The following is a 66,362-nucleotide window of genomic DNA, read 5'->3' as shown; positions in this document are numbered from 1 at the left end:
AACCACACACACACACACACACACACACACACACACACACACACACACACACACACAGACACACAAATTTTCAGTGAACACATTACTGCACTGAAATTGTGCAGAAGTTATGTTGTACTTATATACAAATCAGTTGGTTTTACTAAGAAATTCATCAATGGAGTAGAAGGAGTTGGCCACCAATAAATCCTTTAGGCTTCTCTTAAACTGAATTTCATTGGTTGTTAAGCTTTTTATGGCTGCTGGCAAGTTATTGAAAATGTGTGTTCCTGAATAATGCACACCTTTTTGTACAAGACTAAGTGACTTTAAATCCTTGTGAAGATTATTCTTATTTCTAGTATTGATTCCATGAATTGAGCTGTTGGTTTGAAAAAGTGATATATTTTTAATGACAAATTTCATTAAGGAATAAATATATTGGGAAGCTGTAGTTAGTATCCCTAGTTCCCTAAACAGGCTTCTGCAGGATGTTCTTGAGTTCACACCACATATAATTCTTACTGCACGTTTTTGTGCCCGGAAAACTTTAGCTTGGCTTGATGAATTACCCCAAAAAATAATCCCATATGACATTATAGAATGAAAGTAAGCATAGTATGCCAGCTTTTTCATTTTTATATCCCCTATGTCTGACAAAATTCGCATTGCAAACAGAGATTTGTTAAGACGCTTCAGCAGTTCTGTGGTGTGCTCCTCCCAGTTGAATTTATTATCAAGCTGTAATCCCAAGAATTTAACACTGTCCACTTCTTCTATCTTCTTGTCATCGTATGTTAGACATGTACTCTTGGGACACCCCTTACAAGTTCTGAACTGCATGTAGTGTGTTTTTTCAAAGTTTAGTGACAAAGAATTGGCTAGGAACCAGTGATTAATGTCCACAAATATTTTATTGGCTGATCTTTCTAAGACTACACTTGATTTGCTATTTATTGCAATGTTTGTATCATCGGCAAACAAAACAAACTTGGCATCTGGTAATGTTACTGATGAAAGGTCATTGATATACACAAGGAAAAGTAAGGGCCCCAAAATGGAACCTTGTGGGACCCCACATGTAATTAGTTCCCAGTTGGATGATGCCTGATAGCTTGATACATGTCTCTTTCCTAATAACACCCTTTGTTTCCTGCCAGAGATATAAGATTTGAACCATTTTGCAGCATTTCCTGTTACACTATAATATTCTAGTTTACTTAAAAGGATATTGTGATTTACACAGTCAAATGCCTTTGACAGATCACAAAATATACCAGTTGCCTGCAATTTTTTGTCTAATGAATTAAGCACATTTTCACTGTAAGTGAAGATAGCCTTCTCAATATCAGAACCTTTTAGAAATCCAAACTGTGACTTTGACGGTATGTTATTTGAGATAAGATGGTTATAAAGACGACTGTACATTACTTTTTCGAAAATTTTTGAAAATGCTGGCAACAGCGAAATTGGACGGAAATTTGATGCTATTTCTTTATCTCCCTTCTTAAACAGTGGCTTAACTTCAGCATATTTCAGCCATTCAGGAAATATTCCACTGATAAACGACTGGTTACACAGATAGCTTAATATGTTACTTAGCTCAGAATCACATTCTTTAATTAACTTTGTTGATATTTCATCATACCCACTAGATGTTTTTGATTTTAAAGATTTTATGATGGACATTATTTCTGTTGGGGTAGTGAGGATCAAATTCATATTATGGAAGTTACTTGAAATGTCTGGTCTAAGGTAATCCATAGCAGCATCTACCGAACCTGACAACCCCATCTTTTCAGTAACAGTTATAAAATGTTTGTTAAAAAGTTCTGCAACACTATACACATCTGTCACCAATGTATCATTTACTCTTAATGCTATTTGTTCCTCTTCATGTCTGGTTCTACCGGTCTCCTCCTTCACTATATCCCATATTGTCTTTATTTTGTTATCTGATATGACTATCTTTTCCTTGTAATATATTTGCTTTGACATCCGTATTACAGTCTTTAATATTTTGCAGTATTTCTTATAATGTGCTATAGCATCAACATTGGAAATGTTTCGGATTGACAGATACAGTTTTCTTTTTGTTTTACAAGATACCCCTATTCCTCGAGTAATCCATCGCTTCTTTGTAGACTTTGCTCTAACCTTGGTAAGTTTTGGGGGAAAGCAGTGTTCAAATAAGGTAAGCACTTTATTAGCAAAAATGTTATATTTTTCATTCATGCCATGAGCACTGTAAATATCAGTCCAGTGAATGTCTCAGAGGAATGTCCTAAAATAATCAATTTTTGGCTTACTGATTACCCTCTTGAGCTCAGATTTAACAGATTTTATATCCTGTTCAGTATTAACATTTAACAGAAGGAACTGCATGTCATGGTCTGAGAGGCCATTGACTGTTGGTTTTGTAATATAATTTTGTTCATTGGACTTTTCTATAAAGATATTATCAATGGCTGTTTGTGAGCAAGTGGCTATCCTAGTGGGGAACTTTACTGTGGGAATTAAGTTGAATGATAGTGTTACTAACTCAAATAAGTTCTTATTGGGAGAGTCTTTAAGGAAATCAACATTGAAATCACCAGCAACCACTATTTCTTTGTTGTTGGTTGTTAAATGGGCCAGTACAGCTTCAAGGTGGTTTACAAACAGATTAAAGTTACCTGCAGGTGCTCGATATACACTTAATATTATGAAAGATTTTTTGTGAAAATCTAATTCTGTTGCACGTGCTTCCATATGCTGTTCTAGGCAAAATTTATGAATGTCTATGTTCTTAAATTTATGACAGTTCCTGATGAATGTGGCAACACCTCCTTTCTCCATTTCTGATCTACAAAAGTGAGATGCTAACCTAAACCCTGTAACACTTAAAAGTTCTATACCAGTGGTCACATGATGTTCCGAGAGGCAGATTATGTCAGCTGGGTTTGAAGACTCTAATTCATCTATGCAGATAGTTAGTTCATTAATTTTATTTCTCAGTCCTCGAATATTTTGATGCATTAAAGATAGCTGACATTTCACATTGACTGAGTTAAAATTGGGTAGAGTTAAAATATCTGCTGACAGTTGAAAATTCTTAACCAATGGCTGTTTATGTTGATGTAATAAGCTGGAATTATGTTTTTTGATTTCTTTCTCAAACTGAAGGTTTGTCTCAGTTCTAACCTCTCTGAAAATTTGCTTTCTTTCTGTCCTCCCTACCCTAAAAAAGGGTCTTTTCTGAATCCTATAACCACTGGTATTTTACCACTCATGACAGTGCCTCCCCCCTTTAACTTTCCTGCTATTTCCCCAGCCAATTTACCCTTCCCCTTCCTGTTGAGGTGAAGGCCATGCCTAGTATAATCCCACCTACTGATAGAATCAACATGAACCACACCAATGTGTGAACCCGCACCCGACATGAGCAGCCGTTCCAGCTCCAAATTAACTCTCTTTACAGAAGAGTTCAAATGAGGTCGGTCATGGCGCCCAAGAACAGATACAAACTCAACACTGGTATGCCTCGATGCTGATGCAATCTTCGCCAGGTCACACTCTATACTGTACCCAGGATCTCTGTCAATACTGTTACCTGCCCCACCCACTATAACCACGGTGTCTTCGTTAGTGAAATCTTTGCAAAGTGATCCTAAATCCTCTGTCACCTGCTCCAGACCAGCACTAGGTTTAAAAAAATTGGTGACCTGGTATTCTGATCCTAGTTCATCCTGCAAGAGTTGGCCAACACCTCTTCCATGGGAACTACCTAACAACAACACTTTCTCTTTACTGATTTCCCTACATTCTTACTTTTCAATTTGCTGCTGAAAGTTTGTTGTGCCCTGTCTACACCTGTAACTGCTTGAGGCTCACCAGCTTCTAACTGAAGCAACAGGTCAAATCTATTTTCCACATTCACCATAAAGCTGTCAGACAAAGTTCTAGGCCTGTTCCTCCTGTTGCCTGTTGCCACTTCCCACCTCTCTTTACCCTTCTCCCTCCTTAACCTGTCAAGATCTCCCCTGGCCTTGTCTAACTCAGCCTGAAGGGCAGCAATTCTCCCCTCCTGTTCCAGTATCTTCCTATCTCTACTACAAATCCTACAAAACCACTGATGAGTCTCATTTACTTCCCCTATTACCACGCCACTACAGTCACCCACATGGAAAAAACTACAGCACCCATCACACCAAAGCCCCGACCTAACAATTCTACGGCAAGTCAAGCACTTTTCACTCATGATAAACGTAATAGTTTATTAAGAATAAGTCAGTTAAATTACAGATAAACACGAAAATATGGTTACACAAATTTGGCCTATACGCAACTGTGTGTAAACAAAAACAAAAGTGCAAAGTTTCTGAAACAACAAGTTAAACTTTACGCTGCTTTCCGGAAATTCTAGTTAAATAATGAAGAGGTACGCTAAGTTAAATTGCTGGAGAGAGCAAGGAACAACTAAACGAAATTCTATAGATTTGCAGCAGAACGTAAACAGAAAATACGACTGTACGGTCTTTTCGCGTTTTCTGCTATATTACGTAAAGAAAAATGAAACCTTTAATGGTACACTTAAACGGCACACTAATACACTTATTTACCACGTAATCAGTACTAATCTATATGTTTTATAATCTCAAATAACTTATCTTTACGAGAACACCAAAACTCGCGCTAGTCGCCTGGCTGCAGGGCTACCACCCTGGGAGACTGTTACCAGTCACTGTTTATTCATATTCACAATCCCTTTTCGTAGGTTTAAACCTCCATCACCTGGTGGATTTACATGTGTTAGTGTGACACATGTGTGGTTTGTGTTATGATTTTGGGGTAACTTGTGGCACTGTCTGCTTTGGGCAAAGGTTCCTTCCACTGTGATAACTCATCACATGTAAATTGTCATATTTTGTAAACAAATATGGTTTCTGGAAACTAATAGGTGGTTCTTTACACCTAGCAGTTTCCAGACACCATCTTTGTTTACACATGATGTGTTACCACAGAGAAAAGAACATGTAACCACTGGAGACAGTGCCACAAGCTACCCCAAAATCGTAACACTGCACACAGATATATCATACTAACACATGTAAATCCACCTGAAAATGGAGATTTAAATCTTTGAAACACCTCGTGGATATAAATAAACAGCGACTGTTAACAGTAAACTTGTTGTTTCATTCAATAACAAGCAACTGATTTGCCCAACACTGTTAGATTTAAGCATTTTTTTTATTCTGTCACATGTGACATACATGATAAATAAGGTAGAACATTATGTGTTGTAGATAAGCCATTACAACTATTTCAGTCGTACTTAAGCAACAAGATACAATTAGTATAGGTAAACAACTAAATGTCAACACCCATGAAAATAAAGATAGGAGTTCCACAAGGGTTAGTGCTTCGGCCTTTCCTGTTCATTGTGTATATCAGCGCCTTTCTAATATGCATGCCATTTGACAAAGTCCTGGATGCTGATGACATGACAATAATTATGGATGAAGAAAATCTGCAAGATGTCTCAGAATACCACAAAGTGGTAACTGAAATGAGCAGTGACTGATGCAGGGCCAGTCTTTTAGCTATAAATAGAATAAAAGCTCAAGAAATTTGCTCCATCCTAAATACATCCAAATAAGATAGAAAAATTACTGGGGTTCATTTAGATCAAGAAGGTGCATAGGATAAGCTTACAAATTATCTATGTTGTAAACTTGCTCGTACTCTGTTCCTACAGCACAATCTGAGACACATTATTAGCAAAATTAATTCCTGCATGTATTGCTTTTTTCAAACACAACTGCACTATGGATTAATACTTTGGGGTAACTCAGTGGGTTCCAGTGCCATCTTCAAGTGCCAGAAGAAAGCAGTTAGATGTATATTAGGCCTCGAACCAGCACAAGGCTGCAAAAACCCTGTTTAAAGAACTCAAGATAACGACACTGCCTAGTATGTATATCTACAACTGTTTAATACAAACTAAAGAAAACGCAAGCAATTTTAAGTTAATATCCCAAGTCCATGTACATAATACTTGAAGTAATAGTGACCTAGATATTCCATACTCGAGACTGACATTAACACATAAGAACCATAAGTTCCTATGTTTGAAAATCTGCAACGATCTCTCAAAGACAGTGAGCGATCTACCCATGAATAGTTTTAAGTATACGATAGTAGTTTGGTTCAAATGTATGCCATACTACTCAATTTACGAGTTTCTAAACAGTGACACACAGGAGGCACAAAATAAGCGGTCAGTAACTACATTATCAAGTATGCCTATGTGTGTGTGTTACAGTAATGTATAAGTGTTAACACATTTTTCTACATAGTACTTAAATTAAAACATAATTGCTTAATGATACAATTATATAAGTGATTAATATAATGTATTATTCCTAGTTATTACTATTATATTAACAATGTATTGTATCACCATCATTTTAGCATATATATCTACTTGTACTGCACATGCATATTTATGTAATTATATTTTATTGTTTTATGTATTAAACACACCAATGAAACCAGTTGTATGGAAAATATATCGAAAGGCAAATAAAGATTCTATTCTATTCATGATCAGCGTACGACTTGGACAGCTTTAGAAACACTGCACTCGCGTTCGGGAGGACGACGGTTTAATCCCGCGTCCGGCCATCCTGATTTAGTTTTTCCGTGATTTCACTAAATCACTCCAGACAAATGGCGAGATGGTTCCTTTTGAAAGGGCACGGCCGAATTCCTTCCCCGTCCTTCCCTAATCCGATAAGACCGATGACCTCGTAGTTTGGTCTCTTCCCCCAAAAACAACAACAGCAACAGCTTTAGAAGGGTTGAAATGTGCCCGATGGATTTGTTACTCAGGTGACATCCAGTGATTAATACACACCGACCCATTCTGTTGATACTGCTTAGCTACTGACACTGCGTACTTCCTGCTTTCATTTATACTGGTACATCTGCTTCTCGTGACATCTAACTGTCATTTCAGCCTTACATAGATTCAAATTCGTTTTCGTTAGAAAATCCAAGAGTTTATCGTGGTAAACGGAATAATTCTGATGCATCTCACTTAGTTTTGCACACTTGTATTTACACAGTGGACACAAAATGCTATCTTCACGTACCTTTTGGTGACAGTGACTGCTGAAATTGTCATGTCTAGAGGTACTAGAATTACAAATGTTACACGCAAATTTCAAAGCACCATTACTCAGATGTTTAGTATTAATATCTCTTTGCAAGTTACTGTTGATACTGAATGTTGCACAACAACCCACGCAAGTATATTCAGCCATGTTTCGAGGATCTGAGAATGGCACTGCAGGCTTAGAATACAGTGCAGACGCTGCAGTAATTCAGTGGACGTTTATATCGGAAGCACAATGGCAGGTACCAAGAACCAAAAATAGCAGTAACGTAAACACCAATAAACAACACTCAGCAAGAATCAAGGCACAGAGCATTACAACGGCACAAAATCACAAACTTTAAGCACTCGGCTTCATGCATTGCTGTGACTGTACGCCAAGACAAGGTGTTTCTTAGGTTTTTGCTTGGTTTCTCCCCGTCTGGTCTGCTGAAGAAACCGGGGCCAAGTACAGTATTTCGTTGGCCCCATCTAGCGTGGCATGACGTCACTAGGTAGCTAACAGCGATCCCACATGTAACAGCACGCTTGACAACACGCTTGTGCAAGCATGCTTGCCCAAGCATGCTTGATAGTGATTGGGATCAATTTGCGCAAGCATCAGTACTGTACAACCACCTTGATGCTTGATCAAATTTGCATGCTTGTGCAAGCGTTCAAGCGTGTGTATGCTTGAGTGTGTGTACCAATAATAGGGAGGCTTGTGCAAGCATTTGTCGGTGATCTGGTTTGATTTAATTTTTATTTGGTCCTGTTAAATAACGTTCTGTACAAAGGTTGTACTGTATTGTAGGTCAGATCATAGAATACAATATCACTCGTACATGGAGAAAGAAGAAAATCAACAGTTCTGTGAGGTAGTTTCCATAGCGTGTCTACCACGAATAGTTAATACAGGAATGATGTTTTCGTTTCTTTAACCACTCGTTTTCTCCCCTTTCTTTTAACACAAGCAAAAAGGTTGCCAAAGCCAGCTCATCGTCGTCTCAGCTAGGCATTTTCTTGTGAACAAACTAATGTTTATATAAGCATGCTTGAACCGTATGTAAGCGCCAGAAATCTGTGCATGCTTGCTCAAGCACGCTTGAGCAACCAAGACTGTCAAGCATGCAGTTACGTGTATGATCGCCGTATGTTAGTGCAAAGAGAAGCGTTAACTCGACAGAGTGCTCTGCACTTGACAAAGTAGTTTTCTGATTGTCTCGTAATCTTTTTAGATTAATTATTGAGTGAAACAGCAAAACGACGTGCAATAACATTGAACACAAAACCAACTACATAGTTCATAATTTATTTTCCAGATTGGCATATCGTTATAAACGGGCAGACAGGTGTATGGTAATGTCAATAAAGGAAGTACTTGTTCTAAACAAAAATGTGGAAACAGCCAATTTCGTTTAGCAGGCTTTCGCGACCATCTGCCAATTCAGGTGATTTAACATTTCCTTGGCACTCATCTATGGGTCAATCTAAGTTGTGACCAATCGCACTGCCTTTTTCATAGATGTTCAATATCCGCAGTTAGTCCTGCTTGTTATGGGTTTCGCACAACTGCGCATATTCTAAAATTGGACCTGCGAGTGATTTGTCTGCAATCTCCTTTGTAGGCCGACAGCACTTCCCCACTATCCTACAAATTAATCTATTATTGACGTTATTGTGGAGAACGTGCAACATATTTGCATCATTAATTGATAATGGCACGCATTAGTATAGAAGGCGAAGCCACGTTTAACTTAATACCTCAAACAATTTTCTCAGAGGGACAGAGGCAGAAGAAGTCGCTCCTGACATAGAAGGCGCGTTGACATGCAGGGTGTCCAGCGAATTGAGTCACTGTTTCAAAATTAAATATGTCAAAAAATAATATCGATGGACGACTGCAATGAAAGGTACGTTTATTGTGAATTTTATAAAAAATTTTCGAAATAGTTCAAAAAGTTGCTAACAGATGACGCTGTTCGCTATGCAGCTCGAACAGTATCAGCGTGAATTATTTAAGTCTTCCTCTGCAAATAGTGTTTGCAGTCACATCACAGTATTTGAAGGATATGGGGAAAGAGAACGGTAACACTCAAATTAGAATTTTTCAAACCAAGTACAGTAAAGCAATGATAACCCCGATGTACACAAGTTGGTGCAACGACTTTGTCTAATTGATGACAGATAGCAGCACAGTGTTGTTCCGTTTCTGTGAGAACCCACACTCTGGTGAGAGACGAGACAGGCGTCTAAAGCTAGCGAAGTGAGGGATGCTCAACTACCGTACCTACCGATAGATGGCTCTACCAGTTGATCACTATCGTCTGTATTGCCCGCCATATTTGAATTTGCCAAGAAGTTTCTCTCGGTCTGTACGGTTTATAAGGAATTAAGGATTATCGAAATGGTGATTTCTTGTTCTGCTTTCAATTGTACGAAGCGATGGAGTAAGGAAAGTGACTTACCATTTCACAGGTAATAGGACTACCGATATAATACGACAACAATACAGACCTAGTGCGTTTGCTAATTCGATGTTTTTGAACAGGTTTCCCCTAAAGCACCCAGAGCTGCTAAAGAAGTGGATTCCTTGAGTGACGCGGAAAGATTTTAAACCTACGTCTTGCAGTTTTCTTTGCGGAAACCTTTTCCGACAAGATGATTACGTAGTGAGCCCTGGAACGTGGAAGAAACGTCTCAGACCCGAAGCAGTGCCATCGGTTTTTGACTTTCCGAAACATTTGATGCCGCCAAATAAACAGCCATGACGACATGTTAGGATTTTGAGTGACAACGATGCTTCTCCATTTGAGGTAGCTAATTAATTTCCTTGCTATGTGTGTGCTTTTGACTTTTGTGAATTTATTTCGTACGGACACAAATGGGCTACATAGGTCTAAGCAATGTTGTAATACAGTTCCATATTTTTGTTTTTAGCGTTCTGTCCTGGAATCCGTGCTTGATTTGCCCACTGCAGAAGCTAGTGATTGCGTGGAGAATGTTGTCAATGAGAATTCTTCCGTGGAAAGCATGTCCCATTTATCCAATGCAGAAGCTGCGAATTGTGTCGAAAACGTTAGTATAAGGATGTTTTCACACCCCCAAAGTTTTCTTATAATATTTTTTCATCAAGCCTTGAGTTATTTCAATCATATATAACGAAATTATTTCTTTATTTCAGAGTGCAGTTGCTTCTCAAGTAATTGAATGTGGTATACAGTCGAAAGTAGAAATGGAAGACAAGGCAACCGAAACTTGCAATTTTTTTTCAGACATTGTTCACGAATTAAAACGTAAGCTGAAGTGTGTCCGAGAAAAACTTCGAAGAAGAGAGAGGAAAGTGTTTTCCATGGATGACATCATAAGTTCATTGAAGGAGAAGGGGCATCTTCCTGAGAAGTTACATAACTTCCTCAATCATCAGAAAGGAACACAAGTGGAATTAGTGTGCAATTTAGTGGACAACTCTCTCTCGTCAAAGGGTAATAGATACACAACAAATGTGAAAATGTTTGCGATGACTGTGTACTTTTATTCACCAGCAGCATATGAATACCTGCAAAAATTAATGCCTCTGACCCATAAATCATTGATTTCCAAATGGGTGGCAGGTGTCGACTGTGAAACTGGCTTCTTAAAAGATGTTTTTAAGTACGTTGATTCGAATCCAATTGTAAGGGACCTGTTCAGCGATTCATGTCTAATTGTAGACAGTGTGGCAATTAGGAAGCAAGTAGTTTGGGACCAAGGAACTAAGCAACACACAGGTTTTTTAGAGTTTGGTGGGGAAGTGCCCCAGTCAAAAGAAGTAACAGAGGCATCTGAGGCTCTGGTTTTCATGCTTGTCTCTATTAAAGGCAAATTTATATGCCTGATTGCATATTTCTTTATCAACGGTGTACAGGCAAATAATCAGGCCACACTGATAAAATCCGCTTTAGATAGGCTGCATAGTTCTGGCATTAGGGTTTGGTGTGTTACATGTGATGGCTGCAAGGTAAATATGAGCACTTTACGTACACTTGGCTGTACTTTAAATTTTTCCAAGGGTGATTTTAAAAGCTACAATGTTTATTGTATCTTGGACATGTCACATGATTAAGTTTGCCAGAAATGCTCTAGCAGAAGTATCTGCTATTGAGTCTCCAACTGGCATTATTAGATGGCATTTCATTGAGCAATTGAACAAGGTACAACAAGAAGAAGGTATGACATTTGCCAACAAACTATCAGGCCAACATATAAGTTATGTAAATAGAAAAATGAATGTTTCATTAGCTCCACAGACTTTGAGTTCTAGTGTGGCAGATAGTATAGTGTTTTTGAGGAGGGCTGGTGATCCAAATATTAAAGGAAGTGAAGCAACAGTAGAATTTTTATATAATATTGATAGGATTTTTGATATTCTGAACTCCAGAAATCCATTAGGTAAAGAGTATAAGAGCCCCCTGAGACTTGACAACAAATCTTATTGGCTTGGTATTTAAAATAAAATAAAAAAAAAAATGGTTCAAATGGCTCTGAGCACTATGGGACTTAACATCTATGGTCATCAGTCCCCTAGAACTACTTAAAGCTAACTAACCTAAGGATATCACACAACACCCAGTCAACACGTTGGTATTTTCAGACACACTGAAAATTATATCAAAAGCTTAAAAATCATTGGTGTTCCATTGCTGCTCCATGCAAGAAATACTTTTGCTTTTGGGATAATTTTCAATATGCAATCAGTAAGGCACATAGCTCTGACAAGTATGCTTCGTGTTGAATCTCCTTTGAAGTATTTGCTAACATATAAACTGTCACAAGACCACATAGAGCTTTTTTTCCCCTGCATTCGGTCCAGATGTGGTTGGAACAACAATCCAAATGCATACCAGTTCAAATGTGCCATGAGAAAGTTGCTCTTGGGTAACAGTGTCACTGCAATGAATGGGAATTGCTCAAATTTTAATGTGTGTTGTTTGCCACCTGTTTATGATTTTCATGCAAGAAAGCATGTAGTGGAAAGTGATGAAAGTGCTGCAGAAAATGAAGTAGAGGAGTGGTGTGCACTTCTTGATGATAAGATTAAGTTCTCATTTTACAAGTAAAACATACTCTATTATATTGCAGGATATGTGTCATTGCGCCTTTCAAGGCAGATCACATGCAAAGACTGTCTTCACATACTGAAGCCACCAGTAGTTAAATCTGCATTAGAATGTGATTCTCTCTATGCGTTTCCCAATATGGCCAATAAAAATGCATTTGTAAATTTTGTTAACCGGGGAAAACTGGTTAAAACAAGTGACTGCGTGTACTCTGTTGTAGAATACTCAGAAACTGTTTCAGATGTTTGTGATTGCTGGGGATGTGTGACAGAAATATATATAGGCCAGGATTTTGCATTGTGTTAAAAATAAATTTGTAGATTACCCATTTCCTGCTCTTGGTCATGATTACCATTATGAAATTAGGATTGAGGACTTACATCAGACTCAACTTGTTTGTAAGATTGCATCCATATACTCCTGCATACGCTTAAAAACATGTGGAAAAAAAGCCTGCTGAGAAAATTTTAAACAACAAATCAAGTATAAGGCAGAAGTTAAATAAACTCATATTGTTTAATCAGGTATAGTGCTCAAATTGGAAAAATTATGTAACGGGACATTCTATGCAGATGGGTGTGACATTTTGACAGATTTTTTAAAATTATTTTGTCCATAGAGTAGTTGTTGTGTAATGATGAACTTCAAAAGATGAATCACATTGAAGTAAAATTAAGTCTTTACGTCCTGTGTAGATATTGTAAAAAAATTATAATTGCTTATTATATAAGCTTATTTTAAGATGTTTGGTGTTACAAAATATGCACTTGCATTAAAAACGTGTGATTTGTGTGAAATTAATGAAAAAAAATGTTCTGAGACTTATTTGACAGATGGCTTTCAGTGTGAGAAAATATTTCCCTCAATAATTATGTTAACTTGAATTTTTCACTTTAAGAAAACAGTTTAATCACAGGATGGGTGTGATCTAATGGAGTATGCAGTGGCCCTATGTTTCAAACAGTAATGTTTGTGGATACTCTGCAACATAAGAGCAATAAAATTGTTACTTTGTTAATTCTTGTTTTAATACTTCCTATGATGAACACAATGTTCCAGTTGATCATAAGCATTCTTATTACTTTATAACCATTCTAGAATAAGGGGGCCTGAGTCAGGCAAAACCTAATTTTCTGAATTTTGTCTTTATTTTGCTAGGATGTCTTTCTATTATATTTTCCTGTGTTGAGGGGGGGGGGGGGAAGAGAATGCATATAATCATATAGAATTATCTTTCTAGCACTACAAAGTATAGAATACAGTGATTACAGGTACACGTGGAAATCTAGGAAATTTCAGATTCATGTTACATGCCTAATTTTCATCAACATTTACCTTAATTATACGGTTACACTTTTTGCTGATTTGAACTGTGTACTACATGTTAAAAAGATTTTGTTTGGTCATAGTAATAAAAGCATTTCAGTTTGTTAGTTCATTTGTCCCATACGGAACTGAAATTATCAAGTTATGATTACAAAGGAAGGAAATAACATTAAGGAATCTTACTTCACAGAAATTATGTAACAATGGTTACACTTTTTGCTAGTTAACTTTAACATAAGCCATTTAGTTTTCCATTAAGAGTGAAAGCAGTTGCACGAGTCACGTAAAGAACAAAGTTTCCCATAGGGAACTAAAGTATTTTACGTTTTGAGTTATTGCAGACCCAAAGTATCGTGATCTTCATATTTCTATTTATAAAAGTTTGTAACTCAAATTCAGACATTTTGGAATCTGTACATACATGTGTATAGCAAGGTACTTTTCCTGTGCCATGTGGAACCATTAATTTTCTGGTTTAAATATAGTTTATTTCATGAATTACCTTTAATACCAGCACTGTCTGAATGCATTATTTACCATTTAGAAGAAGAAATATTAGTGTACATAATAACAAACCTCATGAAAAATGCGAGAGATTGTTCTGTACAGAACTTGGAATGGCTCTTTATCAATAGCAGGTAAAAAAGAAGGCTTCTATTAAATGTTCAAAGAAACCAGTCAGTACCTCTTAATTCACCATAGAGGTGATACAGTAATAAAACAATTTACTGTTTTCAGAATTTCTGCTAAGTATTAAAAGCGTGAAGACCTATTCAATTAGTATTTGCTTTACCCGTAACCTGCAGTACAAGCACACGTATAAGCAGATAATTATGGGAGTCAAGAGTTATGTTAACATTAAAGATACTGTTATTACTTGCTCACAAAGCATTGTAGTTGCTGTACAGTTTATGCTGTATGTGGAGTACCCATTGTGATTCCTGGAGGACATAATATTCTGTTATCCTATGGGAGTGCACTGGTACCACACCTATTGAAAGTACGTTTTGCTGTGGAATAGTTGTATCAGATGTCTGTACCAGAAAACAAATCTCCACTGTGACACCCTCATGTTCTTGGTATGCTATTAGCTATTATTACAGGAATACTCTTCACATGGAGGAGGAAGCATAGTGAGATTTTTTTTTTCATCATTTCCAACATTGTACACAACTTTCTTGCACTTTTATGTTATCACATTTTTCCCTTGATAATCGAAAAGGGAGAGGGGGAAAAAAATTTAAGCGAGCTTTCATAAAAACTGAAAACTCTACTTGCGTCAGTTGTTATTTTCAAAATGTTACTCTCTATCCAAATACTGTTCTATTTCTTCAAACCAATTTTGAATTTCTCAGGTTATTACATATTATTTACTGTACATTGCCCACCAATACTTCTGTTGTTACCAGATAGTTTGTAATGTGGCACTACCTTTGTGCCACTGGTATTGGCTAGTGTACTTTTGCAGATAAGAAAATCGACTGGACTAGAATGTCCTGTCAGTATAGGACAAATTCAGACAATATGGAACTTTTTACACTAAATTTGCAATATAATGTCGCCCTTGTCTCACACAGATTGTAGCAGCCATTGGGGTGCCTGTCTGGCCAGCTTCTGCAGCTTTCACTTTCAGGTTTGTTTTTTTGCTTGGGCCGTATACTGACAACCAGTCATTCCAGTGATTGACACCATGTCAAAGTCTGGAACCAAGATTCACAGAAATAGAATTCTATGGTTGTAATTCAAAGTGTAATTAATTTTGCTCACTGACATGTTCTGAATTCAATTTTAAAATTGTTTGGGTGTCAGACTGGAAAATTACAGTTTTAAGACACCCCAACCTTAAAATTAACAGCTGTGATCGAGGTTATTTTCAACAAGTTTCTTCACTTCCTACATCATCATGGATCAGTCCAATATAATATTATTACTAGACTTAACTTCCAAATGATACAAGTCATGCATTTAAGAGGAGCCTTAACGTTGGGCATTGTGTTTGTCTCATTTAAATGTATTTCTTGTCTCGTATCAAAGACTGAAAACTGGTGCTTCTACCATATCACTCAGTTTAAATACACCGTGTCATGTACAGGCGTTAATAAAATCATGGCATTTAAATTACTGATCAGAGAGCCAAATTCGTAAGTGCATGTTGCAATTACAGTGTCAGCATATATGCAGATCGGTAATGCATCACTTCAGATAAAGAAAAAATAACGATTTTCCGTTTATACGTAAGTAATACTTTAATAGTTCAGTTGTAATTTCTGTTGTCAGTAAAGATACCCCTAAGCAAACGATGTCAACTTTTTTCCAAGAGACGTCTTCACTGTTGTCCACACTTGATTTTCCGAATTATACCAGTAGTTTAAAGCTTCGGCAAGTAAGGTAATTTGTTGACCTCCATTGAATCTTAAATAGTGTTTTAAAACGGGCAAATAAGTAAAGCACTCATAAAATAGTAATCAATTTATAGGTCAGCTTGTCAAACTTTCAAAACACACTCGAATTTAGGAATTTCATAGCAGAACTGTCACCGTTGTTTCTCGCTAGATTAGAAACACTTCATTATGTTGATGTGTAGATATCTTGAACATCCAATATAAAATACTTATGAGGGCGCAGAACGAAAAACATTTTCATCCGTGTTTTCACACTTTGTTTTTTGCCGAATTCAGATATGGCGGACACTCAATGATAACGATCTCTTGCCGGCACGCGCTACAGCCATCTATCGGTAGGTCCGGTAGTTGAGCATCCCTCATTTCGCTAGCTGTAGAGAGACGAGAAACCATACCTTCAAAATGGAGGCAATAGCTGACAGGATTGTGATCTTTCTTCAATTTTAAGTGAATTGTGTGGTGATTCCGACAGTTTTAATGCCGAAATTAATGATTCAGATTCCAGTTCAAACCAGGAGATGGAAGAGTCTACGAATATTAATACCAGTATATATGGGGTAAGGTTTGTTTTGACATGTTATTTGCTGGATGTCATTACCTTTGTGCTGGATGGTTAAACTATGTGTTTTTATTTTTGTCTTGAACTGTTTTACAAGCCCTTTATACTAAGATACAGTCAATACACCTTTTAATACAACTACTTTCTGTCGTGTAAATCAATTTTGTTAACAAAAAAGGAAATACTCGTACATTTGGGTTACTATCTCATTGATGAAGTTATTGGTTTAACAGAATTTTTTCAGATTGCACTTTCTAGACAATAATATGTCTTGACTAAAAGGAAAAGGTCCACAACCGTGCATGACGTCATCGCCAGTGGTCGTACTGCTGCGCGAGACGCTTTCAGCTGCTAGCCTATATTGATCTTGACGTTCATCAAATTCTTATTTAAAATAAAAAAATAATCCGATACTTCAAATAATATTTTTTCTCTTATTTTTACGATACACTGTCTCTCTTTCGTAAGATCACATTGAAACTTAATTTGAAGTTAAGTGAAATTTTGAATTATCTGTACAAATACGTGTTTTGGGAAATCAATGAAATGTTTGGAAATTCGATAAGCAGTGAGTTAGTATTTATATTTACACAATTATTTATTTTTTATCTGTGCCGAAAAATACAAAAATCTTCACAGAACCAAATTTTCAGTTATTTTTCTCATACTCTTTGAGTGTTGTAACACTTAATATTTACAGTATCAGTAACCCGTATTATTTATAAAATAAGCCCCTTATTATTTTAAAGAATATTGACCTCAGGGCCAAGTATACAGTCGATGATTTCATGTACTGTGCAATTTGCAGTACAATCAAACCCAACAAATATATTGCCAGGAAAGTTGCTACAACATGCACAAAACAATACATTTCTTTGGCCTCTCTCTCTCTCTTGTGTGTAAGTAATTTCTGTGCAACAACATATGTATATTCTACACGTTAAAACATCCTGACGAGGATAACACAGTCCACCTCTACTGATAACAGCTGTTTAATGATTTTGGTTATCTTTCACATCCTCATCGTGTGCTATTAGATACAGTTTACAATAATTACATTTATTTTTATTAATGACAATATGAGCAGTAGCCATCTCTGTACTGAAGTACAGGCCGCATGTCCTCATCTAACCTCTGTTTGTTAGCATCATCTACAACTAAATTCAATTCTTAATTAAATGTCACTTGTGAAAGGTCATTTATATCTCACTCGTTAGACCAAATATCATTCTTGAAAACTTCCTCACTTATTTTTTTGTGACTTTAATTTTAAGGACACACAGCTTTGTACCCTTAAATTACTGATTGAGACATTGTAATTACCACCATTCAATGAACGATACTTCCCAAACCTGCTTTCTAGATCATCAGCTTGAACCTTGCCTGTTAGGAACTATTCTCTCTCTCTCTCTCTCTCTCTCTCTCTCTCTCTCTCTCTCTCTCTCTCTCTCTCTCCAAATGTAATACCTAACATATGCAGCATAAGACCGAACATCTGCAAACTGAATGACAGACATTGTATCATCACACATCTCAGAACATAATGATACCCCCATGAACTTCACTGTAATATCCATACCAAATGAAACAGCAATAAAAACTTGACTTCTTTCTGCACAACAAACACCAAGCTAATCAGGCCTAATAAAAATGCCAAACACATAAACAAAAAAGAACCATAATCATTCGCTGAAAACACGTACACAACCCTCGCTACCGCACCAAGTACCTAAACTCGAAACCACGTTAGCACAATGACAACCAAAACTCAAATGAACCCAATGCCACAAGTTAAACTCAGCACATCCACCACCAGAGGGCACCATCAAATTCAACACAACCTCTACAGACACAACCAACTCAAATACTCCGCATCATAATGACATCACACACCACTCCATTACCTCATGTGTCAAAGCAGATGAGTGGAATTGGATGCTTCGGTTGACCTGAATGTTCCATCATTAACCAATTTGCAAACTGATGTAGCAACTCTAGTGTGTGTTTAGAATTCCTGGTTATTGGCTCTTGGAACATATTTAATTACCTCTGACCTTTTAACAAAGTTTGAATGTTAACTGCAGGTCACCACTTGCAAATTATCTCAATGAAATTTGCACTGTCATTGTGGTGAAAAATATGAAGAGCAAATTTTACGTTCTCCCTTTCTGTGGTTGATGGATACTGTGATTTGAGACACAGTTTGTTGGCAAATTTCAATAAATTTTCCTTTTCAAGTGGCTGAAGAGATTTCCAACTGCTTAAAAATGCAAAATTGCCATAAACCTCATTGCTAAAATCTGGAAACTATAATCTCTTCTTTCTGATTTAGCCAGTTGTTATGTATATATTCCAATAGGTGCACACTATCAAACAGAAAATACAAAAGGCTACATCCAGCACCTGGAGAAGGGTTTGAGTACTTAATTTTAAGTTCAGGTGGATCACTGAAGTATGATACAGGCTTATTATTGATGTCATTATCATAATAGTTACCAAGAACATCATACCATATGCTCTGCAGTTTCAATATAACCTTTTTAAGAAAGGTGGAAAGAGCAGGGGCCTGCATGGCTTTGACAGGTAGATCATGAGTTACATCATTGTACTGTGTATCCACATGACACACCATAAATACATAGGCTGTAAATGCACATTCGCTTCTACTACTACTGCTACTGCTACTTTAAGCCTAACCCACAATATAACACCTTTTGAAGTGCATTAGTGATTTTAAATGCCTTCCATCAAGATGAGGACTGTTCAATCTTGTTCAGTCAAAAATGACACTTTGTTAGCTGTGTATTCTAGAAAATATGCAGAAACTTGCCTAAGAACAGGATTAATACAAAATCCAATACATATTCTAGTCAGAGTAGCTGGACAAGGCATCATTATTAAAGACACGCAACAGTGAGGAGAAATTGAGAGCGAACTAATGACCATACCACCAAAATATCCCATGAATATCTTGCCCTATTCTTTTTACATTTTAGCATTGAAAGCTGTTCTTTCAAAAATGTAATTATTTCTTGTTTATCTGGTAACTTTTCAAATAAATTGTTCAAAACAGTAAATATAAAATGAATACTCTCAGGAGTATTATTGTCTTCTCTATTGCTAAATTGTAAGTTCGCCATATTAAGCACGGTAGTTAAGTGTGTCGTATTATTTACAGTTACTGGGAACTTGAAATTCTCTATTTGATCAGTCTGCAGATCATGTAAATGAACAGTGAGACTTAAGTTTGCCCTAATATGACAAAAAACTTTCTGAAATGACACTTCACTAATTAAAAGGAAATGTACAATAGTCTTCTTAACACAGATCAACCCACTCAAATCAAAAGTATTAATTTTATAATTGATTCATTCAGGGCTGAGAAGGATACAGACTTCATATGTTCTTCATGACTAGTCAAACTTTCCTTTAGAACACAAATGATGTAAGCATTTTCTATATGCTGTCTTCAGTCCTCGGGAGATTCTCTTGATGTTGAAGGTGTAGATAAATATCCAGGACCTCCAAGTAATAGTGATGGTACTGCACCTGTAATAAATATATTAACTGCCATTATCTTACCTTGTACATTATAAGGTCAACAGATTCATTCACTAATTATTTATCGTAACACAGTCCGTAAACACCCAACAAACCTTTCCTTAGCTGTGGATGGTCAAGAGGTGCTGTAATAAATTTTCGAGTCTTAGCCTCATATGCTGATGTACTTCTTTCTGTATTGTGTGCATGAAAGTGCCACTCACAAAACTGTTAAAATAATAGAGTAGCTTGCATTAGTGTGACAAAACAGTTCCCATATATAGGTTATGTTTATAAATTACAGTTAATGCCTGAACTAATTAAAATATTTAATGTATTTGTTTACTGAAGCTGCTGCTTTCCACAGAATCGTATGTAGGCGTAAAATTATTGTGATGAACTGCACTTACCCATTTTCTCCTTGCATTTTCATCATGTGGGAAATGGAATATACTTACTCTTTCTTGAGTACTATAATTGCCTTTACAAGGCCCCTCCCCTTGCCAGGGGGCTCCGGATGTTTCAAGAGTTCGTGTGTGGCGCACATGGTGGCCCAGGCTATTCCTTCTTGGGCTGCATTTCCCTTCCCCATGCCCCTCCCTACCCTGTCCTCACTCCTTCTCCTCTGCCCCCTGCTTCCCCTCTCTTAGTGTTCTTACTTATGTCGACCTGGCTATCCACCTGGTTTTGTTCCCTATGCCTTTTCTTTTCCACCTTCCTTTTTGATTCCCCTTTGGGGTTTGACTGCCACTTCTCCATAGTGTGAGCCGTTTGGGGAATAACTCCTTTCCTAGTACCTATGGGGGGGGGGGGGGGGGTCACCACTTTTTGGTAAGTTCGTGCTCGGCTACCACAGGGCCCCAACATTTGCAGCACCCCTTCCCTGCTGCATGTTTATCATTCTGGTATTCTTCTTCCTCTTCCTTGGGGGGACACGTCTGGAACATTTTTGGGAAATTTGTTCTGAGGTTTTAATAGCATGACATGAGAACAACCCCATCATGTAGATTCTCTTTCTTCGTTCTTCATCTTCTACCATTCCCCTGCATCGTTGTTTGAGGTTCCTCTCAATTTCTTCTTCCTCCTTGTGCGCTCCTGAAGGCTGGCCCATGTTGTTTTACGTGTAACAGGCGATTGGGTAATGTGTAATTCCCAGACCTGGGGTAACAGGTACAAGTCATACGTACTCCCTGGTACAAGCCAGGCCTAGGGAGGGGTGATTGCTTGAGCTGTTGCCTTTCCAAATTGCCATTTGGCCCTCTGTCAGGAGTTCGAGATGTGTGACCTGAGGTGCAAACAATCACCTAAGACAGGTTAGCCCATCTGTGAGGGGCCGCTAATTGGAAGGAGCGGGCCATTGGAGACACTAGCAGTTGTGGGGATTTTTGTCATAATGAGCCAGTCATCATCTCAGCCTCAGTCTGTGTTTTCTAAACGTAAATGGAATCGGGCTAAAGATTCAAAGAATCTCCCAGCTGCACTTCATTTCTTTGTGGTATCACATAATGGAAGAGGTCAGTCCTTTGCTATGGTTAATCTGTTTATTATTAAGAAAACTGTTCATGCAATTGCCAGCCCTGTGACGTGCTACTCTCGTTTACATAATATATCTCTGCTCCTGGAGTCCAGTTGTGATTTTCAAGCCCAACAACTGCTTACTGTTCTGCTACTCCATGGCTATCCTGTTCACGTTGAGGCTCTTTGAATGCTGAATTCTTTGTGAGGTGCTATTTACACTTGGCTGCTTGATGGTCCGACTGAGGGAGAAATCAAAACTAACCTCTCTGATCAGAGTGTTCTAACAATACCACCACTTGCAAAGTAGGTTAGAAATAAGATTTAATAATGTTGCTCATGCAGCATATGTTTGCTTTATCGGGCAACAACAAAGTTATTGACTGTGGATGGTATTGTCAGAATGGAAATAATGAAGTCACTGTAAAAAAAGTCATTAATTTTGGCACTTATCCTGAGTGGATTCCCACGTAGATTTCGTCAAAGTTGTTATGGCTCATCTTGTTGATTCTAGAGTGATTCCACTTTGACTGCTAGAAGGTCCAGATCTGTATTTTAGCAATATTTGAAGACCTAACAAATGTGTTTTTCAGGAAATTCTTAGTGATCAAACAATCCCAGATCAGAACTATGGTATGGTAGAAATAATTTTTGACTTGGTGTTCACGATTCACATTTTTATTAAACTTCTTGTAAATTCACATATACTTCTTAATTGCCACATCATCAAGAAAACAGTTTTGTATCAATCTTCATATACTGAATTTCCACTTTAACCAAACACAAGACTTGACTGTTCTTTTACAAAGCGAAATAACAACTTAACTTCTGCAAAGTGAAACAAAAACTGCTCTGTGCGCATTCGCACCAAAACGGTTACAAGTAAGTCAAAGATTATGACAGTCTCACAGAAATGAATACACACAAGAACCATATCACTTTAATATATCGATACATCATAGTACCTATACATTAATAAAACCAAATGTGAATATTGTCACAAAAATATGTCTGTTACTTTGCAGAAAAGTAGTAAGATATTATTGGTATCGAGAACTGGGGTTGGAGTGCCGTAATGGTCATGTAAATAAAGAACCATTACAGTGTCACTGCAGTCCATTGGGCAATGAAAAAGGTTGGTGCACCTTTCCTGCCTAAACACAGTCTTTTTCTCACATTTGATCAAGTAATACTTCCATCATAGATCAAAGCGGGCTATGAAATCATCATGGTCCAACCCCGTACATTCCAAACCCAATGCATTGCCACCAGTGTCAATGTTAGAACCACACTCACATGTCCTATTGAAAACATGGACAAATGTGTTACTTTTGGGAAGGATACTCAAGAGGGCTATTGCCTGCCACCTTCTCCCCGCTATGTGAGTTGCAGTGGTGACCTTCCAGCCTCACCCTGAGAATGTCCCATGTATCTCAATGAGCAGGCCAGCCAGGAGATCTGGGAGAAGGAAAAAGTACCTTACCCTGTGACTTGCAAGTTGTTGGCTAATTGAAAGCCCTGCATTTTACCATCAGGTACCGTTCTTGCTACTCCTTGCTCCTAGCTCCATGAAGGACATGGCCCCAAAGGCTTGCAACTTCAAATTCAGCACTGCAGTTGTAAAGTAGCCCAGTATCACCATATCATTCCAGTGCCCTCCTCCTCCAGATGCGCAACAAGCCACCTAATCTTTGCCCCAACAGCAGGCTGGAAAGGACAAATGGAACACTCTCGTGAAACTTCTTATGATGTCCCTCCAGTCAACACACATTCCCCTCCAACCCCCCCTCCGAGGGGGCTCATGGTCCTTTCATGAGTACATGTGTGGCGAGTATGGTGCCCCGTGCTATTGCAGCCTTCCTTCCTTTCCTGGGCTGCATTTTCTTTCCTTTCCCTTCCCCTCCTTGCTCCTTCTTCTCCACCCTCTCCTCTCCCTCTTTCCCTCTTTCGGTGTCCTTGTTTATGTTGACCCTGCTATCCTCCTGGTTATGTTGGATTTGCGAGTTGGTTTTGTTGACTAATTACCTTATCCTTTTGGCATTCTTTGGTCCCCCTCTGGGGTTTGACCTCGTTTACTAAATTTCTATTCTGTAATGTGAGCCATTTGGGGAAGAGCACCTTACCTAGTGTCTCCAGCGTGTGCCCTCCTAGTCCTTCCATCTTTTCCTTCACGTCGTTGTCTGATGCTAGAGTACATAGCCAGCCCGTGTGGTGGAGTCGCTATGTACCCTTTTGGTTGAGCCCCCTGGAAACACGGGGATCACATTTGATACTTGAGCCGTGACCACCTCATGTAATCCTAGGAGTGGTTGCTTGTCATCTTGGAGCATCAGAACTCCCGGCAATGGCCGCCGTCCCAGACGACCTTTGCTGTGGCTGGGTGGTGCCCGTGGAGAGAGACCCTGATCAGAGTGAGTGGTATCAGGGCAAATGCTATGCAAATGAAATGCATGCGGGTCCAGAACTCTGGCCGTTCTTCTATGGCCGTCTCTTTGAATTGAAATGATTCTTTTAGTGCTGCTTCTCGTGCCCCTTCGGCCTTCCCTTCCATGGCTACCCCCTGGGAGGAGGGTCAGGCTTGTCAGCTTAGGGGCAAAACCTTTTCCCCACTATCTGGTTTGCACCAGGACTGTTGGGATACTTTCACCAATACCAAACCTTTATTTTTTTGTGGAACACATTGAAGACGAGTTTGGTGAAGTGGACTCTCTGAACAAGATGTGGTCAGGTCCTTTATTGATCAAAACTGCTTCGGCTGCCCAGTCTGTGGCGCTTTGTGCCTGTGACCATTACCCCCCACCAGTCTTTGAATATGGTTCAAGGTGTAATTTTTCACAGGGACCTCATCCTTCAAACTGATGAGGAACTTGGGGACAAGCTAGGACGGCAGGGTGTTCACTTTGTTGGCATGTTCAGAATGGCCTGTAGGACTATCACATTGATACTGGTGCCTTTATCTTGGCCCTTGAAGGGAATACCCTCCCTGAGAATGTCACGATAATGGTTTATCGATGTGACGTGAAGTCGTATATCCCACCACCTATGAGATGTTTTAAGTGCTTGCGTTTTTGACACATCTCCCCACTGTTCGCAGACCCCTCTCTGTGGTGACTGTGGACGTCCACTTCATGAGGGGAGTTCCTGTGTTCCCCCTCCTGTGTGTGTTAATTGTCATGGGAGTCATTCTCCACTTTCATTGGATTGCCCAGCTTATAAGAAGGAAAAGAAGACACAGGAGTATAAGTCCCTTGATCATCTACCCTACACTGAGGCTCGTAAGGAGTATGCACGTCTTCATCCTGTGTCAGTGATGTCTAGCTATGCTTTAGTTAAATCTTCACCCCTTCCTCCCCCTAGTCCCGAACCCCTCTCCTCTCCCCCCCTCCCCTCCGTGTGCCGCTCCCCCTCCCCAGCCGGAGAATTGTCCCACTTCTTCGGCGTCTGCCGGTCGAGGGTGCCCCTCCCAGGACCCCCCTTCCCAGCACCTTCCAGGCAAAAGGTCTGCTGCCATGCAACAAACACTGGAACCACGGTCTGTGGGCCCACAGGTCGCCCGCTCTCTTCTTGTTCCAGATCTTGCTGCAGCTGGCTCCTTTTTGCAGCACAGCCCTCCTCGATCTCAAAAAGAAAAGAAGAAGAAACATAAGTCTCAGGACAAGGAGCCTCTGGTGTCACCAGGGGTCCCGTCCCCACCTTTGCAACCTGACTCTGACCTGCTGTTGCTAGATGTCGCCCCCTCCTTGTCGGTGATGGATGGTGACCCAGTGGCATGACTGGCTTTAGCCTGCCCCCCCCCCCCCCCCCAATTTGAATCATCGTTCTGTGGGTATCCATTGGAATTGTAATGGATATTACCATCACCTTCCGGAGTTGAAATCCCTTATTTCATTTTACTCTGCAGCTTGTGTGGTTCTGGAAGCGGTTGCTGTTAGGGTCCACCTGGACTATGGGGTCACAGTTCGCAATCTTTATCTCCCCCCTGGCAGGACTCTCACACCTGCTGCCTTAACTGCCCTTCTTCAGCAGCTTCCTCCTTCTCGGGGATTTTAATGCTCGTCATCCCTTGTGGGGCAGTGGATTTCCATCTAGTCGGGGTATTCTCATAGACCAGTTTCTTGCAGACCACGACTTGTGCCTTCTTACCTACCCATTTCAGTGCCAGTGATGGTTCCTTTTCTGCCATTGATCCTTGTCTTTCTTCTCCCTCCCTCCTCCCTTCATTACACTGGTCGCCACACAACCTTTATGATAGTGACGACTTCCCATTGATTCTCTCGCTCCCTGATGGGCAGGTTACCTTGTTGGTCTTTTCAACATGCCGAATGGCCTCTATATACTGCACAGGTCGTTTCTTCTCCCTCTTTGTTGGGTTGTATTGATGACGTCCTACATGATGTGTTTGATGCGATTGTTCGCACTGTTACCATTGCCGTCCCATGCTCATCTGGACCATTTCGCCACTGGCAAGTCCCATGGTGGAGTATGGCCATTGCCATCCATAATTGCCGTCAAGCTTTGCAACACCTTAAGAGGCACCCATCCGCTGCCAATCTTACTACCTTTAAACGCCTTTGCACCAAAGGCCGTTACTTAATTAAACAGAGCAAACGGGTGCGTTGGGAACGCTTTGTTTCTTCCCACAGTTCTACTGTCCCTATGTCACAGGTATGGGCTACACTTTGCTCTCTCCAAGGTTGCCATCGGCAGTCTACCCTCTCGGGCCTTGCCCTCCCAGATGGCCTTTGCACGGACCTGTTGATTCTTACGGAACATCTTGTGACCCATTTTGCAACAGCATCAGCACAACCTCCTATCCGCCTGCTTTCCTTCACCAGAAACAGCGGGGATGCTTCCGCCTTATGTTGTACCCCTTGTCAGTCAGAATCTTACAACAAACCTTTTACTGAATGGGAACTTCTTTCTGCACTTTCTTCTTCTCATGATATGGCCCCTGGTCCAGATTCCATTCATACCCAATTGCTCCATGATGATGACATCTTCTCTGGGTGCTTAACCGTATTTGGCTCCAAGGTGACTTCCCTTGTCAATGGAGGGATAGCATCATGGTGCCCGTTCTTAAGCCTAGTAAGAACCCCGTTTGTCGAAAGCTATTGGCCAATTAGTCTGACAAGCGTTGTTTGCAAGTTACTTGAACAGATGGTAACCCGTTGGCTCAATTGTGTCCTCGAATCTCGGGATCTATTGCTATTGGCCAATTAGTCTGACAAGCGTTGTTTGCAAGTTACTTGAACAGATGGTAACCCGTTGGCTCAATTGTGTCCTCGAATCTCGGGATCTATTGTCCCCTTACCAGTGTGGCTTTGAGAGGGGACGGTCTCAGATTGATCATTTACTTCAATTGGAATCCACAGTTCGGCAGGCTTTTTCCCAGCGTTGCCATTTGCACTTCATGAGTGGGGTCTTCAGGGCCCACTCCTGACTTTTATCCGCCAGTTCCTGTTCCCTCGGTCGTTCAGAGTTCGGGTTGGTACTGTTTTTAGTTCTCCATGGACCCAGTAGAATGGTATCCCACAGGGTTCTGTATTGATTGTACTTCTTTTCCTCATTGCTATAGATGGACTTGTGGCCTCTGTCGGTCCTTTGGTCACCCCTGCTCTGTATATGGATGATTTCTGCATTTGGGTTAGTCCCTCTTTGATGGCCTCTGTAGAGCGGCATCTCCAGGGTGCTTCTATACGGCGTGCCCCTGTATGGACCCTCTCACACGGGTTTCAATTATCTCCTTTAAAATCATGGGTGGTCCACTTCTGTCACTGAACTACAGTCCATCCCAATCCAGAGCTCTACCTCGATGCACGACGATTACCTGTGGTCCCACAGTTTCATTTCCTGGGGCTTCTATTCGACAACAAGCTCACTTGGCTGCTTCATATCAGGCTTCTGCAGATAGGATGTTTCTGTAAACTAGATGTCCTTCGCTTTCTCGCCAACACCTCTTGGGGTGTTGATTGTTCCACTCTTCTCTGCCTTTATCGGGCTGTAGTGCTGTCTCACTTGGACTATGGTTGCCAAGTTTATGGTTCAGTTGCTCCTTCCACACTGCGCCTCCTGGATCTGGTCCACCATTGTGGTATCTGTTTGGCCACTGGTGTCTTCCCTACTAGCCGTGTTGATAATCTCCTAGTTGAAGCTGGGATCCCCGCCCCCTCATTCTGTTCGGCGGTCCCAGCTTCTAGTTTCTTATGCAATCACTGTCCATTCCTCTCCCACTCATCCTTCCTATTCTATCCTGTTCCCAGACCAAGGACGTCACCCACTTGATTCCCGCCCTTGGGCAAGTTCACCGGTTGGGCTCCGCCTTGCGTCTCTTCACTGCGATTTTCAGCTTCCTTCTTAGTCCTGTCTCCCACATTCCCTCCCCCCCCACCCTCCGGTTAGTTCCTCATCCCTGGATTCAGATGGATCTCCGCCGAGGTCCGAAAGGTTCCGTTCCCCCGATGGTGTTCCATTGTTTTTTCTGCCAAATTTTATGGGAGTTTCGGGATGTTGTTGTTTTTTTACACCGATGGCTCTAAGTCTGCTGATCATATGGGATATGCCTTCACGTCCTCTGTTGGCATGGAAAATCATCTCCTGCCAATTGCATGTGGGGTGTTTACTGCAAAATTGATGGCAATTTCCCGGGCCCTTACCTTTATTTAACAGTCCCAACACAACTGCGTTTTGTTATGTATGGACTCAATGAGTGGCCTTCAGGCTACTGACTGGTGTTTTTCCCACCATCCCTTGATCTCGGCCATCCATGACCGTCTCGCTTATCTTCACCATGCTGCTTGTTCCATTGAGTTTCTTTGGGTCCCTGGCCATGTGGGCATCCCAGGTAATGAGCTTGTTGGTAGTTTGGATGGGGGAGCAGTCACTTACCCCCCCACCCCTTCTCCGTAACCCCTCCTGTGGCAGATTTACGGCTTCATATCAAATCCCACTTCGCACATTCATGGGCCAACTCTTGGGAGGCTACCTCCCTGTCTAATAAACTTCGAGCACGTAAGGTGACACCTGTCCCATGGCGTTCTTCCTTCCGCCTCTCCCAAAAGGACTCGACCATCCTGTGTCGTCTCTGCATCGGCCATACCAGGCTGACCCATGGTTTTCTTTTGCGTAATGAGCCACCCCAACTTTGTGGTTGTGGAGCCTTCCAGTCAGTAGCCCACATTTAGGTGCAATGTCCCCTTCTTTTGGCTCTGCGTACTAAGTACAGTCTTCCCTGCACTTTACCTTTAATATTGGCAGACGATTCCCAGATGGTTGAACTGGTTCTCTGTTTCCTTTGTGAAAGTGGTTTTTATTTTCAGTTCTAAGGTTTGTAATCTCCCTCTGGAGTAGGGGCAGGGTGGTGAGGGCTGGGGCGTCTCCCATTGTAAGCTGTGTTTGGAGATTCCTGACTCCTCTCCCTGGCCAAGATCCTCTTTTCTCTCCCCTTTACTCTATTTTTATCACTTTTTAGATTTGGTTAGTCTCCTTTTATAATACACACTTTTACATTCTAGCAGTTGAATGCTTTTGAATAGCAGGTGGTCTTGCCTGTACGGCATCAGAGGTGGCATATTTACTGCCTCTAGCATAGCCTTGGAGTTGCCTACTTGTTGACTTCCCTCCTTTTGTTTTCACAGTTGACAACATGACTGCACTTTTACACTTTTTAGCCTTTTACATTTTTTAGCCCCTTGCTTCACACCTTTATTAAAGTCAAAGCTTTCACTTGTTCTGCTAAGGACCTTTACTTTTGCTCTTGTCTCTGTCATTGTCATTCTGATTAGTCTTATTAATTTAGCACATATACCAACTTCTTTCAGTATTCTGTATAGTTCTTGCCGATTTATGCTGTCAAAGGCTTGTTTGAAATCGATGAATAAGAAATGAAGATCTATATCATATTCATAGAACTTTTCCATCATTTGCCTTATCACAAATATTTGATCAGTTGTTCCTCTGCCCGGTCGAAAGCCACACTGATATTCCCCTAGTATGCCTTCTGCACACTTCCGTATCCTTTCGTTTAATATACTTGTGAAGATATTATAAGCTGTACTTAGGAGTGTTACACCTCATAGTTTTCATATGCTGTTCTGTCCCCTTTCTTATAAATGGGGACTATTATTCCAATTTTCCAATTATCTGGCATAGTTTCTGTTTCCCATATATCTGATATTAATGTGTGCAGTTCCTTTATTACAGCCTCACCACCAGTTTTTATTAATTCAGCAATTATGCTGTCTTCCCCAGGGGCTGGATTGTTTTTTGACTTGTGCACAGCCTGGGAGACCTCTTGTAGTGTTGGCTTTCTTGCCTCATTGGTTTCATTGTCTACTTCAAGCTCCACTCTTCCCTCCTGTGCAGCTGTCTCTTCACCTTCTAGGCTGGTGCTTAGGGTACCTTTGAAATATTCTGCCCATCTTCCCACTATCTGTTCTTCCTCCCTTATCATTTTCCCATCTTTACTGGAACAGGACATTGTTTTTGGCTGGAATCTATTCTTCATTTTGCCTGTGGCATGATAGAATTTTCTTATTTCACTCTGTTCTTTTAGTTCTTCTAGTCCTTGAAATTTCTTCTTATTCCACTCTCTTTTCTTTCTCTTGCACAGTCTGTTAGCTCTTCTCCTTAATTCTCTATATTGTTCCACATTATTTCTGGTTTCTCTCTGTAGCATTTTTGTTCCTGCCCTGTTCTTTTCCTCCATTGCTGACCTGCAATATTCATCAAACCACTCCTGGGTTCTTCTGTTCCTTCTTATGCCTATTATTTCCTCTGTAGCATCCTTAATGGCTTTTTCAAACCTGTTCCACCTTTCATCTACTCCTACTGTGGTCTCTTCATTGCTCAACTTTTCTGCTTAGTGTTACTTGGTATTTTTTTATTTCATCAGGGATGTTCAGTTTGTCTGTATTCCATTTCATCATCTTTCCCATTCTGTTGCCATTTGTTAGTGACAGTTTCTCTCTCAAGACTGATTTTATCAGAAAGTGGTCTGAATCACAGTTTGGTCCTCTGCAGCTCCGTACATCCGTAACTGACGGGGAGTGGCGTGCAATCACTAAAATATGATCAATCTGATTGACTACTCCATTGGCTGCAGACTTCCAAGTACCCAGATGGATCCTTTTATGTGGAAAGCAGGTACTTTTAATAATCATATTATTCCTTGCTGCGAATTGGCATAGTAAGTCTCCATTCTCATTGTTTTCTTCATGTTGTTGTTGTGGTCTTCAGTCCTGAGACTGGTTTGATGCAGCTCTCCATGCTACTCTATCCTGTGCAAGCTTCTTCATCTCCCAGTATCTACTGCAACCTACATCCTTCTGAATCTGCTTAGTGTATTCATCTCTTGGTCTCCCTCTACGATTTTTACCCTCCACACTGCCCTCCAATGCTAAATTTGTGATCCCTTGATGCCTCAAAACATGTCCTACCAACCGATCCCTTCTTCTAGTCAAGTTGTGCCACAAACTTCTCTTCTCCCCAATCCTATTCAATACCTCCTCATTAGTTACGTGATCTACCCACCTTATCTTCAGCATTCTTCTGTAGCACCACATTTCGAAAGCTTCTATTCTCTTCTTGTCCAAACTAGTTATCGTCCATGTTTCACTTCCATACATGGCTACACTCCATACAAATACTTTCAGAAACGACTTCCTGACACTTAAATCTATACTCGATGTTAACAAATTCCTCTTCTTGAGAAACGCTTTCCTTGCCATTGCCAGTCTACATTTTATATCCTCTCTACTTCGACCATCATCGGTTATTTTACTCCCTAAATAGCAAAACTCCTTTACTACTTTAAGTGTCTCATTTCCTAATCTAATTCCCTCAGCATCACCCGACTTAATTTGACTACATTCCATTATACTCGTTTTGCTTTTGTTGATGTTCATCTTATATCCTCCTTTCAAGACACTGTCCATTCCGTTCAACTGCTCTTCCAAGTCCTTTGCTGTCTCTGACAGAATTACAATGTCATCGGCGAACCTCAAAGTTTTTACTTCTTCTCCATGAATTTTAATACCTACTCCGAATTTTTCTTTTGTTTCCTTTACTGCTTGCTCAATATACAGATTGAATAACATCGGGGAGAGGCTACAACCCTGTCTTACTCCTTTCCCAACCACTGCTTCCCTTTCATGCCCCTCGACTCTTATAACTGCCATCTGGTTTCTGTACAAACTGTAAATAGCCTTTCGCTCCCTGTATTTTACCCCTGCCACCTTCAGAATTTGAAAGAGAGTATTCCAGTTAACATTGTCAAAAGCTTTCTCTAAGTCTACAAATGCTAGAAACGTAGGTTTGCCTTTTCTTAATCTTTCTTCCAAGATAAGTCGTAAGGTCAGTATTGCCTCACGTGTTCCAACATTTCTACGGAATCCAAACTGATCTTCCCCGAGGTCAGCTTCTACCAGTTTTTCCATTCGTCTGTAAAGAATTCGCGTTAGTATTTTGCAGCTGTGACTTATTAAACTGATAGTTCGGTAATTTTCACATCTGTCAACACCTGCTTTCTTTGGGATTGGAATTATTATATTCTTCTTGAAGTCTGAGGGTATTTCGCCTGTCTCATACATCGTGCTCACCAGATGGTAGAGTTTTGTCATGACTGGTTCTCCCGAGGCCATCAGTAGTTCAAATGGAATGTTGTCTACTCCCGGGGCCTTGTTTCGACTCAGGTCTTTCAGTGCTCTGTCAAACTCTTCACGCATTATCTTATCTCCCATTTCGTCTTCATCTACATCCTCTTCCATTTCCATAATATTGTCCTCAAGTACATCGCCCTTGTATAAACCCTCTATATACTCCTTCCACCTTTCTGCCTTCCCTTCTTTGCTTAGAACTGGGTTTCCATCTGAGCTCTTGATATTCATACAAGTGGTTCTCTTCTCTCCAAAGGTCTCTTTAATTTTCCTGTAGGCAGTATCTATCTTACCCCTAGTGAGACAAGCCTCTACATCCTTACATTTGTCCTCTAGCCATCCCTGCTTAGCCATTTTGCACTTCCTGTCGATATCATTTTTGAGACGTCTGTATTCCTTTTTGCCTGCTTCATTTACTGCATTTTTGTATTTTCTCCTTTCATCAATTAAATTCAATATTTCTTCTGTTACCCAAGGATTTCTATTAGCCCTCGTCTTTTTACCTACTTGATCCTCTGCTGCCTTCACTACTTCATCTCTCAGAGCTACCCATTCTTCTTCTACTGTATTTCTTTCCCCCATTCCTGTCAATTGTTCCCTTATGCTCTCCCTGAAACTCTCTACAACCTCTGGTTCTTTCAGTTTATCCAGGTCCCATCTCCTTAAATTCCCACCTTTTTGCAGTTTCTTCAGTTTCAATCTGCAGTTCATAACCAATAGATTGTGGTCAGAATCCACATCTGCCCCAGGAAATGTCTTACAATTTAAAACCTGGTTCCTAAATCTCTGTCTTACCATTATATAATCTATCTGATACCTACTAGTATCTCCAGGATTCTTCCACGTATACAACCTTCTTTTATGATTCTTGAACCAAGTGTTGGCTATGATTAAGTTATGCTCTGTGCAAAATTCTACAAGGCGGCTTCCTCTTTCATTCCTTCCCCCCAATCCATATTCACCTACTATGTTTCCTTCTCTCCCTTTTCCTACTGACGAATTCCAGTCACCCATGACTATTAAATTTTCGTCTCCTTTCACTACCTGAATAATTTCTTTTATCTCGTCATACATTTCATCTATTTCTTCATCATCTGCAGAGGTAGTTGGCATATAAACTTGTACTACTGTAGTAGGCATGGGCTTTGTGTCTATCTTGGCCACAATAATGCGTTCACTATGCTGTTTGTAGTAGCTAACCCGCACTCCTATTTTTTTATTCATTATTAAACCTACTCCTGCATTACCCCTATTTGATTTTGTATTTATAACCCTGTAATCACCTGACCAAAAGTCTTGTTCCTCCTGCCACCGAACTTCACTAATTCCCACTATATCTAACTTTAACCTATCCATTTCCCTTTTTAAATTTTCTAACCTACCTGCCCGATTAAGGGATCTGACATTCCACGCTCCGATCCGTAGAACGCCAGTTTTCTTTCTCCTGATAACGACGTCCTCCTGAGTAGTCCCCGCCCGGAGATCCGAATGGGGGACTATTTTACCTCCGGAATATTTTACCCAAGAGGACGCCATCATCATTTAATCATACAGTAGAGCTGCATGTCCTCGGGAAAAATTACGGCTGTAGTTTCCCCTTGCTTTCAGCCGTTCGCAGTACCAGCACAGCAAGGCCGTTTTGGTTAATGTTACAAGGCCAGATCAGTCAATCATCCAGACTGTTGCCCCTGCAACTACTGAAAAGGCTGCTGCCCCTCTTCAGGAACCACATGTTTGTCTGGCCTCTCAACAGATACCCCTCCGTTGTGGTTGCACCTACGGTACGGCCATCTGTATCGCTGAGGCACGCAAGCCTCCCCACCAGCGGCAAGGTCCATGGTTCATGGGGGGGTTTTCTTCATGTAGTGAATATTTTCCAGAAACTCCATACAGATGTTCATTCCTCCCTATTTTTGCATTAAAATCTCCTATTACTAGCATCAGGTCATATTTAGGTACTGCGCCGTATGCTTTTTCCAAGTCTTCGTAGAACTGTTCTTTAATTATATCCTCTTTTTCCTCTGTTGGTGCATGTGCATTAACTATTGATATATTCCTAAATTTACCTTTTAGTCTGAGTCTGCACATCCTTTCATTTATGGGTTCAAATTCTAGAAGGCTTTTCCTAACTTCCCTAGTTACTATAAACCCTGTTCCAAGTTGGCCTGTTCTTTCTTCTGGTCCACTATATACCAATGAGTACTCAGATTTATCTATCTGCCCATTCCCCTGCCATCTTATTTCCTGTAGCCCTACAATATCATATTTGAATTTTAAAATTTCATTGGCTATTTCTTTCATTTTTCCAGGCTGAAGCATTGTCCTCACATTCCATGATGCTACTGTTAGATCCTTTATCCGTTTCCTTTGCCGGGGTCGTGATACATGCTTTCCATCCAGTTTCCGAGGCTTCTGTTGAATTTCCGTAATATTCTTTTTTTTACAGTATGGGGTTATTAGTCCCATGCCCAACCCCCAACCTGGAGGACCAGGATTTGTATGAGGTTTACTCCTCTAGGGAAGCTGGCTTCACTACGCCTCTAGAGCCCTCCCTGCCCTATGTTGTGGGACACACTTTGTCTGGCTCCTCTGTCGAGACCAGTCTGGCTTGGGAGACCCTGCCAGTAGCTATGCTACCGCCGGCATAGCTCTAGACTTCACCGAAGCACGCAAACCCTCCCGCCCGGCACTGAAGGTGCCTACTATAAGGCGGTGTCCCCTGAGAGGGGGCATGCAGCTTTACTGTATGGTTAAATGATGATGGCGTCCTCTTCGGTAAAATATTCCGGAGGTAAAATAGTCCCCCATTGGGATCTCCGGGCGGGGACTACTCAGGAGGACGTCGTTATCAGGAGAAAGAAAACTGGCGTTATACGGATCGGAGCATGGAATGTCAGATCCCTTAATCGGGCAGGTAGGTTAGAAAATTTAAAAAGGGAAATGGATAGGTTAAAGTTAGAGTGGGAATTAGTGAAGTTCGGTGGCAGGAGGAACAAGACTTTTGGTCAGGCGAATACAGGGTTATAAATACAAAATCAAATAGGGGTAATGCAGTAGTAGGTTTAATAATGAATACAAAAATAGGAGTGCGGGTAAGCTACTACAAACAGCATAGTGAACGCATTATTGTGGCCAAGATAGATACGAAGCCCACACCTATCACAGTAGTAAAAGTTTATATGCCTACTAGCTCTGCAGATGACGAAGAAATTGAAGAAATGTATGATGAAATAAAAGAAATTATTCAGATAGTTAAGGAAGATGAAAATTTAATAGTCATGGGTGACTGGAATTCGGTAGTAGGAAAAGGGAGAGAAGGAAGCGTAGTAGGTGAATATGGATTGGGGGGAAGAAATGAAAGAGGAAGCTGCCTGGTAGAATTTTGCACAGAACACAACTTAATCATAGCTAACACTTGGTTCAAGAATCATAAAAGAAGGTTGTGTACATGGAAGAAGCCTGGAGATACTGACAGGTTTCAGATAGATTATATAATGGTAAGACAGAGATTTAGGAACCAGGTTTTAAATTGTAAGACATTTCCAGGGGCAGATATGGACTCTGACCACAATCTATTGGTTATGAACTGTAGATTAAAATTGAAGAAACTGCAAAAAGGTTGGAATTTAAGGGGATGGGACCTGGATAATTTGACTAAACCAGAGATTGTACAGAGTTTCAGGGAGAGCATTAGGGAACGATGGACAAGAATGGGGGAAAGAAATACAGTATAAGAAGAATGGGTAGCTCTGAGGGATGAAGCAGTGAAGGCAGCAGAGGATCAAGTAGGTAAAAAGACGAGGGCTAGTAGAAATCCTTGGGTGACAGAAGAAATATTGAATTTAATTGATGAAAGGAGAAAATATAAAAAATGCAGTAAATGAAGCAGGCAAAAAGGAATACAAACGTCTCAAAAATGAGATCGACAGGAAGTGCAAAATGGCTAAGCAGGGATGGCTAGAGGACAAATGTAAGGATGTAGAGGCTTGTCTCACTAGGGGTAAGATAGATACTGCCTACAGGAAAATTAAAGAGAGCTTTGGAGAAAAGAGAACCACTTGTATGAATATCAAGAGCTCAGATGGAAACCCAGTTATAAGCAAAGAAGGGAAAGCAGAAAGGTGGAAGGAGGATATGGAGGGTCTATACAGGACCGATGTTCTTGAGGACAATATTATGGAAATGGAAGAGGGGGTAGATGAGGATGAAATGGGAGATACGATACTGCGTGAGGAGTTTGACAGAGCACTGAAAGACCTAAGTCGAAACAAGGCCCCGGGAGTAGACAACATTCCATTAGAATTACTGACAGCCTTGGGAGACCCAGTCCTGACAAAACTCTACCATCTGGTGAGCAAGATGTATGAGACAGGCGAAATTCCCTCAGACTTCAAGAAGAATATAATTCCAATCCCAAAGAAAGCAGGTGTTGACAGATGTGAAAATTACTAAACTATCAGTTTAATAAGTCACAGCTGCAAAATACTAACGTGAATTCTTTACAGACGAATGGAAAAACTAGTAGAAGCCGACCTCGGGGAAGATCAGTTTGGATTCCGTAGAAATATTGGAACACGTGAAGCAATACTGACCCTACGACTTATCTTAGAAGCTAGATTAAGGAAAGGCAAACCTACGTTTCTAGCATTTGTAGACTTAGAGAAAGCTTTTGACAATGTTGACTGGAATACTCTTTCAAATTCTGAAGGTGGCAGGGGTAAAATACAGGGAGCAAATGGCTATTTACAATTTGTACAGAAACCAGATGGCAGTTATAAGAGTCGAGGGACACGCAAGGGAAGCATTGGTTGGGAAGAGAGTGAGACAGGGTTGTAGCCTGTCCCCGATGTTATTCAATCTGTGCATTGAGCAAGCAGTGAAGGAAACAAAAGAAAAATTCGGAGTAGGTATTAAAGTCCATGGAGAAGAAATAAAAACTTTGAGGTTCGCCGAAGACGTAATTCTGTCAGAGACAGCAAAGGACTTGGAAGAGTAGCTGAACGGAATGGACATTGTGTTGAAAGGAGGATATAAGATGAACATCAACAAAAGCAAAACGAGGATAATGGAATGTAGTCTAATTAAGTCGGGTGATGCTGAGGGAATTAGATTAGAAAATGAGACACTTAAAGTAGTAAAGGAGTTTTGCTATTTGGGGAGCAAAATAACTGATGATGGTCGAAGTAGAGAGGATATAAAATGTAGACTGGCAATGGCAAGGAAAGCTTTTTTGAAGAAGAGAAATTTGTTAACATCGAGTATAGATTTAAGTGTCAGGAAGTCGTTTCTGAAAGTATTTGTATGGAGTGTAGCCATGTATGGAAGTGAAACATGGACGATAAATAGTTTGGACAAGAAGAGAATAGAAGCTCTCGAAATGTGGTGCTACAAAAGAATGCTGAAGATTAGATGGGTAGATCACATAACTAATGAGGAGGTATTGAATAGAATTGGGGAGAAGAGGAGTTTGTGGCACAACTTGACTAGAAGAAGGGATCGGTTGGTAGGACATGTTCTGAGGCATCAAGGGATCACCAATTTAGTATTGGAGGGCAGTGTGGAGGGTAAAAATCATAGAGGGAGACCAAGAGATGAATACACTAAGCAGATTCAGAAGGATGTAGGTTGCAGTAGTTACTGGGAGATGAAGAAGCTTGCACAGCATAGAGTAGCATGGAGAGCTGCATCAAACCAGTCTCAGGACTGAAGACCACAACAACAACAACAACAACAGCAACAACAACAAAAACAACAGCCTTTTACCTTTTATCGTTATGACTCTTCTGAGATGTAAATCTGTCGAATGGACCACCTTTGAAACAAGGGACTGATGACCTTGCTCTTTGTTCCCTTCAACCCCAACCAACAAACATCTCTATCTTCATCTGCCATGACTCGAAGATCCTCTAAAACGGCATCGCCATGTGGTACCCTCAACTGGCCAACCTCCATTTCGCCGGTGTGCACTGCCTACCATTTTTCTACACTGGAATGCACAGGCTGACCCAGAGAGAATGCCAGTGCCTCAGTAGATCTCAGGGAACAGGATCCTTCAGCCTCTGCACCCTTTAGCAGTAAGTGCTCCGTTCTGTCTGACACGTACTCAAGTAACCATTTCCTGTGTGCTATCCGGTTGCTGACACCTACCCCACATACATGTAAACCCAACTGGCAGCTTCCTAAGGCCACCTGAAGGCTATACTCAACAACCTTTGACAAACAACATTTTGCCAGTTGTGATGACCCGGTTGAGTACCTTACAAACATTATCCTTACTGCTGCAGTATGTTCCGTACCTCACATTTCATCTTTACCGCATCATGTCGCAGTCCCTTGGTGGACTGAGGTATACTATGACGCGATTCACGTGTGGAGATGTGCTCCCCATATTTTTACAGTCATGCTACGATGGAAAACTGTATTCATTATAACAGATGCATGCGCAGTGTCATCTCATTCTTCGGGATAGCAAACAAGCTAGCTAAATTCCATTTACTAGGGTTTTTTACAATTTCACTCCCTCTTCTGTCATGTGAGGCAACCTCTGTTGGCTCTCTGGGACCAAGGTCCAGTCCCCAATTTCCATTCAATTATAGCAGGTGATGTCATTGTGGACCCTGTTGCTATCTCTAACACCTTAGGTCGCTACTTTGTGGAGATTTAGAACTCCGCCCATCACCCCACCTTCCTCCCTTGTAAATGAGTGCAGGAGGCTCAGATGATAGCCTTCTCCTCTCAGAATCGTGACTGCTACAATGCTGCCTTTACTGTGAGGAGCTAAATTGTGCTTCATACGTATGATTGCATTTGGGTTGATGGCATGTTTCCCATAACCTGGCGTGAAGCCACTGTCATACCCATACCTAAGCCCGGTAAGGACAAAAGCCTTCATTCTAACTACCGCCCCATTTCTCTCACCAACTGTGTTTGCAGGGTTATGGAATATATAGTTCATGGCCTGCTGGTAAGGTGGCTTGAATCTTGCAATCTACTATCTGTTGCACATTTTGGATTTTGAGCACGTCATTCTGCAATTGACCATCTCGTCACTTTGTCAACCCATGTAATGAATGGTTTTCTGTGGAAATACCAGACTATGGCCATGTTTTTTGGTTTAGAGAAAGCCTACGGCACTTGCTGAAGTACTGGTATCCTCCCCACTCTATACACGTGGGGCTTCTGAGGCCACCTGCCCCATTTCCTTCAGGAATTTTTAAAAGACCAAAGTTTCAAGGTACTTGCAGATTCGACCTTGTTGGACACCTTCACCCAGGAGAACAGTGTGTCTCAAGGCTTCACCTCAGTGTTCTCTTTGCTATAGCCATTAACCCTGTTATGGAAGTATCTCTCACTGGGCAGCTGCCGCTCCCTTTTCTTTGACAACTTGGTGATCTATTGTAGTTCTCCATGAACATGCCTCCTTGTGAGGCAGCGATGTCTCTATCATCTTTACACATGGAGCATCAACAATGGCATTCACTTTTCCACTGACAAAACTGTTTGTATGAATTTCTGGTGGTGCAGTGGACTTCTTCTACCTTCTTTACATATTGGGCATGTTGCTCTTCCATTCACTGAAACCGTGAAATTTCTGGGGCTCATGCATGGTAAAAAATTTTCTTGGTCCTCCCATGTGTCTTACCTGGTCACCCACTATACCCGGTCCATCAGTGTCGCATGTGTCCTAAGCAGTACTTCCTGGGGAGCAGGTAGACCACTGTCCTCTGTTTGTACTGATCCAATGTCCGTTCGAAACTACACTGTGGGTGTTTCGTTAATTCATCTCATGTCCATCCATCTGCCATCTTAATACGATCCAGCATCATGGAATCCGTTCGTCACTGGCGCCTTTTACACTATCCCTGTTGAGTCTCTATGCACAAGCTGCCAAACTATTGCCATCGTATGGGCATGGTGTTCTTCTCCCCGGAGTTCGCTTTTAGCTATTGCTCCAGATGCATGCTGTTTGTCTGCCATGCCTGGACACCCATCCTATGCCTCCTTTTTTGATGACTCCCTTTACCACCAGTATGGGGTATGTCCTCCTCTGTTACCTCTCAGAGTTTGTTTTGGCTATTGCTCCAGCAGCTTAACTTCATGCTACCTGCCACATTCACAATGGGTGTGAACCTTCTCAACCTTGGCTTTGCGCGAAGCCGAGCTTGTGAAAGATTCACACCCATGTTCATCTTTGACTTTATTTGCTTCCTAAGGAAACTACTCCTGATTCTATCACTGTAAGTTGCTCCACCTACGTACACAAATTAGCAATAGCACCTTTGTGTACGCTGATGGCTCTAAGACTGACCTTTGTCCGGTGTGCCTTTGTCATTGCCACTGACCATTTTCAGTATCAGTTTCCAGAACACTGCTCAATATTTACAGTAGAGATCTTCACCCTGTATCAGGCAACACAGTACATCTAGTGACACTGATTATTTTAATTGTCATATGCTCCGATTGGTTTACCATTGTAGGACTGATAAACCAGTCCCAAGCAAAGAAGGGAAGCCTGAAAGGCAGGAGGAGTTTAGAGAGGGAGATGAAATTGAAATCAGTATTATAGAAAGGGAAGTGGACATGGCTGGATATGGAAGATATGATACTGCAGTAAGAGTTTTAACAAAGCTCTGAAAGATCTAAGTTGAAGTAAGGCCCTGGGTGTAGATGACCTTCCGTCAGAACTGTTGATAGCATTGGGGACCCAGGCATGACAAAACCCTTACATTTGGCATGCAAGATGTATAAGACAGGCAAAATACCCTCAGACTTCAAAAAGAATGTGGTGATTCCAATTCCAAAGAAAGCAGTTGTTGACATGTATGAAAATTACCAAACTACCAGTTTAATAAGTCATGGTTGCAAGTCGCTTACACAAATTCATTACAGAAGAATGAAAAACTGGTAGAAGCTGACCTCAGGGAAGATCAGGTGGGATTTCAGATAAATCAAAGAACACATGAGGTTGATTAAAGGCAAACCTACATTTATAGCTTTTGTAGACTTAGAAAAGATTTTCAGTGTTGACTGGAACACACTATTTGAAATTCTGCAGGTAGCAGGGGTAAAATACAGGAAGCAAAAGACTATTTACAATTTTTACAGAAACTAGATGGCAGTTATGAGTCAAGGGGTATGAAAGGGAAGCAATGGTTGAGAAAAGAGTGAGACGGGGTTGTAGCCTATACCTGATGTTATTTAATCTGTACATTGAACAAGCAGTAAAGAAAACCAAAGAAAAATTTGGAGTAGGAATTAAAGTTCAGGTAAAAGAAATAAAAACTTTGAGGTTTGCTGATGACGTTGTAATTCTGTCAGAGGCAGCAAAAGACTTGGGAGAGCAGTTGAACAGAATGGACAGTGTTCTGAAAGGGGATATAAGATGAACATCAACAAAAGCAAAACAAAGATAATGGAATGTAGTCAGAGTAAATCAGGTGATACTAAGGGAATCAGATTAGGACACGAGACACTTACGAATAGTAGATGAGTTTTGCTATTTAGGATGCAAAATAACTGGTCTTCTTTTCATGGGAACAAGTAGAGAGGATATAAAATAGACTGGCACTGGCAAGAAAAGCATTTCTGAAGAAGAGAAATCTGTTAACATTGAATATATACGAGGGCAGTTCAATAAGTAATGCAACACATTTTTTTTCTCTGCCAATTTTGGTTGAAAAAACCGGAAATTTCTTGTGGAATATTTTCAAACATTCCCGCTTCGTCTCGTATAGTTTCTTTGACTTCCGACAGGTGGCAGCGCTGTACGGAGCTGTTAAACTAGCATCTGTAACGGATGTGGTTGCAAACAACGGGCAGTGATCGAGTTTCTTTTGGCGGAAAACCAGGGCATCTCAGATATTGATAGGCGCTTGCAGAATGTCTACGGTGATCTGGCAGTGGACAAAAGCACGGTGAGTCGTTGGGCAAAGCGTGTGTCATCATCGCCGCAAGGTCAAACAAGACTGTCTATCTCCCGCGTGAGGGTCGGCCGTGCACAGCTGTGACTCCTGCAATGGCGGAGCGTGCGAACACACTCGTTCGAGATGATCGACGGATCACCATCAAACAACTCAGTGCTCAACTTGACATCTCTGTTGGTAGTGCTGTCACAATTGTTCACCAGTTGGGATATTCAAAGGTTTGTTCCCGCTGGGTCCCTCGTTGTCTAACCGAACACCATAAAGAGCAAAGGAGAACCATCTGTGCGGAATTGCTTGCTCGTCATGTGGCTGAGGGTGACAATTTCTTGTCAAAGATTGTTACAGGCGATGAAACATGGGTTCATCACTTCGAACCTGAAACAAAACGGCAATCAATGGAGTTAGCTCCGACATCGACCAGTGGAATGGTACCGTGCAGGCATACAGGCCCTCATTTCAAGGTGTCGTTAGGCCGTAGCATTGAATGGAGATTACGTTGAAAAATAGTGTTGTGTAGCTAAAAGATTGGGGAATAACCTGGTGTATTTCAATGCTGAATAAAACAACCCCTGTTTCAGAAAAAAAAAATGTGTTGCATTACTTATTGAACTGCCCTCGTATTTAAGCTTTAGGGAGTCATTTCTGAAGGTATTTGTCTAGAGTGTAGCCATATATAGAAATAAAACATGGACAATAAACAATTTAGATAAGAAGAAAATAGCTTTCAAAAAGTGGTGCTACAGAAAAACACTGAAGATTAGATGGGCCCATCATGTAATTAATGAGGAAATACTGAATAGTATAGGAAGACAAGAAATTTGTGGCACAACTTGGCCAAAAGAAGGGCTTGGCTGATAGGCCACATTCTGAGACATCAAGGGATCACCAGTTTAGTATTTGAGGGAAGTGTTGGGGGTAAAAATTGTAGAGGGAGACAGAGATGAATACAGTTAGCAGATTCAGAAAGATGTAGGTTGCAGTAGTTATTCGGAGATGAAGAGGTTCACACGGATTGAGTAACATGGATAGAGTAAACTAGTCTTCAGACTAAAGACAACAACAACATATACAGATTGTCTCAGTGCTATTCAGAGCCTCTGTATGTCGTACACATTCCATCCCTTAGCGCAACGGGTCCAAAAAAGCCTCCACTTTCTTGCTCTTGAGGGAGCCGCGGCTGCAGTCCTCCTACCTCAGCTTGCTGACTCTTCCTTTCCTTTTGATGAGCTCATTGTTGCCGTCTGTCGGCATGTAGTGTTACTTTGGCATCAGCACTGGTCTTGTTTTCATGGGAACAAGCTCCAGGGAATTAAACCTCTCCCAGTAGCTTGGCCGACCTTCTCTTGCCGAGAGGAGATCATTTTAGTTAGGTTGCCTATTGGGCACTGTCTTTTTAGCCATAATCATTTCTAAGGTGGTGATCCCCCACCACTGTGTTCATTACCGTCGACCTTTGATGGTTCTGTATTTCCTGACCGAATTCCCCTTGTTTAACCACATATGTTCTAGTGTATGTTTGCCATCTGAGTTATCGGCCGTTTTAGCGAATGGCACATGGGCTGTTGACCACGTTTTACTTTTTATCCGTTGTAGCAGTATGGCGAAGGATATTTAATTTAGTTCGGGACCTCTGCTGTCTCTACAGTGTATTTTGTGGATGTTTCCCCAAAAGGAAGTCCTTGTTCTTAGCTCTCTTTCCTTCCATTGATTAGGCTTAACGTATAGTCACTTTTAGCTATTTTTCTTATTAATGTTCTAGGGTTAGGACATGGGAGCTTATGACATTGGTTGTTTTTGCGCCCTAAAACAAAACAAAACAAGCATATGTAGCTAGTTTGTGTGGTGGGGCTGTTATGTACCCATCTGGACTAAGCTCCCTGGCAACGCAAGGGATTACACTTCTGATATCTGAGCTTTTGCCTCCCCATGTATGCGTAGGAGTGTTGATTGTCATTATGGAGCTTAAGAACTGCCCGGCAGTAGCCATGGAGCCAGAAAGCCCTTGCTGTGACTGTGTGGCACCCGTGGGGGAAAGCCCTTGATTGGAATGGGTGGTATCAGGTATGCATATGAAATTTATTAAGCTCCAAAAAAACTGGCTGTTCCTCTATGACCATTTCTTCAGTTGGTAATGGATCATTGAATGCTGCTTCTTATGACCCTGCAGCCTTCCTTTCCTGGCTACACCCTGGGGGCTACCTGGTTTGCACTAGGATGGATGGGGACACATTCACTTTTTTTGTGGAAAATATAGAAGAAAAGTTAGGCAAAGTGGAGTCTCTTGGTAAGATGCGGTCATGTTCGCTGTTGATCACAACTACTTCTGGTGCCCAGTTTGCAGCCCTTTGTGATTATGCTCAGCTTGGCGATGTCCCCTGTCCCTCACTGATCACCAGTCTTTTAACATGGTTCAAGGAGTCATTTTTTTTTTTATTGGGACCTCATTGAGGAGGAACTCCGGGCCAATCTTGAATGACAGGACATTCATTTTGCTCGGCGTGTGCAGAAAGACCGTAAGGACACTGGCACCTTAATTCTAGTTTTTGAGAGAGATTTTTCTGGAGATCGAGGTTGTGTGTTATCAGTGTCATGTGAAGCCATACATCCCACCATCCATGAGATGTTTTTGATGCTTGTGTTTTGGGCACATGCCTTCTCAATGTGTGGCAGACCCTCTGTGCTGAATGTGGACACCCACTCCACGAGGGAAGCCACTGTGTGCCATTGTCCATGTGTGTTAATTGTCATGACCATCACTCTCCATGCTCACTAGATTGCCTGGCATATAAGAAGGAAAAGAAGATACAGGAGATTAGTCCCTCAATCGTTTATCTTACACTGAGGCTCATCAGAAATGATTGGTTTCGCTGTGTCAGTGACTTCAGCATTTGCCAATGTTATGTCCTTTCCCACTCCTCCCTTTTCCTTACCCAAGTCCAATCCCCCCTCTTCTCCCCCCCCCTCTTTGGTTCCCACAACCTCCCCTCTGGATGCTGCTCATACTCCCCAGCTGGAGACGTGTGTCCTTTCTTCAGCATCTGCTGGTGATGGGGCGCCCTCCCATGACCTCTCGCCCCAGCATCTCGGGTCAGAGGCCTCTTACCACGACTCAGCCATGTAACACACAGTCATGCCCCAAGATTTCCCCCTCTCTTTTAGTGCCAGACCTTGCAGAAGCCTGCTCTCTGTCTGTGCCCTGCCCTCCTCGACCTCTGAAAGAGAAGAAGTAGAAACGTAAGTCCCAGGACATTCAACCTCCCTCACCCCCCCCCCCCCCCCCCCCCCCTTAGGTGCCCCTGGAGATGCCATCTCCCTTCTCGCAACCTGATTCTGACCTCTTGTGTATGGATGTCACCACATCATCTTCAGTGACAGATGGTGACCTGGCAGCATGATTGGCTCCAGCCCATTTGCCTCCTGTTGTGATACCCACTCCGTGCTTATTCAGTCGAACTGTAATGGATACTACCATCACCTCCTGTAGTTGCAATGCCTTAATCTCTTATTGCCTTTTACTTGGCAGTTGTCATTCTCAAAGAATCTCATTTTACTGATGCTCACTCACCAACACTTCGTGGGCTCTGTGCTTTGTCAGAACTGGGTCAGCACTTCAAGGGCATCTGCTGGCATTTGCATGTTGGTCCATATGGGTGTTATTAGTACATGGATCCCCCTTTGTTCCACATTTGGAGCAATTGCCGTCCGGATCCACTCAGACTCTGCGGTCGTGGTTTGCGGTCTCTTATCTCCTTCCTAACAGTCCACCTACATGTGGTGCCCTAATTGCTCCTCCTCCTCCTCCTCCTCCTCCAAGTTGGTGATTTTAATGCCCACCACTCTAATGTGGAGTAGTGCTTATCATTTAGTTGTGGGCTCCTTATTGAACAATTTCTTGTAGGCCACAACTTGTGCCTTCTTAATGAGGGTTCTCACACTAATTTTTAGTGCTGCATGTGGCACTTTCTCTGTCATTGCTATTTCACTCCCTCCCCCCTCCCCTTCTTCCTTCCTTACGCGAGTCACAATGCGATGACCTCTATGATAGTGACCATTTCCCGTCGATTCTCTCCTTGCCCTCGTGATGGCCAGGTTACTCCACTGGGCTTTTCATCATGCTGATTGGTGTCTATACATCTCCCAGGTCATGTTTACTCCTTCTCTGTCACATTGTATTGATTAAGTCATTATGTAATCTGTCCAATAAGATAATACACACTGCTAATATTGCTGTCCCCCACTCGATGGGACCTGTTTTCTGTCAGCCAGTCCCCTGGTGGAGCACAGCCATTGCCACCGCCACTTGCGATCGTCATCGTGACTTGTAACATCTTGTTCGGCGCCTGTTCACTGCCAGTCTTATTACCCTTAAATGTCTTTGCACCAAAGTCCATTACTTAATCAAACGGAGAAATTGTCCCCCCAGGGGGTCCACAACTCTTTTGTGGATACGTGCGTAGCGAGCACGGGGACCCTGAGCTAATGTGACCCTCCTTCCTTTCTGGGCTGCATACCTTCCTTTTCCGCATCTTTCCCCATCCCCCATCTTCGCCCCCCCCCCCCCCCTCCGCCTCCTTCCTTCCCTTTCTCCCCCTCTGGGCGTATGTTTTGTGCCTATGTCCGGAGACGGACGCTCGAAAATGTAACACATTCTTCGCTTTCTCTGCTTGCAAGTCTTCGTCCTTCCTTTGTCCTTCTCTTTTCGTTACCTCTTCTCTTTACCCTTTCTCCACTGCGGCGTTTGAGACCTCTCTTCTTTCCTTTCCCGTTCTTTTGTTTTTCCATTTCTCTTTTTTCCTCCCTGTGCGTGTCTGAAGGCCGACCCACGCATTTCCATGCGTAGCCAGTGACGGGGTAACGCGTAATTCCCCCGCCCCAGGTAGACAGGTAGGACACGTATGTACCCCCTGGTAACGGGCCAGGCCCAGGGAGGGGTGATTACCGGAGCTGATACCTTCCAAAAGTGCCGATTGGTCCCTCCGTCCGTTTTTTGGGAGGTGTGAACAATCACCTAAGGCGGGAGTGCCCTCAGAGGGGGCCCCCCACAAGGGAGGAGCGCGCCATCGGAGACGCCGGTAATCATGGGGGATTCTTCTGCAATGGTTTCGTCATCTACCACTGCGTCTGCTCACAAGCGTAAGTTCACTGAGTCTCAGCCACAGAAAGTTCTTCCATCGTTGCCACAGTTCCTCGTTGTTTCTCGGTCTGACGAAGGTCATGACTTCTCCACGGTCAACCCTTTCATTATTCAGAAAGGTGTAGACGCAATTGCAGGTCCTGTAAAGTCTTGTTCCAGATTACGGAATGGCACCTTGTTGTTAGAAACAGTCAGAGCCCTCCAGGCACAAAAATTGCTGCGTACTTCACTGCTCCACACCTTCCCTGTCCAGGTGGAAGTGCACCGCACTTTAAATTCCTCACGTGGAGTCGTTTATACCCGCTCCCTCGACGGATTGTCCAACGAGGAAATTCAACACTACCTGTCTGACCAAGGCTGTTCGTAGAGTCATGAAAAGGGTTGACACGAACATCGTTCCAACCCATACTAAATCTTGACATTTGACAGAGTTCAACTCCCATCGAAAATAAAAGCGGGCTATGAGATAATTTCTGTTTGCCCCTACGTCCCAAACCCTACGCGTCGCTATCGGTGTCAGCGGTTCAATCATACCAGCCAGTCCTGTTCCAACCCGGCCAAATGTGTTACATGTGGCAAGGATGCCCATGAGGGTGCTTGTCCACCTCCATCCCCTCATTGCATCAACTGTATGGGTGACCACGCTGCTTCCTCTCAAGATTGCCCCATTTTTAAAGACTAAAGGCTCATTCAGGAAATCAGAGTGAAGGAAAAGGTGTCGACCTTTGCTGCTTGAAAATTATTTGCCAGTCGAAAGCCCACTGTGCGTCAGACAGGAAAATACAGCACTGTCCTTGCCTCTCCTCGGCCAACAAAGGTGGTGGCCACGGAGACTTGTGATCTCACCTTTAGTGACACGGTTGTCAGATCGGCCAGCGCAAAGATCGCCCGTTCAACCTCCCCACTTTCGCCTGCTCACTCTTTGGCTCACCCTTCATCAGGTTCTCGGGTTCTGCTAAATCTCGATCCCAAAAGTCAGACACCCGGACTTCCAAAAAAGAGCGTACTCGTGAAGATTTTTTACGTACCCCAACTTCACAACCATCGGTTTCTCCTTCATCTAAATATCATGGTTCCAAGAAGGCTAATAAGAAACCCAGTTCCTCTCCTTCTCCGCCACGGCGTGTCCCATCTACAGCACCACCTGGCAGTAACCGCCTTCGGCCGTCTTCTGTGTCGCTGAGGCGCACTGCTGGTGGCAGGAGCTGCTCCTGAACAACCCATGGATTAGGATCTTCTGCCTTCAGCTGAATACTGTTCCACGCTGTTGGTTGCAAGCTCTGAGCAGTCGTCGAGTTGACGGCAACCTTGGTCCCATTCTTCCATTTTCTGTCTACCCTATGTCCATTATCCATTGGAATATCCGCGGCATTCAAGCCAATCGGGATGAATTGACAATCCTCTTACGATCCTACTCGCCTGTAATTGTCTGTCTTCAGGAAACAAAGCTGCGTCCCCACGTCCGCTTTGTTTTCCCCCATTTTCAGTCAGTCCGATTTGATCTCCCCTCTGTTGAAGGCACTCCAGCACATGGAGGACTCGTGATTCTTCTCCATGATACTCTCCATTATCACCAAATCCCCTTAAACACTTCCTTCCAAGCAGTCGCTGTCCGTCTTTCCCTTTCTGGATACACCTTCTCTCTTTGTACTGTATACATTCCATTGTCCACACCAATGGCACGAGCTGGTTGGGGACTTCAGTGCCCACCACCCGCTTTGGGGATCTCCACATCCTTGTCGGCGTGGCTCACTATTGCTAGATGTCTTCCACCAAGCGGATCTTGTTTGCCTCAACACTGCGGACCCTAAATTTTTGTCTGCTTCCACGACAAACTTCTCTCATTTAGACCTTTCGGTCGGTACTGTTCCGCTAGCTCGGCGCTTCGAATGTTTCGCCCTTGCTGATACACAATCGAGTGACCACTTTCCATGTGTCCTTCGATTGCAGCCACAACTGCCACATATGCGCCTGAGACGCTGGAAGTTTGCCCAAGCCGATTGTACACTTTTTCGTCTCTAGCGACATTCGATGACAGTCACTTTCCTAGTGTCGACGATGAGGTCACTCATATTACAGACGTTATTCTTTCAGCTGCGGGACGTTCAATACCTCGCACCTCCGACTTGCCCCGGCGCCCCCCAGTTCCTTGGTGGAACGAGGCATGCCATGACGCAATACGTCAGCGGCGGCGTGCTCTTCACGTTTTCAGACACCATCCTACATTGGCCAACTGTATCTGCTATAAGCAGTTCCGTGCACAACGCCGTCGCGTCATCTGCGATAGCAAGAAGGCAAGCTGGGACTTCTTTACTAGCTCATTTAACACCTTCACTCTCTCCTCGGGAAGTTTGGAGTTGGATTCGACAGTTATCTGGCGCGCCTAGTTTCTCCCCGGTCTCTGGGCTCACTGTCGCGCATGATACATTAGTGGACCCCGTCGCAATTTCTAACTCATTGGGTCAACATTTTGCTGAGATTTCGAGCTCTTCTAATTACCCACCAGCATTTCTCTCGAAGAAACGCTCTGCGGAAATGCAACCTCTTGCCTTCTCCTCTCAAAATCGCGAAAGCTACAACACTGTTTTCTCCATGCGGGAACTCCAACATGCACTCTCCTTCTCGCTATTCCGACCCAGGACTGCATGGTATCCACATCCAAATGTTGCTGCATTTACCATACCATAGTCTGCGTTACCTCCTTCACCTTTATAATCGAATTTGGACAGACAGTACTTTTCCCAGACGGTGGCAGGAAGCTATCGTCGTTTCTGTTCCGAAACCTGGAAAGGGCAAACATCTCCCCTCTAGCTATCGCCCCATTTCTCTCACGAGTAGTGTATGTAAGGTTTTGGAGCGTATGGTGAATTGCCGTTTAGCTTGGTGGCTGGAGTCCCGCAGCCTTTTAACACCTGCCCAATGCGGTTTCCGGAAGCACCGTTCTGCAGTTGCCCTCTCCACTTATATCATGAACAATTTTCTCCGGAAACGCCAAATGGTAGCAATATTTTTTGATCTGGAGAGAGCATACGATACCTGTTGGAGGCCAGGCATCCTCTGCACACTGTTCTCTTGGGGGCTTTCGAGGTCAGCTGCCCCTTTTTCTTCGCGAATTTATGGCAGAGTGCACGTTTAGAGTGTGGGTGAACACTACTCTCTCCTGTACTTTCTCCCAAGAAAGGGTACCCCAGGGCTCTGTGCTAAGTGTTGTACTGTGTGCCATTGCCATAAATCCTATTATGGATTGTCTCCTTCCTGATGTCTTGGGCTCCCTCTTTGTGGACGATTTTGTGATCTACTACAGCTCTCAACGGACCAGCCTTCTTGAACGACGTCTTCAAGGATGTCTCGATCGCCTCCACTCTTGGAGCATCGAAACCGGCTTCCGCTTTTCTCCCAGTAAGACCGTTTGTGTTAATTTTTGGCATCGTACTGAGTTTCTTCCACCTTCCTTATATCTAGGACCTGTCAACCTTCCGTTTTCGGACATCACGAAATTCTTGGGTCTTATGTTTGACAGAAAACTGTGCTGGTCCTCCCATGTTTCCTATCTTTTGGCTCACTGTCTGCAATCCCTCAACACCCTCCGTGTCCTGAATGGTACCTCCTGGGGAGCGGACCGAGTGGTCCTCCTCTGCCTCTATCACGCCTTAGTGCGATCGAAATTGGACTACGGAAGCATAGTTTACTCCTCTGCTCGGCCGTCTATTCTTCGTCGTCTCGACTCTATCCACCACCGTGGATTACTTTTAGTGTCGAGCTTTTTACTCCAGCCCTGTGGAAAGCCTTTATGCTGAGACTGCTGAACCTCCGCTGTCCAATCGGCGAGCTGTCCTTCTGAGTCGTTATGCTAGCCATCTGTCTTCCATGCCTGCAAATCCGGCCCATGACATTTTTTCAACGCCTCCTTGGATGTAGGGTATGCAGGCTGCCCTTCCTCCCTACTACCACAGGGAGTCTGCTTCCATCAATTGCTCCATTCTCTTTCCTTCTGCTTTCCTAAAACTTTCTTGACAACTTGGGGTACAGCACCGCCTTGGCTCCATCTCCGGACCTGCCTGCTCCGTGACCTTTGTCAGTTTCCCAAGGATGGTACCCCTTCATTTGTTTATTGTCGGGCATTTGCTGCTCTATGCGCACAAATGAAGGATGCCACATTTATTTACACTGATGGCTCAAAAACATTGTTAGGTGTTGGGAGTGCCTATATTGTTGGCGACACCCCAAATCAATTTCGGCTTCCCGACCAGTGTTCGGTTTATACTGCGGAGCTTTACACTATTCTCCAGGCTGTCCAATACATCCATCGCCATCAGCGGATACAGTATGTTATCTGTTCAGATTCTCTCAGCTCTCTCCTCAGTCTCCAAGCTCTCTACCCTGTCCACCCTCTGGTCCACCGGATTCAGGACTGCCTCCACTTGCTCCACTTGGGGGGCTTCTCTGTGGCGTTCCTCTGGATCCCAGGACACGTTGGTATCTGTGGAAATGAGGCGGCCAATATAGCAGCCAAGGCAGCAGTCTCTCTTCTTCGGCCAGCTATTTGCATGATTCCTTTCGCTGATCTACGGAGTGTTTTATGTCGTCGTGTGGCTTTTTTATGGCACACAGACACTTCCCAATAATAAATTGCGGGACGTGAAAGCTCTTCCCTGTGCTTGGACCTCTTCCTCCCGAACGTGTCTTCAGGAGGAGGTAATTTTAACTAGACTCTGGATAGGGCACTGTCTTTTTAGCCATCAACATCTTTTAAGTGGCGATCCTCCCCCACTCTGTCCCCACTGCTCTCAGCTGTGGATGGTAAGATACCTTTTACTTGAGTGCCCCTATTTTACTCTGTTACGTGCCCGTCTACAGCTGTCGCCTGATATATCTTCCATTTTAGCAGATGACACGCGCTCAGCCGATCGTGTTCTAGAGTTTATTAGTGCCAGTGAGATGACGTCAGTCATTTGAAGCTCTTTTTGGGGACAACCAACCCCATTCTATAGTGGTTTTTTAAAGCTTTTTAGTTTTTCCAATTTTTTGAGTTTTGTTCCCATTGCTGCTGGTTTCCAGTTTCGTTGTCCCCCCCCCCCCCCCCTCCGTGTGTGTGTGTGTGTGTGTGTGTGTGTGTGTGTGTGTGTTGCGATTGCTTTCTCTTCTGTAGGTTCTTCTGTCCATTCGTCATGGGTGTAGGCTACACTCTGCACCCTCCCAGGTTGTCAGCAGCAATCTTCCATTCTGGGCCTTCTCCTTCCAGGTGGCCTTTGTACAGATCCATCAGTTCTCACGGAACACCTCACAACCCATTTTGTGATGGTATGGTGTTGCCTTGTTCCTCCTCTGGAAACAGCAGTCTGAAGCTTCCCGCCTATGTATTACTCCTTGTCAGGCAGAAACCTACAATGAACCTTTCACTGAATGGGGGCTTCTTCAGGCCGTTTCTTCTTCTCACAATTCAGCCCCAGGCTCTTATTCTGTCCATAATCAATTGCTTCAACACCTCATGCCTCGACAATGCCAATATTCTGGTGTTTAACCATATTTGTCTTTAAGGCATTTTCCCTTCTCAATGGAAAAACAGTATTGTGGGTCCTGTATGTAAGCCCAGTGAGGCTCTGTCATCCCTTGATAGTTACAGGCCAATTAGCCTGATCAGTGCCACTGCAAGTTGGATCCTTGAACCTCTAGATATTTTATGTCCTTAGCTGTGCAACGTTTGGGAGGGATAGCGTCTGATAGATCATCTGCTTCGATTGGAAACTGCAGTTCGGCAGACCTTTCCTCAGCACCACCCTCTTGTCGCAGCTTTCTTTGCTCTTTGTAAGGCCTACAACACAGCTTGGTGCCATCACGTCGTCCTTACACTCCATGAGTGGTGCCTTTGAGGCCGCACCCTCCCAATTTTTATTTGCCAGTTCTTATCCCAACAGCTGTTCAGAGTTCAGGTTGGCACCATTCTCGAATCTCTGTGGACCCAGGAGAATGGTGTTCCACAGGGCTCCGTGTTAGTGTACTTCTTTCTCTCATCCCTGTTAATGGAGTTATGGCCTCTGATGGACCGTTTGTCACTCCTATTCTGTATGTGGCTGATTTCTGTATTTGGACTAGCTCCCACTCAGTGGCCTTTGAGGAACGACAACTCCAGGGGTCCATCCGGCACACTTCAACATGGACACACTTGCACGGTTTTCAATTCTCTCATGGGTGGTGCATTTCTGTCACCATACTATGGCCCAGCCTGATCTGGAGCTCTGCCTTGACACCCAACAGTTCTGTTTCTTGGGCCTTTTTAACAACAAGCTTGCTTGGTTGCTCCATGACCGTCATCTAAATATTGGCTGTTTTCGTAAACTCAGTGCCCTTCACTTCCTTGCTCACACATCTTTGGGCACAGATCATTCAACCTTCTCCACCTTTATCAGGCATAAGTTCTGTCTCAGCTGGAAAGTGGTTCTCAAGTTTATGGAGAAGCTGCCCCTTCCACACTGCTCCTCTTAGACCCAATTCATCAGCACGGTATCCATTTAGCCACCAGTGCCTTTCACACTAGCCCTATTGGTAAGTCTTCTGGTTAATGCTTGCATCTCTCCCCTTTTGATTTGGCGGTATGAGCTCCTGGTTTCGTACACCATCACTATTTGCTCTTCTCCTACTCACCCCTTCTATTCTATTCTTTTTGCTGCTTTGGGCTGTTGCCTGCCCTCACTACCTGTCCATGGGTGTGTTTACTGGTTGGGCTGTGCCTCACTTCTCTCTGCCATGATTTCCATCTCTCCTCCTTGGCCTCTCCCCCATGTTCTCTCCACCACCCAACCCCCCACCCCAGATTAGTTCCTCGGCCCCGGATTCGGATGGATGTCTTCCGGGGTCCAAAAGTCTCCATCACCCCAATTGTGTTGTTTGTTCTGAATGCTCCTATGGAAATGTCAGGGTGCCATTGTTTCTTAAACCAGTGGCTTTAAATCTGCTGATCACGTGGGATGTGGCTTCACGCCTTCTGTTGGCACAGAACACCATCTCTTTCTTGCCACGTGTGGTGTGTTTACTGCAGAATTGATAGCCATCTATTGGGCCCCTCTGCTTTATTAAATGATGTTCACCCGAGTTTTATTATGTATGGACTCAATGAGTGGGCTTCAGGCTATAACTTGGTGTTTTTCCTGCCACCTCTTGGTCTCTGCCATTCACAACATTGTCGATCTTGGCGATGCTGTTTGTTTGGTTGATTTCCTTTTGGTTCCTAACCACATAGGTGTCTTGGGTAATGAACTGGCTGATCATCTGGCTGGGGATAGTAGGCATCTACCCCACCATTCCCCATTATACCACCAGAGGTGGATTTGCAGCAGTATGGTAAATCCCTTTTTGCTCAGTTGCGGGCCAACTCTTGGGAGGCTAACCCCACCCCCTGTCCAATAAACTTCATGCAATCAAGGAGACTCCCACCACATGATATTTTTCACTCAGTAGGAATCTACCATCCTCTGCTCCACCCCCCTTTCCTGTTGTTTCCTTGTCCTGTTGCCCCAATGGTCCTTTTACCTGTTTGTTTGCTTGTTTTCATTTTTCCTGGTCTGGAATGTGCTGTTTGTGTTGTTTCTCCCTTGGTTTCTGCCACTGTAGGTCATGGGACCTTGCCCTCCCCCCTCCCCCCCTCCCAACCAACCCACCAAGCCTCTACAAGCAGGCATACAGCATCTGTATGGCATAGTTAAATGTTAATACAACTTTAAATAAAACAATTCAAATTTCTTCTCTGTGTTAGGTTCACAATCAACATACCACAACAGATAAACTGCTGCCAGTGCATATCTCACTTTGTTTGTTATGACCTGTAGCGCTTATGTGACGAGTGATTCCAAAGGCAATGTAGAGGCTTTATTCTTAGATGGTGCTACCACAACAGAATTTATCCTGGGAATAAAGACATCCCAATGAAAATGTCAAAGAAAGTGAAGAAACAACAACTGAGAAAACTTGCAAGGACTAGTGGACTCGAATACTCTACTAAACAAGATACTGTGATTGAGGTAAGAAATTTAGTTGGTGCTTCTTGTAAATGTACTAAAAATGTTTTGAATGGGTCGAGGAGAGATTTCTACAGCCATTCTGGGACACTGGGGACTTCAGTAGGTAGAATGCTTATTTATTTTGTTCCATGCAGCTAGAACCCATAAGAAGCAGATATACAGGCAACAAAATTAGCAGGCATAACAACACTGTGTTATACAGAGCTATAAAAGATGGCAGAAGCACTGAAATTTGCAAAGTTGCATTTTTAGGCATCCCTGGTTTGCAGCACAACAGAGGCAGAGTAAAAAATATGCAATGAAAATTTCGAACAGGGGCTACTACTCCATGAGATGATAGAAGAGGTAAACACAAGCATAGTCCACACGCCTTCTCAGAGGAAGATGTGCAATTAGTCAAGGAAAATATGGAAAGTATTCTGAAATACAAAAGTCATTGCAGTAGAAAAGATAATATTCATAAATCTCATGTGTCGATGCAATATTCTGTACTAAGTTACTAAAACCACTATAAAAATGAATACTATCATGATATCAAAGCAAAGCCTGTGTCTTTTGATAAGTATCATCTCATTTTTATTGAAGATTTCAACATTTCATTCAAACTGCCAAAATCACTTACTTGCCCAATGTGTGATTCAAAGGAAATTGAATTGAAAGCTGTCAAAAAGACATGGAAAAATTAAGATTTTATATGTGTATATTTCAGCAGTCATCCCTGTAATTTGTCACCAGGTAATTTCTTTGTTTGGGATGAAACAGTAGCATCAGGGGCGTTGGAGGAATTAGACAGCTGCTTACTGAAGTATTTTGAAGATCACAACATAAAAGGGAATAAGTTGATTGCAGTTTCAAACAACTGCTCCAAGCAAAACAAAAACTGCAACATTGTGTATGTTTGGATGCCGCTAATTGCAAAAGGAAGGTTTTCCTCCATTGAGTACCATTTACCACTTTCTGGACATTCCACGTTACCAAGTGATTGAGGTTTTGCTGTTATTGATAAGTATGTTTACTGATGTGTGCAATTTGTATATGCCCCTGAAAGATATCTTGAAGAAGTGTGGCCAAAAGTGGCCTTTTTGTGTCCATGTTATGTCACCAGAAGAGTTTGTATGCACCAGTGACACGAGATCCATGTTTAGTCAAAAGATTATCGCAGAAGAAGGGCGCAAGGTGTTAATGCAAGCTGCTGGATGGCTCATCCCCCCTGCAGACAAGGCAGGGGTCTTGTTAGTATCGAATACATTTCATGGGGAAGATAGGAAGAAAGTCAACTTAAACAAACAAGGTCGTCCTTCAGCATCTCAACCAGTTTTTGAAAGAAGTACTTCGGGTCACTTTCAGTTGACCCAAAGAAGAAACAAGACCGCATATCAGCACTGAATTGGATACCACATATTTATCAGAACTTATACAAAGTCGTAAAAACTAAGAAGACATCTACAAATGATAAGTGTGTGTAGATGCTTTTGCAGACGAGAGATGAGAAGTGACAGTAGTGCTGTGATAGTTACAGGAAAACAATGGTACGCCACAAAATATATTCATCACTGCTAAGAAAATATAAAAATTTGTACATTATTGATACAAAGTTCATATTTTTTGCCATTCCTTTGTGTGCTTAAGTCTTTGAACAGTGTACACAAGTCACATTAATAATAAAATGTCAGTAACTCTTGCATGGAAAAATTTTTTGAGACTTTTTCAACTGAATATCTCCAGTCATAGCTAATGTAGGTTATCATTATTTTTCACAAACTGTAAATTTATGGAATGTCCACAACTCGCAGTATGGAGGTGGCGCAAAAGAACAATGAAATACAATGAAATTTATCATTTGTCCGCCTCGGAACCTTTGCGATCAGCAAGGCATACTGCTAACTGAAAGGGCTTGGGTTCAATTCATGGCCAGGTCAGAGATTTTTCTTGAGTCCTGGACTGGGTGTTGTGTTGTCCTTATGTTTGTATCATCATAAATGAGAAGAGTATTGTCTCCAATACACTGTCATATCATCTTTCTATTATTGAGATGGCTACATGGGCATGAACCGAAAGCCAATAAATTGAAATAATAATAAAAAAAGTTGCCATCATATCCTGCCATGTCTCAATGGCCAATGGATTCAGATGCTGCACAGGTTGCCGATTCGAACTTGTTCAGCGTGGTAGTATGGGTCCAGTAGACAGTTTCTTTCAGTGTGCCCCACAAAAAGTAGTCACAAGGAGTGAGGACACTCCATCTCTGCACCAGTCAATTTGCAGTTGTCCAATGCAGTGACTCTGTTTCCAAAGTATTCATCAAGAAAGCAAAGCACCCATTCAGTGGTTTGTGGTGTGGCCCCATCTCGCATGGATTGCCCAGTGCTTGGTCAGTGCTCCCAACACTAGCTGTCTAGAGACTAATTGTTCCAGAATTGCAACGTAACCTTCACTAGTGATCATTTCTTGCATGAAAAAGAGGCCACTAATGCCCCTGCTGCATACTGCAGCCCAAGCAATAACTTTGGGAGAATACAGTGGTTTTGCTTCATGCAAATTGAAATTTTTGAAACACCAAAATAACAAGTTTTCCTTATTCATGACTTTCATTCAGGTGGAAGTGCACTTAATCTGTGAACCAGATACAGCAAACATCAAATCCTTCTTCATTATCAATTATTGTGAAAATCTGGTTTGCAAAGTCTGTCACACAGCTCGTATACGTATGTCCTGCTGGCTTTGGATTTTGAATGCAAACATGTTTGGGCTCTGTCTCAGTATTTTCTGCATAGTTGAATGCTTCAGACCAGTCTCTGCTACAATTCTTTGGATGGATTTCCTTGGATTTTGCTTAGTAATACCAGAAACCTTTGTGACGTTTTCAGGAATAACCACAGCTTGCCTGAGCCAATCATTCCCCACTAGACCATCAACCTTTCTGCCTGTAAATTGGAATTTGGGGAAGAACTTGTGAATGCTTTTCCCATCAGGTCCTTTCCAAACATTAACTCATGTTACAAAACTGCACCTTGTGCAGATTACAGTGAGGCTACTAATAATATGGTCTGCCAGGTAATAAATATATAACATGAAAAGCAAGGGTCCCAACACTTTTCCCTTGCGTACACCTAAGTTACTTCTGCATCCAAAATAACAGGCTGTGTTCTTCTTGCTGAGAAATCCTCAATTCAGTCTCAATTTTTTTTTCTGATGTCGCATATAATCATATTTTTTGTTAATAAATGTTAGTGTGGTATCGATTTTACAAGAAACCTGTTTCTTTTTAGATGTCCTGGTCCTGGAGGTGGAAGGATCTGCTCACAGTGGAGGCAGCTCCTGTCAATAAGCTTTACCAAATTGTGGGTACAGCTCCAACAGGTATCATCATGAAACCAACTTCAGAAATTGATAGGAAGTAACAGAAAACTGATTCCAGACATCCCTTATTTGACCACGAGCATCGGTGACCAGATCCCAGAATTGTGAAAGCGCTTCATGCAGGCAACTACAGCAATGCCTTCATTTCATGGTGCTCGCCTAGTGGAACTTTGACAAGATCTTTCGCCCAAAGCACACGAAACAAATGTCAAAGGAGAACCAGTGGCAGGTTCAGACATACCTTATGTGATAAGAAAAAATGCCAAACAGATTGATCACCGGGGTTTCACAATGCAAAGTCAACTTCACAAAATATTGCTTCAGCAGTGATGATGAAATTTGCCTTTGTGGTGTAGGACTGTGTTCCAACTTGTGGTATTCCAATGCCAGAAGAACGCATTGTTCAAATGAATACATGATTTCTGGTCCTTCCGTCAGTGTGCTAACTTACTTCTGGTGCCTGTTTCTTTTTAGATGTCCTGGTCCTGGAGGTGGAAGGATCTGCTCACAGTAGAGGCAGCTCCTGTTAGTAAACTTTACGGAACTGTGGGTACAGCTCCAACATTTATCCTCATGAAACCAACTTCAGAAACTGATAGGAAGTACAGAAAACTGATTCCAGACATTCCTTATTTGACCACGAGCATCGGCGACCAGGACCCAGAATTGTGAAAGCACTCATGCAGGCAACTACAGCAATGCCTTCATTCCTTGGTGCTCGCCTAGTGGAACTTTGACAAGATCTTTCACCCAAAGCACACGAAACAAATGTCAAAGGAGAACCAGTGGCAGGTTCAGACCTACATTGTGTGATAAGAAAAAATGCCAAACAGATTGATCACTGGGGTTTCACAATGCAAAGTCAACTTCACAAAATAGTGCTTCAGCAGTGATGATGAAATTTGCCTTTGTGGTGTAGGACTGTGTTCCAACTTGTGGTATTCCAATGCCAGAAGAACGCATTGTTCAAATGAATACATGATTTCTGGTCCTTCCGTCAGTATGCTAACTTACTTCTGGTGCCTGTTTCTTTTTAGATGTCCTGGTCCTGGAGGTGGAAGGATCTGCTCACAGTGGAGGCAGCTCCTGTCAATAAGCTTTACCAAATTGTGGGTACAGCTCCAACAGGTATCATCATGAAACCAACTTCAGAAATTGATAGGAAGTAACAGAAAACTGATTCCAGACATCCCTTATTTGACCACGAGCATCGGTGACCAGATCCCAGAATTGTGAAAGCGCTTCATGCTGGCAACTACAGCAATGCCTTCGTTTCATGGTGCTCGCCTAGTGGAACTTTGACAAGATCTTTCGCCCAAAGCACACGAAACAAATGTCAAAGGAGAACCAGTGGCAGGTTCAGACATACCTTATGTGATAAGAAAAAATGCCAAACAGATTGATCACCGGGGTTTCACAATGCAAAGTCAACTTCACAAAATAGTGCTTCAGCAGTGATGATGAAATTTGCCTTTGTGGTGTAGGACTGTGTTCCAACTTGTGGTATTCCAATGCCAGAAGAACGCATTGTTCAAATGAATACATGATTTCTGGTCCTTCCGTCAGTATGCTAACTTACTTCTGGTGCCTGTTTCTTTTTAGATGTCCTGGTCCTGGAGGTGGAAGGATCTGCTCACAGTGGAGGCAGCTCCTGTTAGTAAACTTTACGGAACTGTGGGTACAGCTCCAACATTTATCCTCATGAAACCAACTTCAGAAACTGATAGGAAGTACAGAAAACTGATTCCAGACATTCCTTATTTGACCACGAGCATCGGCGACCAGGACCCAGAATTGTGAAAGCACTCATGCAGGCAACTACAGCAATGCCTTCATTCCTTGGTGCTCGCCTAGTGGAACTTTGACAAGATCTTTCACCCAAAGCACACGAAACAAATGTCAAAGGAGAACCAGTGGCAGGTTCAGACCTACATTGTGTGATAAGAAAAAATGCCAAACAGATTGATCACTGGGGTTTCACAATGCAAAGTCAACTTCACAAAATAGTGCTTCAGCAGTGATGATGAAATTTGCCATTGTGGTGGCCTGCAGGAGCATCAACATCTATTCGTCTGGTAACAGGAACCTACTGTGCACACTACTAAGAGTGATCTTGCTGCAGCTAAGAAAGCAGCCAAAATTGTCAAATAGTGGGCTCTCCACAGAATTTGAAGAGAATTAGCTTGCTGTTTTTTTAAATCTTGCTGTCTGTATTTTATCAGTTCTTGTTGTACATATTTTTCTCTGTATTTTTACTGTTATTAATTTCTATCTGTATGTTACTGAATTTCCTCTGTTACTGAATTTCCTCTGTAACTGATTTTTTATATGTATTAAATCTCAATATGTATGTTATTAATGCTCTGTCAGTATTGTAATAATTCAATGTCCTGGACATGTAAAATATAGTAAATAAATTTAGAGATTTAAAATAGAGTACGTGTGTTATTGCTGGCAATGCTTGCCAAATACAGTTGCACTGTGCTGCTTCTGTTGCTTTACACAGAAATCAGAGTTGAATAGGTCAAACAGCTCAGCTGTGGTAATAATACTGAAGAAATGACACAGCAACTACTTATTGTTCTGTGTTTCAAAAATTAACAGCTTCAGATGATTTTGCATCCATCTTCTGAAGTTCCTTATGCTATCATAATAAATTTTAGAGGTACTGAAACAACTGTTCTTGTGTGCAGCTGTTAGTCATTGCTTTCTCACATCCACTCAATCTGCTGCTCGTGATCTTTAACTAGGGGCCATTAGGAGACGCACACACCTACTATATCTCCGACACTGCCGTCAGCTAAAACTACTCCTCTGTGCCTTGAGAGGTATTTACTCCTTTTCTGAAACAGCTATCAGAAGTCCTTTAGTAGGAGCCTGGAGTTGTTCATACCTATTACATTCTGATGTAGAAATCAGCCAGCAGAAGTCCTCTATTAGAAACCTTGAGTTGGTGTTCGCACCTGCTACATTCTGATGCAGCCATCAGTACTAGACATCCTCCAGTAGAGATCTTGAGATGTCTACTGCTAGTATGTTCTGACCCAGCTGTCTGCTACTAAAAGTCGCCTAGTAAGGCCATTGAGATGTTATCGCCATCTGTGTTGTGATGCAGACATCAGCTATCAGATGTCCTCTAGTAGGTGCCTTGAGAGTTGATTTCCATACCTGCATTCTGACATGGCCATTGGCTGTTATAAGTCCTCTAATAGAGATGTTGAGGAGATGTGCACTCTTGCTACGTTCTGACGCAACCATCAGCTACTAAAAGTTTTCTATTGCGGACCCTGAGGAGAAGTACATTTCTATTATGTCCTGATACAAACATCGCTACTGCAAAAATCCTCTAGTAGGGGCCTTGAGGAGATGCATACTGCTACTATGTTCTGACACAGCTGTTGGCTACTATAGGAGCTCTAGTATGGGCCTTTAGGATATGTTCACCCTTATTACTACATTCTATCACAGCCTTCAGCTACTACAAGTACTCAAGTGTGGGCCTTGCAAGTCTTTGCTTCAAATGCTAGCTCTCGTCGTATCCCTGAATGTTGACCATTCCTCCTGGCACGCCCTGTGTATTTCCAAATGGTAGGCCTGAAATGAAACCATTGCTTTTCTCCCCTGTTTTGTTGATGTTGGGCTTTGTACATACTGCCGTTATCTTGCTTACTGCTCTAATTTGATAGTGGCTCCAGTTGCTTCAGGTATGTCACATTGAGCTGAAGAAACTCATTAATGATTAGAAAGCATTGAGCTTCCTGGAAAGCATTTGACACAGTGCCTCACTGTAGTCTGATAACAAAGGTATGAGCATATGATAGAGTAGGTTCCCAGATATGTGAGTGGCTCGAAGACTTCTTAAGTATTAGAACCCTGTACGTTGTCCTCACTGGTGAGTATTCATCAGAGAGAAGGGTATTATCCAGAGTGCCCCAGGAAAGTGTGAAGGGACCACTGTTGTTATCTGTATACATAAATGGTCTTATAGACAGGGTGAGCAGCAGTCTGTGGCTGTTTGTTGTTGATGCTGTAGTGTATGGGAAGGTGTTGTCACTGAGTGACTGTAGTATGACACCAGATGACTTACACAAAATTTCTAGTTGATGTGATGAATGGCAGCTACCGTTAAATGTAGAAAAATGTAAGTTTCCTGTTTTTAAGATCTATTCGATTTTTGACATGCACGTTTCTTTCTAGTCTCTGGCAGAAACAAGCACGGATTGTTACTGTAGTTAAGTGGTGAATCGTTCATAAATGCCACATTCTTTGCCAGCAGTTGGTGTGTTGATCTAGCCACATGTAGTCAAGTGTGATTAGTAACAGTTTTAAATTAATCTTTTCATCACTAGTCCACCTTTTTAAGTAGACCCCTGTAACTGTGACACAAGCTGGAGCGTCTCATCAGCCTGATGCAACAGTTCTGTATAACAACACAATCTTCTACGTAAGATGACAATCAGTTTCTTGTTCAGAACAGATAAATCCCAAGTTCTAAGTATTGTAATTTCCCTGAAATGATTATCAGATTCTGAAAAGTGAAATTCCAGTGAAGTCTTCTCTTTTAGAACTATGATACTAGCTGCAGAAATTACCATAATTCTTTTTGAAAATATAACATTGATTGCAATATCTTTGTAACTTCCTTGCAGATAAAAACTGTGTGCCAGACTCGTACCTGAACACAGAAACTTTTGCTAATTAAGCTACTCAAGTACAATTCATGATGCATTCTCACAGCTTTACTTTCGTCAGTATCTCAGAAGAACTTCTGTGAAGTGTGGAAGGCATGAAATGAGGTACTGGCGCGCTCGCTGTGTGTGTGTCAGTTGTGAGACATTCTCAGATACCCCAGTCTGTTAAGCAGTTGCGCGGAAAACAAAAGGTCTTGGTTCGGGTTTCAGTCCGGCATACAATTTTAATCTGCCAGAAAGGTTCACATCAGCATATACTGTGCTGCAAAGTAAAAAAATTCCCCTAGGCTGTGTCTAAGCCATGTCCCTACAATATCCTTTCTTCCAGGAGTGCTAGTCCTGCAAGCTATGCGTGAGAACTTCTGTGAAGTTTTGAAGATAGCAGATGAGTTACGGGAGGAAGTAAAGCTATGAGAATGGGTCGCGAGTTGTGTTCGGGTAGCTCCATTGGTAGAGTACTTGCCCATGAATGGCAAATGTCGTGACCAAATTCATTCTGGAATATCTTTGCAATTTATATAGCTGTGAAGAGATACTGTTATTTAGTGAGGACTTTTTCACAATTCATTTGGACAAAAACAGAATTGAGACATCTTAAACAGTTCAGGAAATATCTAAGGTGAACAACTTAGCTGACTGACCCTGTATATAAATGCCATAGCAGATAACACAGAAGCACCATAAGGCTGCTCGCATATGATGCTGTTGTGTCACTAGAATAGTATAGTGAATTACAGGAAGAGCTGTGTTGGATTTACACTTGGTTCAGGAATTGGCAGCTGACCCTAAACATGAATAAATGTAACACATAGTGCATGAACAGATGAAAAGGCCCATTCTTGTACAATTATGAGTGTTGAATAAGCACTGAAAGCAGTCGCATCCATTAAATATATGAGAGAGTGCATACAAAGTAATTTAAAGTGTTATGACTGCATAAAACTAATTGTAGGAAAGGCAGAGGCCAGACTGAAGTTTGTTGGAGGAATCGTCAGGAAGTGTTGTCCACCCATGAAGTTAGTAACTTACAAACCCTTGTTCTAATATTACTAGAATATTGGTCATCAGTCTAGAACCCTTGCTGGATAGGAAAGATAGAGGAAATAGAGAAGATCCACGAAAGCATTGCATTACATCCTAGGTTCATTTAGTAAGTGTAAATGTGTCCTGGTGATGTTCATCCAAATCCAGTCATATATGTTACAAGAGATGCATTGTTTATCATGGTGTAGTATACTGTTAAAATTCTGTGAACACATTTCTAGAAGTGTCAACTGTTATATTGTTTCCCCCTACTATATCATGATGAAAAAAATCATGAAGGTAACCTGTGAGAGGAGAGATCTGAGCTCACAGAGGCTTACTGATAATTATTTTTCCTGCACAACATTTGTGACTGGAACATTAAAGGGGGGGAGGAGGAGGAGGAGGAAGAGGAAGGTTAGAGTGGTACACAAAGTACCACACACCATAAGATGGCTTGCAAAGAATGCAGACAGGTAATGAATAGTAAAAACGGCACAAATGCTACTGGTAAAGTAAATTTAGCTTTCGGCCAACAAGGCCTTTGTCAAAAATAGATAACGTACACACACACACACTCTCTCATGCAAATGCAATTAACACACATGACCAGTCTCTAGTCTGGAGCCAATTACATTGTTACATTCCATCCTCGATTTTCCATTGTTTGGTAAAGTAAACAGTGTTTTGAAAATGAAGTTTCTTGTAGGCATAAAATTGAATATTTAAAATGAGTGTGCATTACTGTTTTTAACAAATGGTTGTGATTTATGGACTTTTAAACTGAAAAATCATTCAAAAACTGAGGTTAATCAGCAGTGGAGGAGTCCATGTTGGGAGTCAGTTGGAGACACACAAACCAATGAATATAATGAACTGGAATCTGAAAATACGATTATAATAAAAATGCTAAGCAGGTGAGCAGGACATGTAGGTAAGTATATAGATGGTACATGGACCCAGGAAGCTCATTGCTGGATTCAAAGATAAGAAAATGACCAAGTTGATGGTGTAATGAAAGGTAGGTAGGTAGGTAGTATTAGACAACTTGCAGGAGCAACATGGATGAATATATGTGAAGAATGCAGCACATGAAGAACTGTGGAGGAAAACTTTATCCAGCAGTAGGTTTCAAGTGGATGACGGTGGTGGTGGTGGTGGTGGTGGTGGTGGTGGTAGTAGTAGTGATCAAATAAATATTAGTATCTAGCAAAATGGCAATAACAAAGGGTTGTGAATTGATTTAGTCTCATGTCTGAAAGATAATGAAATATTTTGTTTCTGTTACTAAGAAAATTTCATTTTAGTCCCCATGTGGTAATTACCCCCCAGGTTGGAAACAACTGGAGTAGATGATGAATTTATTCATCTCTGTGAAGATCTGAGTTCTCACTCATCAACAAGATCACAGTGAAGGAAATCAGTGAACAAGGAAGTACACTGAGGTGACAAAAGTCATGGGATAGTGAGATGCATATATACAGATTGTGGTAGTGTCACATACATGAGTACAAAAGGCTAGTGCATTGCCGGATCTGTCATTGGTACTCAGGTGATTCATGTATGCAGATTAATAATACGATTATGGCCACATTACAGAAATCAACAGATTTTGAATGCAGAATGTTAGTTGGAGCTAGATACATGGATATCCATTTCCGAAATCGTTAGGGAATTCAATATTCTGTGATCCACAGTGTCATGAGCGTACCAAGAATACCACATTTCAGGCATCACCTCTCACTATGGACAATGCAGTGGTCATGGCCTCATTTGCATAGATTTGTCAGTGCTAATAGACAAGCAACACTGCATGAAATAACTGCAGAAATCAGTGTGGGACATGATGAACATATCCATCAGGACAGTGCGGCAAAATTTGGCATTAATGGGCTATGGTAGACAGACGTAAGTGTCTTTGCTAAAAGCCCATCGTCACCTACAGCACCTCTGTTGGGCTCGTGACCATATCTGTTGGCCCCTAGATGACTAGAAAACTGTGG

At 42.0% G+C, this 66,362-nt stretch overlaps 1 protein-coding gene across 5 annotated transcripts; it reads left to right on the top strand.

Moving 5' to 3' along the window:
• Positions 1-16,307: 16,307 nt before the first annotated feature.
• Positions 16,308-61,033, top strand: LOC126183677 (uncharacterized). Of its 5 annotated transcripts, none has more exons than XM_049925842.1 (3): positions 16,308-16,504; positions 55,144-55,285; positions 59,683-59,860. In XM_049925842.1, the coding sequence occupies exons 1-3, from the start codon at positions 16,425-16,427 to the stop codon at positions 59,812-59,814; spliced, it is 354 nt and encodes a 117-aa protein (XP_049781799.1). In that variant the 5' UTR covers positions 16,308-16,424; the 3' UTR covers positions 59,815-59,860. The 5 variants fall into 5 exon arrangements, 4 of the variants coding, with proteins under 4 accessions (XP_049781799.1, XP_049781801.1, XP_049781797.1 ...); XM_049925844.1 differs by lacking the exon at positions 59,683-59,860 and adding an exon at positions 58,555-58,732; XM_049925840.1 differs by having other exon boundaries at positions 16,310-16,504; positions 59,120-59,860.
• Positions 61,034-66,362: the final 5,329 nt, after the last annotated feature.

Source organism: Schistocerca cancellata, chromosome 4, assembly GCF_023864275.1.
Source record: "Schistocerca cancellata isolate TAMUIC-IGC-003103 chromosome 4, iqSchCanc2.1, whole genome shotgun sequence".
In the NCBI taxonomy this organism is placed as follows: domain Eukaryota; kingdom Metazoa; phylum Arthropoda; class Insecta; order Orthoptera; family Acrididae; genus Schistocerca; species Schistocerca cancellata.
Note: the sequence above shows the minus strand (reverse complement) of the source record. Positions and strands in the feature narration are given on the sequence as shown.

Bases quoted from the DNA above. Each gene is read 5' to 3' on its own strand.
- LOC126183677 (XM_049925841.1), top strand. From the start codon at position 16,425: ATGCCGAAATTAATGATTCAGATTCCAGTTCAAACCAGGAGATGGAAG. The intron at 16,505-55,143 runs GTAAGGTTTGTT...CTTTATTCTTAG, and splicing joins TTAATACCAGTATATATGGG to ATGGTGCTACCACAACAGAA. The intron at 55,286-60,247 runs GTAAGAAATTTA...GTTTCTTTTTAG, and splicing joins AACAAGATACTGTGATTGAG to ATGTCCTGGTCCTGGAGGTG.